Source organism: Corylus avellana, chromosome ca2, assembly GCF_901000735.1.
Source record: "Corylus avellana chromosome ca2, CavTom2PMs-1.0".
NCBI classification, from domain to species: Eukaryota; Viridiplantae; Streptophyta; class Magnoliopsida; order Fagales; family Betulaceae; genus Corylus; species Corylus avellana.
Genome location: NC_081542.1, coordinates 2185143 through 2251357, shown reverse-complemented (window position 1 = coordinate 2251357; position 66215 = coordinate 2185143). Strand labels below are relative to the sequence as shown.

The window sequence follows — 66215 nt, the reverse complement described above, 5'->3', positions numbered from 1 at the left end:
GACAGTTTCAAGGTCTGGTTTTATTGATTCAACAGCAGGTGAGGCTTTGGCCTTTTTTCATGCAGTGAAGTTTTGTAAGGAGCTGGATTTGTCTTGTATTATTCTGGATGGGGATGAACAGATTATTGTGAATGGGGTCAATTCTTCCAACAGAAATTGAAGTAAGTTCGGACACATCATTGAGGATACCCGGATGATACTGAATCAATACCAAGCTAGAATTGTCATCATGTGAATCGTATGGCGAACAAGGCTAAATTAGCAGTCAACACTTCTATAGATATGACTTCGGTGGGTGAATCTTCCAGTTATAATGTTATTGAGAGGGAACTACTTTGATTTTTCTAGAATGTGAAGTTTATAAATTTTCTTTCAAAAAATAAAAAACAAAAAAAAGTGAGGCTTACATTTTTATTGGTTTACATTAACAATATGACAGGTGATGAATTTTTTTGTTAAGAAGGAAAATGTGATCAAGGGACGTATTTGTCTTTCGGGCAAAATTTATGACTTTAATTGTCAAAATTACAAATTACTATCTTTATTAGTTACTAGGGCAAAACACAAATACTTTGTGACAATTTTACCAAGAGCCTGTTTGAGATTGCGTTTGAGAGGCTTAAAAGTGTGTTTAATACTTAAAAAATTCATTTGAAGAAAAAAGTAATCGTTCGGAAAAAAAATTTAAAATGTTTTTAAGGGTTAAAAAAGCCTAAAAATAGCCAAAATACACTTTTGACAAAAGTTTAAAAATAAAATTTTTATGAAAAAATATTTTTTGACTTGAAAATTTTATTTGTCAAATACAATTCGAAGCATGCTATAAATAAGAATAATAAGAGTCGATACATTAAGAACTTATAAGAGTAGGCAAAACACAAATTTTTTTGCTGACATGGCAGTGCCACGTTAATGCACCTATGGCTAAGCCGACCGAGCCTGTGTCACAGCATTTCTCTAGCAACTACGAAGGATCTGCCAGAAATTGATATATATAATAGAATCACCGGAGCAAAGGAACACGAAGAAGAAGAAGAAGACGAAGAAACCGCAACATGAGGAAGCGAGACTTGGCCATCCTTATGCTCTCCGCTTTCGCCATCTTCTTCTCTCTTCAGGTCCTTCATCTTCGCACCGCCAAACTCATCCCCAATTCTCATAAACCCCAAAAAAGCCCTAAACCATTTTCAATCTCACTCTTTGATCTCTCAAGTAGCTCCCACATTTTCACTAACACGATTGAAAATTCGTTTCGTTTGCTTTCTGAATTTTGCAGCACGAGGGCGATTTCTCGTTCAGAGAGGCGTGGATGCATCTATCCGATGAGTACCCTATCAAATACGAGGCTGAGCGCCTCCCTCCGCCGATCGTTGCCGACTTGAACGGTGATGGCAAGAAAGAAGTCCTCATCGCCACCCACGACGCCAAGATTCAGGTAATATTTGAACTCTCTGACTGTCTGGTTCGATTTCACTAGGTATAACCTAATGTTAGAATGATTTCAGAATTTTGTATATGTTATTTATTATAATGTTCATTAAATTATTAAATTCGCTGTTTTCAAACATAGTTTGGTAATTTATCATGTTTCAAGAGCTGTGATTCTGGTCTTATTTACTTACGGGGAGTTTGGGCCTGCACGCGCGGAAGTGTTAAATATTCATTAAATGATTAAATTTACCATTTATCATCAACTTAAGCTTTTGCGATGGTCGGTATCATTATTCTTATATTCTAGAATATTTCTTTGATAATTGATGATAAAAATATCAAATTTGCTTTTCTGGAATGGTATTGATAATTCATGGTCACTGCAATATAATATTGATCTTACGGTGTTTTTAGGAAGACTTGATGTATTGTAGTCTCTAGGGGTGTTATTAGCTATTGGGGTTTTGAGTTGTGAGTTTTTATTAGGTATTGGAGCCACATGCAAGGCGTGTGGACGAGGGGTTCAGTGATGCGTTTGTGCTGGCAGATGTGAGCCTGTTGCCTGACAAAATCAGAATTTCATCTGGGAGGCGGGCCGTGGCAATGGCCGCGGGCATTGTCGACCGAGATAAACCTGGACAGGCACCGAAGCAGGTCCTGGTTGTTGTTACCTCAGGTTGGTCTGTGATGTGCTTCGACCACAACCTCAAGAAGCTATGGGAAAACAATTTGCAGGTTTGTAGTATGGTCTTGATTTATTTATTTATTTCTGAAGGAGCATCCATTAATGCTCTCTTGTGACTATTGATTCTTGGTACTTATTGGCAGAAGGATTTCCCACATAATGCTCACCACAGGGAGATATCAATCTCGATAAGCAGTTATGCCCTTAAGCATGGAGATGCTGGATTAGTGATTGTTGGTGGGAGAATGGAAATGCAGCCTCATGTATGTTTTGTTTTGTTTTTTATTTCCTTGGTTGATAAGATGTAGAATATTTAGTGTTGCAACTTTTATTGAGATGTGCTAAGATGTCAGTAGATCGACTTATTAAGGATCTCTTCCCACTATTTACTGTGAGACATTCATGATATTCTTATGGAAGAAAGGAAATATGATCAATCTGGTCAGCCTGTCATTTAGTGGATGTTTAAAGATTGAGAAATGTGAACACAAGAGTGAAGTAATGAATAATACATGTATGGCCTCATCAATATGCCCAGCTGAGGATAAACTGCTTAGCCCGTCAGGGGTGAAAGCTCCTGGATTACCTAGTAACTGGTTCTGGCAGGTGGGGTCAGTTACCCGTAGGAGTTTGATTAACGGTGAGGATTGTTGTATAGTATGCGTTTGCGACGTGCAATTAATCTGAGTAAAGTTCTCCTACGTTATCAAAAAAAAAAAAAAAAATGCCCAACTAAGGAGATTGTTTTCTAGTTTACACGGACCATTGTTTCTTTGTTCATCCCACTGAAAGAGTCAATAGAGAATATGATTGGCAGCTACTGTTTCTTTTTAACTTATACAACCTGGAGACCAAAACAATTGAGCTGTTGGGAGTTCAAGGCTAGTGCTGCTTCTACTGATCATACTCTTTTTGTTTTTTTTCATGGGGATGAATATAAACTTTTGTCTTTTGACACAGGTTATGCTGTTGGGGTTATTTTTTGTCAAGCTTGCTTTAGTTGATATCCATTGCTTCTTTACCCTGCTGTTAAAATTCCATCGTCTATTATTTTTCTGATCCGTGCATGCTAATCAAATTATAGATTGATGTTCGTGTATTCCTTGTTTTGAGAACTCATATCTTCTTGGAAATCAAAGCCAAACTGCTTTGCATATTAAGGTTTGTTTGAGATTGCGTTTGAGGAGCCTAAAAGTGCGTTTAACACTCAAAAAGTTCGTTTGAAGAAAAAAGTACTCGTTTGGTAAAATAATTAAAAGCGCTTTTAAGGGTCCAAAAAGCCAAAAAATGGCCAAAAAAATGTTTTTTTACCTGAAAACTCTTTCTTAAACGCAATCCCAAACATGCTCTTAATCTACTGACTTCTCAGCATTAACTATTTTGATATAGATTCCTTATTGATGTACAAAATTGAGGACCTGCAATATCACTCATTTTCAATGTTCTTGCAAATATATTTTACCATTTCAGATTGTCATGGATCCTTTTGAAGAAATAGGGATGGCAGAAAAAAATGCTGAGCAACATAGAAGAAGTGCTGCTGAAAATGAGGTATGGGCATCCTTTTCTTGCCAAATGGTTTTTATGAAGCACAGTTCACAAATCCTATCATGGGCATGTTAAGTGAGATGGAAATAAGAAATAAATCATTCTAATTGGACTCAATTAAAAGATTGTCTTTTCATTCGACTGGGGACCACGCCTTATGAAGTAGAGGTTATTGGTTCAAATTTCTCCTTCATCTTTCCCTTGAGGCCAATTACTTATAATAAATAAATAAAAGAAAAAGAAAAGACAAAGATTGTCCTCATCAATTGATGGGCCACTTGGTTACCACTCCAGTTCTACCCTCGGTCACGTGTCTAAATCTGAGCATCATCCAAATATCATATCAAAATGTAAATGCATTGCAGCCTTATGGTTGTCCACAATTAAGTCCATTAGCTTTAGGCACCTCTCAGCAAATTGTCTTTCTGGGAAATGCTTTGAGAATCACTGGAGTTCAGTAATTGGTGGAGCATTTCACCTTCTGAAGTTCAGAAAGTATAATAAAAAAAGAACCAATGCCGCTGTCCATATGAGACCGGACATAATATGTTTGCAAGCTCATTATTCTTCAGTACTTAAGCATTTTATATTGATTCTTTATGTTTGTCCCGTTCAGACTTCCGAGAACCCCGGAACTGTGGAATTACGCCATTTTGCATTTTATGCATTTGCTGGTCGATCTGGTGCACTTCGATGGGATAGAAAGAACGAGGTGATCTTTTGTAGTTTTCTTTTTATCCTATTTCTCTTTAGCATTTCCTGGAGACATTATTTTTGGGAGAATAACATTCTATGGATTATCATGTTTCAAGTTTAGGCTTAATAGCTCTTCCTTGAGAAATTTTTGTTCTGATTACTAATACTTAATTATCCACTTCAAATTCTGTGCCATTTGTGTATAAATTGCAGCAAATTCTTGATATGTGGCTTGTTTGCCTTTGTGTTGCTGCGATGTTGGCATCTAATTGATTAATAGAGCCTTGTTACTTCAGTAAACCATTTTTTTTCCCTTTATCTAATTACAATTTTCATCTTTTGGTGGTTTAGAATATTGAAGCACATTCATCCGATGCGTCACAATTAATTCCACAGCATAACTACAAGCTTGATGTTCACGCTCTGAATAGTCGTCATCCTGGAGAGGTATGCATTGAAGCTGTTTAGTTGACGTATACTTTATGCATTGCAGTTACTTAGTGTTAATTGGTTCATACTAATAGCCTTTACCTTTGTTGTCATTGTTGTTGTACACGTTATGATCAATATCCTTTCATTATTTTGTTAAAGTGGTACTGGGGAGAGTCCTGCATGGTTCACTTTGTTGTTTTTTTTCTTGACTTCATTTTCCGTTTTGCATTTACTTAAAATTTTAGCCATTTAAGTACAAAGATTGCATTTTTCAACCTGAAATCCATGTGAAACTGCTTCAATGACAAAATATCTCTCTCTCACCCACACACAGAAACTCACATTTTTGCGTTTTGTCTATGTGAGGATACTTCTTTTCTTTATGGTATTTCTCACATCTTGTAAGATATATTGTTGGATGGTTGTAATTTGTTTAGATTAAGGATTAAGGACTTCCTAATAATAGTGTGTCATATTGTAGTTTGAATGCAGGGAATTCAGAGAATCAATCCTTGGAGTGATGCCACATCACTGGGTAAGTAATATAAATTAAGCATTGTTTTTCTTAAATGATGGGGAGTGATGACACCATACACATCATTTTTATTCAGGATCGGAGAGAAGACACTTTGTTGAAGCTGGCACATTTTAGGCGGCACAAAAGGAAAACTTTGAAAAAAACATCTGGAAAGACCACAAACTACCCTTTTAACAAGCCCGAGGAAAACCATCCTCCTGGGAAAGACTCAACTAAAAAAATTTCAAAACTTATTGGAAAGGCTGCAAATTATGCTGGTTCAGCAAAGTCTAAGAAGGTAAGATTCACAATGCACATCTTATGTAGCCATTAAATATACTTGTAGAGGTTGGCTCATTCTTATATATATATTCAAATGTGTGAACATATTGTTTGGATGTGCTTACTTTTTTTTATATTAAAATATTAAAGAAGTGAAAGAAAAAGGGGAAAAAAAAAAAAAACTCTGGTCTTGTGTGCACCATTTGGGTATCTCTGTGACATTAAAATATTGAAGAGGTGAAAAAAGAAGGGAAATTTTTTTTTGGTATTGTGGGCACAATTTGGGTATCTCTTAAGTGTCACAGCTCTGGTCTGCCTAAAGAGGCATTGCTTGTATGCCTCAAAGACACTGACATATGCTGTTTTCAAAAGTAAGTCTTCACCTGGGACTTGCTGTTACTTTCTACTCTTTCTAAAAGTTTGATACATTGTGCCAAATTATGAATACACTACTGCGAAGCACTTCTAAGTAGAACGTCCCTGCCACGGTTGGTTGGTTTTTGTTGAATTATTCATTCTCCTTAATTTTTCTCTCTGTCGCCGGTTGAAGTGAATATTTAAAAAATAAATAAATAAAGTATGGATGACACTGCTTTCATCTGAGTGGTATTGGTTTGACGAAGTATGTGGGATTTGAGAAAGTTGCTGACTTGGTAAATTAAAATGAAATGGTGGAAACATAAACAAGTTTCTAAACCATGTTTCCTCATTGCTTTTGCTGCTATTCTCCCCTGAGATCTTGGGCTTCATGTCTGTGGGAGGTATTGATCACCAAATCATCATCTGGGGAGGTTAATTCATTCATGTATATCTTGCTTTTCACAACTAAAAGAAGAAATTTTATTTTATAATTGGCTTCTTATAACATGTTTTACTTTGCTGATGCAGCTATCACCTTATATTCCGACCATAACAAACTACACAAAGATTTGGTGGGTTCCTAATGTTGTTGTGGCTCATCAAAAGGAAGGGATAGAAGTCATTCATTTGGCAACAGGTCGCACTACTTGTAAGGTTATTAGCACACACATTCTATGAATATTTGTTTTATTTAGAAAACAAATATATATTGAATAATTTGCCTTAACAACATATGAATTTTTCCCCATACTTTTGGCTAAGATGAAGAATGAAACAATTATTTGATGCTTACATGAATTTCTCTCAAGGGATGTTAAACTTGCTAGAGTTCATGTGCACAGTACCATTATGATGTGAAATGGCAAACTTTTCATATTTGGAAACTAAAACACCCTTCTTTATTAAAGCAGCATTTTTATAGTCATATATCTAGACCATAGGCACATGTCTGATATTTAACACGCATCTGTTAACAAGTGCCATTCTGGCTACTTTACATTTGAGTTCTGTCATATTTATTGCTATATTAACTTTGACAAGTTGAAGGTGTTATCTGAAATTCATTGATCTCTACAGCTTCATCTTCAAGAAGGCGGCCTTCATGCTGATATTAATGGTGATGGAGTCCTAGATCATGTCCAGGTGCATATTGTTTTCTTCTCTATCTCTAGCCTCTTTATCTCAATTTCAATAGGCTCTACAGACCCCTGTAAATTAAGGAAATCTGAATTTATGGGTGTTGGAAGTTAATGCCTCTTAGAATGATCATATCTTGTTCAAATACTCTTTTCTTTGAGGTACTATTGCTTGCCATATAATCTTTCTTTCTGTACATTGGATGTGGTTGGTCTTCTGCCTAAATTATGTTGGTGAATTCAACCAAATTACAGCAGGATGGTGAACGTTGATCAGAAACTGCAGCAATAACAAGAAAGGGATTTCATTAGAAACTCTTGGCTAGATATGTGGGTAATATATGTCAATTTTTTCCTCTCTTCAGGTTGTTGGGGGAAATGGTGCTGAGCAGACTGTTGTTAGTGGATCCATGGACGTGTTGCGACCGTGTTGGGCTGTTGCGACCTCCGGTGTACCAGTACGAGAACAACTCTTCAATGCTTCAATATGTCATCATAGTGCCTTTAACTTTTTCCAACATGGAGAATATTCCAGGTACTATGGTCGAACATCAGATGTAACTTCTTTAGAGGTTGCAACACCCATTCTCATCCCAAGAAGTGATGGTCATAGGCATCGTAAGGGAAGCCATGGCGATGTTATCTTCTTGACAAATCGAGGGGAGGTATGCTGTTAATCTGAATCTATTGCATGCCCTTGCGACTATTTGGAAATTGGATTGAGGGGTTTGGTTCAAGCACTAAATCAAAATATTTTTTTTCTATTTTTGCTTATTATATCATTTGGGGCAGAAATACAGCCTTTATAGCAGAGAGGTGGCCTCTAAAATCTGATCACATCGGATTGATATGTTAAAATTGGTGCCCTTTCATTTTGTGGAATCTTATAATTATGCTCTACAAGAAAAATATGCTCATGCACTCCATTTGATTTCCTTGGGTGTACTTGTTGGTTGCCACACCTTAATCTATATGAGATTAGACAACTAATGGAAATGGATTATTGCATCCTGACTGATATCTGAACACCTTGCGTAGCCTTACCAGCAAGATTCTTATTAGGTGGCTTGCATTACTGTTTTATGGTGAAGTGGGAACTCAAATTTTCTATTCCTTTCAGATAACATCATACTCCCCTGGCTTGCACGGCCATGATGCTGATTGGCAATGGCAACTATCTACTGGTGCTACATGGTCAAATCTTCCATCTCCATCAGGTATGATGGATGCTGGTGTCGTGATCCCTACGCTGAAGGCATTTTCCTTGCGCGTGCACGATAATCAAGAAGTGATCCTTGCAGCAGGGGATCAAGAAGCAGTGGTGATATCCCCAGGAGGAAGTCTGTTAGCATCAGTTGATCTTCCTGCGGCACCAACGCATGCCCTTATATGCGAGGACTTCTCAAATGATGGACTCACCGACCTTATTCTTGTGACTTCTAGTGGGGTGTATGGCTTTGTTCAGACCAGGCAACCAGGTGCCCTGTTCTTCAGCACACTGGTCGGTTGCCTTATACTTGTGATGGGGGTCATATTTGTCACCCAACACTTGAATTCTATCAAGGGGAAGCCCCGACCTTCATCTGGTCCTCGGTGAAAATAGCGTTTTTACACTGAATGAAAATTGCCAGAGCTCCAGAGGACTTGCTTCCCCTCTGTTAATCTTATGGCGGTTCATTAACATCTTAAGAGCTCTTGCTTGTAAAAAATCTATAAATTCTAAACTTGTGAGGGACTTCCAGTGAGTTTTTCATGTGGCTTAAGAAAGGTCCAGGCTGGTAGAAAATTTTGGGATATAATTTTATACTTTTCGCCTCTGTATACTGTTTCCGTGTTTCAAAATTGATTAATTTCTTCCTTGGACCAAAGAATAAACGACACCCAGGTGAAAATTCTCTTGCTGTGCTTGATGGTCTTGGATGCCTTGTCTTGTAAGCACTTGTGCTGGAAAAAGCAACATGGATGCGGATTAATTCTGTCCTCCTCTTCCCAGAATGGGCAAGCAAAGCTCTTAAGAGTAGGACGCATTATTGAACGGTCGGCTAGTAATTGTGTGCGTGTGTTTTTCTTTCCGGGGTTAGAAAGAACAAGGAACAAAAGAAAAAGGGGTGGGGGATCATTATTAAGTGGGATTAGATTTCTTCCCGAAATTCTTTGCCCAAAATTTAAGGAAATTTGAGTGGGGATGAGGGCCTTGGAATTTGGGCTGAGAAAGAGGAGACCCTGGGTTCCGGGGTGTTTGGGCAGGTGGGCCCTGCACCTCGGGGCCTACTTGCCCAAACACCCCGGAACCCAGGGTCCTCTTTCTCATTCCTTTGAAATTTGGACAGAAAATTTCAACCCTTCATAAGTGCTAAACACTAAGATCTTGTCTTGATTTTATATGGGAGAAATTTGGTATGCGGAATGACAATTTCATCAGAAAAAAGGAATAGTTATTTCTAGGAGTAAAAGGTGAAATGAAATACCTATTCTTTGTCCTCAGTTGGTGACAACATATTTGCCTTTACTGGAATTAAATCAAAATTACAAAAACTACCAACTTAAAAAATTTTAAAAAAATTAAAAAATTAAGGCTCCATTTGTTTAAGAAAGTAGAACTCCGATGGATTCCGGTGATTAGCGACCGGCAAACACTGACAGTGGATTCCAAAATAAATATATTATGAATTGTTTTGGAAAATATAATCTATTCTTGAAGGAAGAGCACTATTCCTCTAATTTTTTTTAGATAAATGGCTATTCCTCACTTTAAGAAATATTAATTCCCATGAGAATAATTACTATTTAAAAGCTAAAAATCTTACCAAACTATAAAATATTTATTCTATTTCATTGGTTTAATCCTTGTACCAATTGTACATACAATTTTCCGTATCGTTATTTTCTCATAAAGTAATTTTCGAATTATACGTATCGTTCTTTTCTCGTAATGTAATTTTCGAGGTTATGCCATAGTTGGTGCTAAAACTAGATTGCAAAAACTAGTTATTGGAAAAGCATGGCTAGTAATCATAGACCTTTTCATTCCCTTGTATGACTTTTAACACAGCATCTAGACAAATCGCGAAACACACTCCCACTCGATTGATGGCATCCTTTTGAATAACAACTTGACAAGAAAAGATGAGACATTAGCACATAAAATAATTTTCAATAGACTTCATGATCACCCAACATAAGCTACCCTGCCTGCCGACAATGGTGCTATATATATAAGGAAATATCTGAGTAATGGGATTGGATACTTATGCTCAATTTTTTTAATTCTATGATGGGATAGCAGATTCTCAAAAAGCAATTTGCCATTCTGATGGAATTAATTAGACCTACCTAGACCCAAACCTTTTTTTTTTTTTTTTTTTTTGGGTGGAATTTCAATGCATATGGGACTTTCTCCTGGCCTCACCAATCTCGGCCACTCATATTTATTAGTTACACTTTCATAAGAACTAGAAAAGTAGAAATCTAACCTAGTTGACTTGTTAGACAACTGTCTCACACACACACACACACACACATATATATATATATATATATATAGATATATGTTTATGTATATTGAATATGGTTTAAGTGTGCTAATGAGATGATTATACATAACATCTAAATGATAATACCTTGTGAATTATAAGCCTTAGGTGTGTTAATGAGCTCGACCTCTGGGATTTTTCCGGAAAACTTCTTGCTTTCCTTGAAAACACGGCTTGGTATACTTGCTGGAATTTTAAATTTCGGCCTTTTATGATGTTTAGAAACATTAAGGCTGTGATTCGATCATTACATGTAACATGATGGTAGTTGCTTGGTTTGATTGTACGGAGGAAGTTATTTGTTACACAAGCATACTGTATGGAGTTCTTGGTCACTTTTTAAACCCTAAAGAGTTTATTTGTCACAACTTTAAACACAAAGACCAATTTTGCAAAATTTTCCTTATTTTTTTAATTTTTAATTTTCTTTTTGGATGTAAAAACTTTAATATGTACAAAAAGAAGTGCTTTATTAATGTACGTAGTCGGTGAAACAGGAATTAAAACCCAACACCCCTCGTGAGACATTCTACTGAGAGCCAAGACTTGCAGTAAAGCTCCCTGCAACTAAAAGAATAATGGTGACCCATTGAAGAGACAATTCAATGAGACCAAAGCTTTGGCCCTTCATAACAGGCGTCAACGTCAAGCCTTAAACACCACCACATTTGCAACCTCCTTTTGCTCATATGGGCGGCTGCAATTTCCCTGGAAAAAAAAAAAAAAAAAAAAAAAGGTGACCGTTTGCAGCACAGTAGCTCTCACAAGCTGTCTCCTACTTTCTCAGAAGGCAAAGAGGGGTTTCTAACAGCAACTTGATCAGCAAAGCACCCTTTTACAGCAGAGAGCCTGAGACACTAACCAGACGGCTTGGGACCACTCCAAAGATGCCCACATAATTTACACAAACCACATTATGGTGCATTAGACTCCTATCTATCTGGGCTCACCCTACGACCTCAACCTGCACATGCCAACCCACCCTATGATGCCCTAATACCATAAAAACCCTAGTTTTCTTCTTAAATGCCTTTGCCTCAATGCCTATGCCTTGGCTTATAAGGAAATCTATATATATTTAATATGCTCAATAATTACTATATGCGTTAAAATATTTAATTAAACGGTACAATCCAACGGGTGATTTTACTGTATATTCATGGATCTCTTTATCTCTCTCTCTCTCTCTCTCACACACACAACTCCCAAAGAAATGGAGGAAGCTGCATGAGAGCTTTGACCCATGTGGGTACATTTTGTTTTCCACTTGTGAAGTAGTAGGATCAAAATGCATTTTCTATAATAATTAATATTCATGCCATTGATTACCAAGAAACAGTCTTTCATCCCAATAAAAACAGAAGAAAAGTAACCGATTAAACCAGCATGTGTTGGAACCTTGCATCATAACTTAGGATGCTTGAATATACTAGCTAGGGTTAAGAAGAAAAACATTGTTAGGGTTTCGGAGGAAAGGATTCCCATTAAAAAAATTATTATTATTATTATTATTATTACCCTTTTTCCTTGAAACAATTGGTAATAGTAAATGATCTCCCACACCATAAATGGAGTAGTTAATGATTACTGGGGAGTAAGAGGTTTCTGTACAAGTGGTCGAAACAAGGAATATACTATCCTCTATGTGCTGCTCAAGAATACATGAGAATCTGAAAAAAGCGAAAGCTTTTTGAGCAGAAAAACACGGGGGTCTTTCTCGTCATCATGATCTCTGTAAAGTTGTATGGAATTATATTTGCATTGGAAAACGAAAATAAATATCCTCACATTTCATATTTCCTATTTCTTAGGTCTCCATTTATTACAATGCAAGTATTTCCCACATAAATTAAATAATAATAAATTACAACAGCTCATCCACATATAACAAGGTACAATTTTTTAGAAGAATAGCTTTCTTTATTCATTTAGAACAATATATGACGTAATTTGGATGTTTCTCCAATAAAGTAGTTCTCATATATTTCTATATAATATAGGTATGAATTTCATATTCAGCTTTATGTCCAGAAGGGAAGTGATGACTTTGCACTAAATTAAAACAAACGCATGGTGAAGTAGACAAAGACAAAAACGAATGACAGAAAATCAGACTGCACTGGAGTTGTTGGGTTTTGGCACAATCTAGATCACGCAGACAACCCAAGGTCTACATATAATTAAGATTGAGGATATTCTGGAATATTCTAGTGTAAGAACAAGTACTTCCTCTTCTACACTGAGGTTTAGGTATTGAGGAACAGATAATTACGGCATAAAAAGAGTGAACCGAGACATACTCTATTAAAAATGCACGTGATTCTTATATGAATTTTAAACAAATGTCACTTTGATAGGCCAGAGTTGGGAGGGAACTTTGTTCTATAAGAAAACTAACAGGAATTACTTCGATCATATATTTGATGGAATATTTCTAAGCTGCACTGAATTCAATGATTTAAGAAGGAAAAAATGTATCATATTTATTTTTGACTATTGATTTCCAACAAATGCAATGCACATAGAGCTGTTGCATTTACATACATGAAAATATAAGCATATATCTAAACATGTTTGAGTTAGGTTAGCCAAACAAATTCAAAGCGAAGGCTTTCAAATTAGTACTAGAAATTGTGTTATTCTATTTTTGGTAGCTCTGGAAAACTCTTCACACCATCCTGAAGACTGAAGAGTAATGGTAATGTATGGTTAAAGCAAATTGTATTATATTGTCATGCCAAAGTATCTCCATTGCTACAAAGGTAACAAATCAATTACTCAATTACTCACCTAGATTCAAAAATTTGCAAGCACTTGAAGTATTAATTACAAGCAAACAAGTCAGATGATCAACTAAGGGCAGACATGCAAGAACTGATCAATGAGTGGCAGAGGAAATAGGTTATACTAATGCTTACATGATTAAGTAGATTTCTCTTCACAATTATGACATTAAGGGATTAGTTTCTGCTTCACAAATCTCATATAACAAATCCATGCAAATAGTTATTTAGATAGGGACATGCAACAAAAATATATTGCTAACACAATCTGCCAACAGAAAAATAAGATTCTTTGTGATTCTCATGTTACCATAAATAGATCAATCATGCAACTTAGCGCATATCTGAATTCAGAACTCATATTGTTCCTTAGAAATATAAACATCCTACATGCATGTGTATCAAAAATGTTATGTTGAACATACTTAATAACAATTCAAAACACAACCACACGGATTAATTTTCACTGTTCAGCATTGCTTGAGCCTGAGTAATGCAAGACCTTCAATTGGTCAACAACTATTTTACAACTTGCTAGCACATATCAACATGTGATTGGAGCCATGTCAACCACTAAAACAAAATTTAAAAACTCTTCAATTAGATGCTGGCATGTGTGAGCAAAACTATAAAGGAGTTGTAGACCAGTCGTAGGTCTAACGTTATTCGCTTGACCCATATCCTTTGCTAGACCTTCTTTCTCAGCTTGCCCCAAAGTAGAAAGGGAAACATATCTCTTTCTGGTTTTCTTATTTATATCATTCTTCACCTTTTCAATTGCTAGAAATAAGTTTATATTCGATATCATAGGCGATTGCTTTACATGTAGAATCCTATCTTATGGAATTAATGGACCCAACAAAATATTCTAGATAGAACGCAAAGGAATCTGGCTGCTGCACAACAATTCTTACAAGTAGAGTTACACCATGCTTTTCCAAATTATTTGTTGAACCAAAAAATTAAAAATAAAAAAGAGAAAGATCGACGCAATAAAAAAAAAAAAAATAATAAAAAAATCTATAACTACATGTAAATTTAATGAAATTATCATTCGAATATCTTTTTCATTTATATATATCCATGCATGTAAATCAATTCAGCTTATTATATGCCAAGGAGATCACTAAGAAATTTAGACACATATAAACCTATTGCTTATTCCTAGTTCCAATTAACACGCTGACACAATTCATAATTTATTCTAAATACATTCCTTAAACACAATATTTCTTGTTCAACATTTTTAGCTAAAGAGGGTATGCTCTATTGGGATTAATTAATTTTCCAAAGCATATCATCTCAGGATATCATCCTCCATATAAAACACCATGCAGACAATGTTGGAGGCTCATCAAATGCCTAAATCTAATACAACATGTTTGTCATAGCAGAATTTTATCATGACAAAAAGCGATCAATGAGGTAATTACCTATAGGAAGGGAATATTCACCTATAGGACAAACTTAACAAATAAGATTTAGTTATATTTACCTATAGGAAAAAATAAAATAAAAAGAGAAAAAGGGTTTGCAAATCCACCTTTATTTTCAGATCGAGTTCCTCTTGGAACTTGGGAGTCTAAGAGTCTTTTCCTCTATAAGGTTAATTTGGAGTGACAAATTTGGGTGGGTTCATATTGCCTAATCTGCCAACACTAACAAAACTCTAATTTATATTGACAAATTAACGGTAAAAGTGTTTATACAAATAATAACTTCTTATTATGATAATATGAGAAAATAAACAGTATATTCTAGTGATTCATGTGGCTATGATTATCAGTTTAATTACTCGTATTGAGATCGATTCACCCAGCTTTAGACATAAAATTGATTGCAGCATAACAATACTGAGAAGACAAATTTCACTTGAGCAATTCCTAGCTATGTTCATTCTTATTTAGCTAACTCCTCTAAATTCAATCCCAATCGTATATATTTTACCGACAAGTGTCTCCTTCTGAAAACGCTATGGACTATGGAGTTTTGTCAAGTGTTTCGCATAGTTTTTTTTTTTTTTTTTTTTTGGGTTTGAAATGTTATGATGTGACATAAAAGTTTAAAATAGTTGTTTGTGTTTTAAGTGTTTTATAATTTGGATTATTTGTTAATGTTTCGGTCATCAATTCTTTAAATAATTTGGTTCTCTTCTTAGGAAGTATATATATACACGTTAAAAGGACACCGGTGGTCATGCTTTATTCATAAACTAGTGCATTTTATATATATATATATATATATAATGAAGACAATAGCATGAAGGTTTCACCAAAAATAAAAATGAAAAAACCGAAAGCAAAAGAACATATGTAGCCCAGCCTAATGATGTGTCAACACTGTATAAAATATAATAAAAAAATCATCCGTAAAAAAAGAGGAAAAAACCATTTTCACAGCATAAAGGTTGTATTGGGAAGTGAGAAATGAGATGTCATATTAAAAGTCAAATTATTTTTAAACGCAAGGAAATTTTCTCCGTCTCTCCCCCGCTTACGCACAAGTAATCAGCCTGAAGGCTCATACTATGTAGTGTAGACTCTTAAATACACAAACATCTTCACACATTTACGTTATCTCCATCTGTGTATATATATATATATACGTTCCTCTAGGTGCATCGAACAAGAGCAGATGATGAGCAATATTACCCATTTGATCATCAAGGAGTCACATCATGCATGCACACATATGTATGTATGCATGTCTGATGTCTAGCAGATGAACATGTGTGTGTGTGTGTGAAAGAGGGAGAATGCTCTCATGCATGGCTGGACGGCCAACACGGAGACGAAAAAAGAAGTTTTCCATGTAGTTTGTCCAAACATAGACAGTAAAAATTCGTCCACATCTCAAAAACCGGCAAGCATACGGGTAAACAGGAAAAAAGCAGCTTCAAAGTTCAAAAACAAACAAGAAAGAGTAATGAAATTCAACCAGATGAGGAAAAAAAAAAAAAAAAAAGAAGAGAAACAACTACACTGGACTGCACGCCCATTTCGTACAGAAACAAGTTACCATTTCAACGAAATGAAGAACAATAACAATAATTTAACTTTCGTTGAGGATTTGAGATTTGCACAAAAACAAACATCTTCCTCGTTTCCGCTCGTACATTGTTTTTTTTTTTTTTTGAGTTGCCTTTACTCCTACTTGAATGATTGTCAAATTTACTACATGATCATCGATATTATGAAATATTGCCGGCAAAGAGAAAAGTTGGTGAGAGAGAGAGATGGAAGAATGTGGGTTTGTTTTCATGATCTTGGGGGTGGGAAGAAATGCGTACCAGCCATGAAGGAGTTAAGCGGAGCTGGGTATAGAGAAGAAGGATCAAGAAGTGCCATGGCAGACGAAGCCACTTCAGCGGCGCCACCACCGGCAGCTGTGGCGGCACTGGTAGTGGCGGCACCGGCAATAAGGTTGAGAGGTTGAATTCCGCCACCCCCGGAGGAGCTCTCCCCACCCACGGAGTAGTTGGTTTCGGGGCCTACGTCGTAGAGAATGCCCTTGAAAACATGGCCACCTATGTTCACAGCTGTCTGATACGCGTACTGATCGTCTGCGTCTTCAATAGAGCTCACTCGTACGCATTGGAAAACAGCTGGAGAGTTCACTGTCGCCGGAAAATGTCCAACTTCTAACCCTAAAATATGATCCCAACCAAAAACCATTAGATCATTTGGAAGAGTGAATGAATAAATATACAAAATAAATATATATATATAAAATAAAAAAATAAAAAATAAAAAAAAAAGATGGCACATAAAAGCAAGCACACCCGCTCATACACAGATATCCACACACTGAGCGTGAGACGCACACACAAAGAGGAAAAACAGTTTCTTCCCCGTCAATCTATTCGTCAGGATTACTGAATAACAGTATTTTGGAAAAGGAAAAGGGATAGAAAGCTGATGGGGTTTACTATGGAGGTCGATTTCAACACACGCAATCGGTATACGTCTTGTTTGGGTATACTTCCAAAACCCTCTCTCTCTCTCTCTCATATAATTCTCTCTGGATGCGTCTAGGAAATCCTTTCAACGAGTCAATCAGTAGAACTGTGAGTGTCTGTGAAATATTATATAAATATAAAAAAGAAAAAAAAAAGGAAAAAAAAAAAACAAATAAGAGGAGAGGAATGGTACCTGACGCGCTAGTGGGCAAACGAGTGCAGGCGAGAGAGGGATTCTCTCGCTGTCTTTTGGAATTCTCTCCTCCTCCTCCTCCGTGGAGCTGAAGTTGTTGTTGTTGTTGCTGCAAAGCAGAGAGGTGTTGTTGGCGCTCGCGGCGCTTGGCAGCCGGAACCCAAGTGCTTTTAACATGGGTTGGGCAGTCCAATCCTCGGCTCTTACAGCAAGTCCTGCACCGCATGTGAGCGCAGTCCTTCTTGGCTTGGTTTCCGCAGTCCTGGCAGCTCACCCCTCCTCCTGTGGACCTCATCATCATGAGTGCCGATCTTGAAGGCGACTCATCAGAGACGTTGATTGAGCTCCTGCTGGGGCCCACGCCTAACCCAGCCGCTGAGGTGTAGAGATCTTGTTGAAGATGTTGATGGTGCCGTTGTTGGAGAAGTACTTGCTCTTGCTGTTGCTGTTGCCATAGTTCGAAACCCTTGTACGCTGCCACATCTTCATTCTTGTACCAGAACAAGCTCTCTGGGGGAATCTCTGTTGGAGGGTTGTTGCCGCTTTGCTGATGATGATCTTCTTCTTGGCTGCTCCTCCTCGCTCCTCCTCCTCCTCCACCTAATGAGAAAAACCCAGCCATTCTTCCTCCTCTAAGCCTGACCAGGACCTCAATTGTGACAGACAATCCATATCAGAAGCTCCACTCTCGCCAAAAATCAGCACCCAAATACCAAATGGGTATTCTTCAATTCCTCTTTTTTTCTGCCCTTGTTGTCTTTCGTTGAGAATTCTTCTTCTTCTTCTTCTTCTTCTTCTTCTTCTGTGCTTGCTTGCTTGCTACCTGTATACGAGTGTTGTTGTTCTTGTGTATATGTTTTTCTAGCTTTACTGTTTTCTCAAAGAGTGTGTTTTGTGTTTGTGTTTGTGTCTGTGTCTGTGTCTGTGTAGTTGGGAAGGGGTTAATTGCAGCTCTAGCTCGTCAGGGAAAAAGACTTTGGCTGGTTACTGCTTAGTGTTAATCGACCCATGAATTCCCTCCCTTCCCTTTCTTTCCTTCTTCTCCGAAACGAATTTCGGAAGCATTTAAAGAACAACACAGACTCGCACAGCTATTATCTCACACAACTCTGCAACGCCGCCATGCCCCCTCTGCACCGCGCTGCTCCCCAATTTAAGTCTCCCAACGCATCCGTTTGCCTTCTTTCTCCCTCTCTCTCTCTCTCTCTCTCTGATTTCTCTGCAGGTGATGAGCTTTTTAGCTCTGAGCAGTGCCTCTTGTGTCCGTAAACTTAAAACAACTCTCTCTCTCTCTCTCTCTCTTTCCTTCTATGAATTCTCTCTCTTTGTGGATTTTATGATCTAATCTTAAATGGAATGAATCAACCGATCATAATTTCTCGTGCTCATCTAACCATCAAACGCTCCGCCACGTGTCGAACCACAAGCTTTTCCTTATTCGTCCTTTGCACCGGAAAACCCGCTGCTTTTTCGTGACTCTCCCTTTAATGAACAAATTTTGTTTTTGTTTTTATTATTTTATTGTTTTCTTCTTTTTCCATCCATGATAACCAATTATCCATCACGTTAATTAAACTAAAATACGAAATAATCTTTCTTCTCAATTTTATATTTTTGATTTATTTCTAACGAAAAATGTGATGCTCTACCTCATTAATACATTTCATATGAATTTGAATTGGGATTTCTTTTTTGTTATTAGTTTGTTTAAATAATACAAAATTCCAACAGTTTAAAAAAAAAAAGCTTGCAGATCCCACTTATTCTAAATTGATTGGAGCAAATAAACCTCCCAAACCAGTGTTATACTTTTAATTTCTATATTATTGGAATAATGATATCTATAAATCCTGCCATGTGAGTAGGAGGGTGTAGAACCAATAGTTGTTGGTGTTTAAAGAATATTTATCTTTATTAATTTTATCATCTCTAATTTGTTTTGTAATAGAATTTTAACTTATTCAATCCAATTTCAACAACTTTTTACTTTTTATTATTATAAAATAAAATACTTGATTAAAAAAAGTGTTTTTTACATAAAGGTGTAGCTGTAAAGTAAATTCTAGGGCATTGTTCTACTGACATTTGTCTGCATGGAGGGCATTTTAGTGAATAGGATTCTCCAGTCCAACCAAAAAAATTTTAATGCAGAGTAAATTAAGTCCAACACCGTATTAAATCCTTTTTAATTTTCTGAATTGTTTATTGATGTAGAGAGATTTGGGCAGTGAAAAAGAGGCGTATTTTTCGAATTTCCAAAAGATAATCATATCTGTGTGCATGTTGTGCAATAGAGGGGAACACAGCGCCACCTCCTCGTACCTTTTTCTTCTTTTTTTCTTTTTTCTTTTATAACTAATACATTTTTTTCAGGAATTTATATCCTATACAAGAAGAGAGCTCAATAGGGTTTCCTAGTCCGGATTCATATATGCCGACAACTTGGGTTCTTTAGACACTTGTTCTAACATGTGAAGTCTCTCAAACGCTTTCTATAAGATTACACCGAATTTTTATTCCATTTTTAGCATGTTCAAAAAAATTTCGATCGGACAATAAATTGTTGGTATAGACTTATGGGAGAAGGCGTGATAGGACTCACATGTTTGAATTGGTGTGAACCCCTTTAGGAGAGAACCCCTTTAGGAGAGAAGATTGAATAAGACTCACTTGCTCGAATAAGGGCCGAAACCATGAGTTCCATCGAATCTTTCTCTCATGCATTAACCATCTATATTGCTTATTGCAAGCTATTTATTTGAGGGGGGGGACCATTTCGTTATTTCTTAAATGCTGTGCACTTTCTAGAGGGGAAAAAACTTATGGTGTTGACTATTTGAAAAATAAGGGTGATTATTGTTGGTCATCTCCGTGTAACTTTGCTCCATCATTGACAATTTTGATAAATATGAGTTACGGAATCCGCCGGCCTGCAGAACCGGTGGATGAGGCCTATGACAGGGATTGTTAGCAGTACAAGTAATTATCAAATTTTCTGGTCCACTTATATTTTTGGTGCAATCTTTCACAGAGAATACCTTGTTAGTACTACTGTTATATATATACATAAAAGTTGAATCATACTCAGAAATGCTTAATATTGGAACATATGGTGTGAATCATTTTTATTTGAATGCTAAACCGATTTTTTAAGACAGAATTTGTGAACCAATTTTCTAAGAGTGAACCGATTTTTACTTTAAAAATCGGTCATTAAATTAGCGTAATTTTGCATTTAATTATATTACAAGAGTTTTTCATATATAAATTATTTCATAAATTAAGTATTATCAATGTCCGAATCAAATAAGAAAACAAATAATACAAATCAAATTATTATGTATTATTATGTTTAATCACTTTAATATGTATATAACATAATATTATAGATATGTTATAGTTGAATTAGATGAACTAAATGATAGGACGTATAAACAAAATAGAAAAAAAATTCATTGCATTATTATTAAAAAAATAAAAATAAAAATAAAACAGTTCAAAAAAATTTAAGTTGCATGGGTTTAGTCGTTTAATAAAAAATAATAAATAACCGATTTTTGAAAAGGCATAAAGATTATTAATCAAAAATTTCATTGAATTATTTTTGGTTTTTTTAAACATATAATTGTATAGATTGTCGGATTTTTACTCAACATAATGATTAGGTATTTTTGATTTCATTGGCAAAAATAATCTTTATTGATCAAAAATATATAGGTATTACATGTCACAATTTTAAGGCAATTCTAAAGGGGTTTCGACTATATATATATATATAGCATTTTACGAGCAATTATATATTCGATGTCCAAACCAAAGTGTAAAATCACAACGGTCATCTTGAAGCTTATTTTTGCTTAGTGTCCAATAGTTTATAAAATCGTTAATTGTTAAGGCACTTCTAAACGGGTTTCTGCTCTATATATGTGGGGGGTGGGTGGGGGTATAACACTAATAATATTAAAGATTCTTACTAACTTTCTATTAATGCTTTGATAATCACAATCCAAGTTTATTTTCGCAATTTTTTTTGTTCTTTATATTTTTCATTTTAAAATATACATATGGGAACAAAGATTGTAACATGTTTTAGTTTATATGGATTAATACATTTATGTGATTTATAATTCAATGAAATTTTAAATGGACTTTTGAAATAAGCCCCGAAAAGAACGTCAGAAATTTGTAAGTGAACCGAGCCTTGGAAAGAGGGTCGGCCGAGACGATCGTGGAACAAATTCCATGGAAGCTGGAATCGTTTTCTCTAAGTTCTCCTTGAAATTGAATGGATTGGACTTGTCACTTAAAAGCTGGAATGGTTAGAATTTATGGCCTTTTGCTTTTAGCATTCCTTTAACATTTAAGGAACCAAGCAGAAGGGACAATAAAGGAAAGCTGGATCAAAAGACACGAAATTTCAAGCTATTCAAGTGTAGGGCTTCCCAAATTGCAAATCCAAGCCTAAGTGCTTGTAGGTATATCCCAGAAGTGAATCATACATTTGGTATACAAAGCATTTTCTTCTTTTCTTTTCTTTTTTGTATTTCTTCTTTTGTCTCCACCAATCACCTAGCAATTCCTCTTAATTGTCTATGTATTTATTGACTGTTCCATAGGCATTATTGCCAATCCCAATCCCACTCCAAATAAACCATTTTATAGTTTTGATTATATTTTAACACATCTAACTGTGTAAATGACCGGTATTATGTTTCTTACAAATATTAAATGACTTAATAACATAAGCAACAAATATACTATGATGTTGTGAAATATCTAATTTGAACCGTAAAATAAATGAAATAAAAGAAGATTATCATATCATACGTATTACATTGAACTTGGGCTTATTCAACTAGTTTATATATATATAGCTCGATTTTCAAAGCATGTTGCACATGGCATATATCATATATAGTGAGGAAACGCATGATTATCAAATAGCTCGATTTCCATTCTAACAAAAAGATAACATTTGCCCATTCAAATGTTAACAAGTGTAGCAAAAATCTGAAGGTAGCTGGGTCTCTCATCAATTATCACTTAAGTGGATAGATCGATCTGCATCACGACGTCACTTTATGTGATCAAAAAGTGAAATCAAACGCATATAAAAACAAGGTCTAATAATTTTTGTTTTGTAATTTAACATCAATCAACCATATATAGTCCAAATTAATGATTTCATTGAGATTTTAGTAAAACGTGTTAAACGTGAAGGTTGAGAAAGATACGAGAAAACACAAAACTGATCAATAATGACGTGGATTGATCGATCTTCCCTCATATGAAAAAAATAATAATTATTATTATTATTATTATTCTTAATATATTAAATGTATTTCTTTCCCCCCACTTTTAATAGAACAAAAAAAAAAAAAAAATCAGATACGACATTTTAAGAAACAAATCTCGTACAAATTGTCAAATGCCTGCTAGAAAAGTCAAGCCTCTATAATAAAAATGACCCAAAACTGAAGCAATTTTGTTTGATAGCCTCACTCTTATTCTCTGATTATTTCCTTGGATGTAACCATTGTGATGTCGTCATAACTTTAAACCAAAAAAAAAAAAAAGAAAGGCGATTCAGCGAACCAGCTGTAACTAAAAAAAAAAAGTTGACAATGACGCCTTAACCTTAGTCTAACTACAAAATGAAAAGTTGCCATAAAAAGTTTACTTCCATCTCACTCAATATTGCAATCGATGGTTACCAATTTTACCATTGTTTTTGTTAACTTTTTTAAGGTTTCTAGTTCTGTCTTGATGCTCATTCTCATTCCTAGTGATTGCAATTTACCTATAAATTACTAATTAGCATTAAAAAAAAAAAAAAAAAAAGGAAACTTCCGCGATGTTTGAATTCAGATGAGACACGAGTAAACGCCACAATCTCCTCTTTACAGGGAATTGATTTGCAGTGTAATTCGAATCCTAATTCACTTTACTGGATAACTTTTTTTTTTTCAATCTTTTTTAGTGGATGCTTTTTGCTTAATATGTTTTGTTGAAGCTATGACTATGAGCTAACTAACCTAGAGTAGATTTAACGTCAAGAATTAGAATTTACGTCAATAATTCATGTCCAGGAAAGTAAGAAGTGACAAAAATGTGACATGTATGATTTATCACGATTGTCAAAAGATCGAGGGTGATTTGCTTAGTAGCCAGTCTGCTAATCACACCCAAATGTGACGCATGGACATTGATGAGAGTGATGGATTCGGCTAATTAGTCCACCTCCTTCAAGTTCAGTAGGACCATCCTACTTATAAAATTTAATTAATCTTCGTTCAATTCTAATTAATCACCCTAAGATAAAATTCAAATATTTGACTTTTTGTAGGTAGTACTATGCAGCATGCCGCTTTATTTTATTTTCTTTTTGGATTTTTTGTGGTGGGGTGGTCCAAATCTCGGAATTTTCTATCATTAGGGATTTTTTTTTTTTTTTGTCCTTTTTATTTATTTATTAACATAAGTATGTAAACGAAAGCTAAGTACCTCGTAAGAGCATTTGAAAGAATTAGCATCATTTTCAATTTATTTGAGCTAAATAATATTTAATTAGTTATATTTGAGGAGTATTTTTGTTTCAACCCTTAAATATAACTAACTGGATTTGAACTGAAGAAGATCTTTCGTTTCCACTTGAAGAGATCAAGAAATTAGAATACTATGAAAAATATTCAGTTAATTATATTATAGAGGTATTTTTGTTTCCTTAAAAAATGAAAAGACAAAAATACTTATCAAATATAACTAATTGAATATTTATCAATTCAAATGAATTGAAAATGATCATATTCCAAAGAGGAGGAGAAGAGAGCTCTTATCACAATTTTCCTACAAGTGTTTCTATCCGGTTCGTACAGGAAATTAGAGCGAATCTTGTCCACCAAATTCCAATCAACTCCGGTACGTGATGGTAAAATCTTCGTTAGATGAACGGTGAGATTGCTACCACATACATGAACTAAAATTTGGGAATGGTAGATTATTTTCTCTTGAGAACTAGCAGATACCTCCAAACTTCAAAGACATATGATACGGTCGTTGGACCTGCAGAACTTTGGGTTTTTCTGCAAAACTGACGAAAATGCCATCCACTGCATGCTGTCGTGGCATGATGTGACTGGGTGCAACTACATCCAGAAGGCTTAAAACATTAACAAAAGTTAGTGTCCATCGATCCTTGAATTAGTTACTATAGTGGAAGGAAAATCTAAGTATGATTGCCCACCCTTTTTCTTTTCTATTTTTATCTAAAAAAAGTTTAAACATTAACAAATCATTTTTCTTATAAAAAAAAATTCAAAATCTATTGTAATTTTATGTCACATCAAAACATTTTTGTAAAGAAAAATACAAAAAATATCTCTTAAAAAGGGTTATCAAACTAATACGTAACATTATTTTATTTTAACGAGTAATAATAACATTACTTTGTTTTGAGTGGAGTTTTACGTAAATTCTTCTGTTTTTGTTTTTTTTAGAAAAAAAAAATTATAGTTAAAAGAAGAGATTAGTAGTGGTTTAATTTTGTAATGAATGAAATTAAGGAGGGGCAAGTGATTGGACGTGAGTGTACGTCTGCATAGTTGAAAGTTCCCTGCCACGCGCTTTAAGGAAGAATTGGAAGACAAAAAACCAAAGGAGAGTGAAAAAAGCGCCTATAGTTTTTGCTGAGGCCTGAGGGATACAGAAGTGAATGATGTGTGCGAGTCCCAATAATTGTTGTACCTGTGCCTGTCATTCTCGAGCCCTGTGTTTGTTCCCATGGTTGACTACCAGCTTATATCAACTTTATGGTTCACAGAGAGAGAGAGAGAGATGGGATAAAAAAACTTTTTCATTTGAGATAGAGAGAGAGAGAGAGAGAAAACGCGTTTATATTTACTTCTGCACATTGTTTCATTCTCCTTTTCTTCAATTTCAATGTATTTTCTGTGAACAATGGATACCTTTTAGGTTGCTTAGAGCCGTGGACTTTGTATACAAGGGAATTAGGGCAACCATCCCCAAGAACAAGAGGCCACAAATCCCAAAGTTAACTAACTCCCCCTCACTTCCCCTTCCCCCGTTCTCATCAAACATTATTTATTATTAATAAAGTATAAACTTGCCAATAACACCACCCTTTCATGTTGTTATCAACTTCCACTTTTGGCAAAAACCCTCATACATCTACTTGTCCTTCCAAAGAGGGTGAAAACTGAAAACATTGGTGGAAGATGCTGATGCAGCACTAGAGGGGGGGGGAGAGAGTGATGGGTGTGAAATGTGATGATTTTATTATTGTAAGAGACTGAGGGAGGAGAGGGGTGGGGGGAGTCACTGTCAGGGCAATAAGATGTGGGGGTCGATGGGAACAGGCATGTGATGTTGGGGGAAGTCTAAAATATGCGCAAAAAGATTTGGTTGCCTCCAACCTACCCCAAACTCAATTTATTTTTTACATTCCCTCTATTGTGTCCAGAGCAGAGAGCAGAGAGATGTTTTGGATTCTTTCTAGATGATAATATCTGATCCAAGCTCTGGCCTCTGAGATGTGGGAACTTATTAAAAGAGATTACATTTGCATTCTGGTTTCAGGCCCCCACCATTCCTTTGTCTTATCTTCAACACTTTAAGGTACGTAGGACCATGTAAAAGAATCACTCGTCAGTCTTTGGTCCCAATTTTCATTTTTTCAGTGGTTTATTTCAACACATATATGCGAATGGATGACGATTACTGTTTGCAAATTCATCACCAATCCAATATTTATTTCACCACTTATATACATATGGTTGGTTGACAATCACTCCTCACAAATTCAACATAAACTCATTGCAAAATTAAAACAATTAAGATTAAAAAAAGCGCGCAAATTACCACCCTTGATTATGGTCCACTAAATTAGCTCTTAGCAGTTGAGGTTTGTTCAATTATAGGAAAATTTCTCATGACTAGTGATCCTATTTTAATATTAGGGGGGACATGAAAGGCTGAAAGTAACGTTTGGGTTAGAAACATCTTAGTAAGCAAAATAGTAAATTTATATATATAATTTGTTTTATTGATGTGATAAATACCTTTTAAAATCTTTATTTATTATTGGATCTTTTATTTAAATGAAACATTAATAGTGAGCAATAATTAAATGAAACTGAATTTGAACTCTAATTTAAGAGCTTTGAATATTTAACTAAGACAAGTCAAATCATCTCTTTATTATTATTTATTTATTATTTTAATAACTAGCAAGTTGAGTTTAAGTTCGACAGGTTAACTTGACTCAGCCCCAAGCTGAGTTTAAACGCTATTATTTGTTATTTGAATAATCAGAGTTTGTCTTGACTCATGCCCGGTACTATTTTTTTTTTTTTTTTTTTTTTAAAAAAAAAAATCCAATATTTCATTAATAAAATTACAAAAGAGAGGACACCTAATGGAGCTCCAAATAGAAATTTGGATCCCTACAATCTTTTGTCCAAAGAACTAGGAGACATGAGAAATTGTTGGGAGGCTGTACTTGAAGTTGAAGGGGATAAGCTTCTGTTGTTGGGAGGGTTGATGCGAAATCATCACTTATTTTAAAAGTTAAAAAATTTTAATTACGAACTTTGTTTTTGTCATTATTTTTTTATTTCAATTGAAAGTTTTAATGAAAAGTTTGAGCTCACAAGAAAGGAAGAGTATTAGAATATAAATTAAATATTTAAATTCATCTATTTATACTAGTTTAAACTTTTGTAACAAGTGGTGATTTAACACCTGAAAACAAATAAATACATTAGTCGTAACAAAGAAATAAATAAATAAATTATACTTTAATATCATATTAAAACATTTGTTCCGACATTTTGTATTATTAGGACCGAAGAGATACGCAAGTATGCATATACATAAATTCATGCAGGTAATTTCTTACAAATTAACTTTTAAAAATAACATGTATTTCTTACCATTTGAGAAGCGCATATTTTTTAATAGCATGTATTTCTTACATATTTTTTTTAATAATTTAAAGGACACGTATCACTTTTAAAGTTTAATTTATATAAGTTTCCTGGGAATCTATAAAGAATTGACAATTAAGAGAAGCAACTTTTTTCCACTTCTTAATTATTCGTTATTTTTCTTGAGATATAAGAGGAAATTAAGTTAACTTGACCTTCTTTTTTTTTTTTCTTTTTTTTTTTTTTTTTTTTTTTTAAGTATTCGAAAGTCACGGGCTCAAAACATTGAGACACTATAACGTGTCTGTTGACCATTTATTTATGATTATGGGCCATTGATTTAATTATTGGCAAAATAAAAGAATAGTGACAGCTGCAAGTACAATTTTTTTTTTCTTTTTATAAAAAAAAAATTAAAAATTTGAATTATTAACTTTCACTTATTCCAAATCAATTGAGCTATTCTTGAAAGATGTCAACCCGGTCCAGCTTCTAAAAATATAGTACGAAGATATGTGCAATAATGTTGTCATTATTGTAATGTTTATATGGCCTTAGTTCTTGTTGACAATTATGGCCCCTATGGAACAGTGAAGATTACGTTAAATACAAGCAGATTATGTGTTGAAGAAGAGCACATATTCTTGGGTCATTGGCTTTTGATAAAAAAATTATTTGCAGACATCGAAAGTATTGTCCTTCCGAATCAAGCCCTGCAACAACTCTGAATTGCTTAATGTACTCGCACCTAACAAGAAGGATTCTTCTTCCAAATTGAAAGATTATATACTGTTCATAGCTTTCCATATGGCATGTACGGCCTGTCTAACTATAATATAATAATAATTTTTTAAAAAAATATTTTGGTCAATTATCTACGAAATATATGATAAACATAATTCAAAATAGTTGTAGTGCATAAACAAACGAGAGAGTAGTACAAGAATAAACAGAGTTTGTTGAAAAAAGTGAGGAGCTAACCACAAATGGCTAGGGTGTAAAGTAACGGCGAGTGAGCTTGACACTAGAGATGTATCCAAAATTCCAAATGGTACTATTGACCCTCTACTGTTCTACATGGCTTAGATCACAAGTCCTTTTGGAGGGCATGAATAGTTATATGGGCTGGCAAATTGTACCGGAGAATAAAGTTCTGTGTACCCTTTAATGTCATTTATGCAAGGACCAAACCCGTAATTACAATGCACATGGCATGCATAGTTGAATGTAACAACATAAAATTCATAATATTATTTCAATCCGTCAAATAAAGGTATGTATAAATGGGAATATGTTACGAGTATAGTGTCTTATATGGATTAAGTCTAATATTAACTATATGTATATAAGTTCGTGGACACATTTTTCTCACAAGTTGGTTTTTAATGGTAAATTTTACCTAAAGTTTATATCATTTCGTATCAGAATTAACCGCTACATCGAGTATAAGATTGGACGCAATTCATCAAGTATGGGATCAACTAAGTTGTGGCTGGGTCAGTGTCGGCTGCAAAGCATGGAACACTTGAAAACCAGTTAACATGAGAAAGATACCCAAAGGCTTATATACGCTAAATTTTGTAGGACACTTGAAAACTAACTTACAAGAAAAATGTGCTCAAGAGCTTATATACGCAATTAAGATTATACTTAGTTCACATGGGACACTAGAATCATAATAGAATACGAGTATGGAGTTCTTTTTTCTTCGAGTAGATAAACATATTGTGAAGCACAATTCACAACCAAGTTAAATGGTTATTCTGAAAACTAGTTTGTTTCCCAAGAAAGGAAAAGAAAAGTATGCACTTGAATGCATGATGCAGTGTGATGACATGTACATGTGGTGTTAACATCATGCATGTGTATCATCCATCCCCACACTAGGATTCAGCCTAAAAGAAAGAAGAAGATTATTTAGTGCCATATTGACTTGCTTGTCTTTGTGCCTAATTCACTTAGGTGCAGCATAATGGACTAATAATAGTGATGTGGACAAGGGTATACAAAGATCGAAGGAACTGCACTTTTCTCTTGGCTAATTATTTTTGTGAGGACCAGATATGACTGGTCAACGGGGTTTTGTGGCAGTGAGCCTGCTGTCAAGTTTGATTCTAATGCTTTTGGTGATCATTTTATTTTGTGTTCACTTCTACCAAGCATCATGCCACATTATTACAAAACCAATTTTTCAAAAAGCTTCCCTACCATTGATGTCATAATATTGCTGCTTCCCTATATATATAAACAGCATATTAAAAAAAAAAAAAAAACCGACAAATTAATTCAATACAATGACAGATATTGGAGGCGGTTGAGATTTGCTACAATTTTTTTGTTTGGATTGCAGCCGTTTGTCCTGAGTCTCCCGAGTCTCAACTATCCGAGCAAGTGAGTCTTTTATAATTGTAAGGAATTTCGGTCCATCAAAAAAGGTGGGTGGGGGCTCTGGGCTCTATTCCATTCCCTTGCCCAAGAATTTCACAGAGGATTCAAAACCCTCACTCTTTGCTCAAACAGAAAGTTACAGTAAAAATGAATAAAAAAGAAAGAAGGTCTATTTTTAAAACCCTAAATGTACACGTTCCCAGAATTCTATCATTCTGTTGACACTCTGATCCTTAATGAAAAAGCCAAAAGGCAAAAACCAACCAAAAAAAAAAAGAAAAAAAAAAGGAAAACAAACGAGAGTAAAAACAACAATAAATGATTGGGAAGGAAGAAAGGATTCCCTTCTCTGAAGTTGCAGATACCTTCCCACTAATGGAAAAGCTAACACTTTCTTGAATATGTTGTATAATTTGTATAATTGGATTTTTTTTATGTTTTAACTTTATTACGTTTTTGTCTCTATTTGAAAATAATTTTTAAATAGATAGGAATATATAAGAAGCCTAGAGTCTAGGTTATATTTGTTAATATCTTTTAGGGGCTACCTTTTTATTTTTAGTTTGAAAAAAATGTTGAATATGCATATAAATTATTGAGAAGTGTTGGAGAGCCAAAGAGAATTATCTATAATTTTTTTCAAACTGACGTAGCAAAATTCTAACTACCCTTTGAATTTTCATTTTAAAATTCTACCACGTTAGTTTAGAAATTTTTTTGGACAATTCTCTTTGGCTCTCTAGCACTTCTCTAAATTATTTTGTATTTTTAAGATTAGTTTTGTGTTTGAGTTATTTGTTAATATTTTTGTTTTTAATAGAGGAAAAAAAAATATATATTAACAAAGGGAGCCTTATGATTGAATAGGAATAAAATTGTTAAAAAAATATATAATTATTCCAAGACCCATAAATATAATTATTCAATATCTTTTCTCAAAACTCTTCGATTACCAAAATGTTTCAATATTTGTTTTTGTTTTCCCTACAAATTCATTTGCAAATTTAAAGGTTTATTTATTTTTTTCTTCATCAAATTCATACTCGGTGCAAAGCCTAAAGGCCTAAAACATTCATTAGTACATAAATTTTAAAAATTTAAGATTTAAATTTGAGTTGAATTCACTTCCAAACAAGCCTATCTTTGCAACAAATAGTATTAAAGCCCATAGTGATAGTAGCAGTATAAATGAAGATAATGGTGGTCTTTTTTTTTTTTTTTTTTTTTGGAATGAGAATAATACGCATACCCAATGACAAATTAGTCCATGTTGGATCAAGTTGTCATGAACAAGTCATTAAAAACTCATTAGTTATATAAAGATCTCTTGTTATTATAACTTTGATATTTTCAAAAAAAAATTGTCAGTTTGAGGAGATTGTAGGACTCACTTATATATTCTGAATAGTTTATGATATATGATTCATTGATTCGGGCAAGTTGACCCTATAACTCCCCATTTCTTAAACTATCTAGATTTATGTGAAATTCGAATAACCTAATAACATGAATCTCAATCCAAACAAGGCACATTTTTGTCACAAGAAAGTATAACCAAGAATTAACATATAATCCAAATCAGCAAATATTTTTATTTTTTTTATATAATCTGAAAAGTTACAACGAAGAAGATAGAGACAAAATATATATATATATATATATATATATATATATATATATATATATAATACTTTAACACACTTTTAATGTTAAACAAGCAAGATATATGTTTTTAAGGGGTAACTCAATTGGCTCGGATCACACCTTATGAAGCAGAGCTCGATCACTAGTTCGAATCCCTCTTCTCTTGTGTAGACATGTTTAAAAAAAAAAAAAAAAAGAGATATAAAGTACAAATAAAGGCTTTTGTAACATTATAAAAAAAATTAGTCTCATATTAAAAAGATAAATTGCTTATTAAATGAATGGATTATAAAAATGCCCATAAACACTACTCACATTATATTTTTACCAGATGAAACAGATGTAATTAGCCTTTTTTTTTTTTGGTTAGAGTTAAAAAATAAAAAAAATAAAAAAGTTATGGATTCGGTGACAAAGCATTATAGAGACTTGTCATAGAAATAAGCACGGATACAGAGACACACACAGTCCCGACACGCCCCCACACAAAAGGACAGAGACAGAGATAGAAAGAGGATATCTTTGGTGATCTTATTGATTATTATTATTATTATTATTAATATTATTAATATTTAGTGTAATGCTTCTATCGTTTTCGTGACTAAGGATCCCATCTTTTCTTTTTATGCTTCTTATGACACTTATTATGCTCTCTTCAACAACATTTGACTTGTCTAATCACACAATTAGCAACGTTATTGGCTACTTAATCATGATCAAAATTTTTTTTGCTTAAGTAAGCATTAAAAAAGAAAAGAAAGAAAAGATGACATGGAATAGTGTTGGTCCGTTGGAATTTTCATCATTTTGAAGCTGCCTCGATTGGACAAGCAGAGCATAAATAACCACCCAAATATACCCTACTCTGTGGTCATGGTGAAAGCGATGCACCGCCCAAAATAGTAATATGGCAACATCACACTTTTACATGCACTCCTTTGATTTTTTTTTTATTAGATGCTCCCAATAATGAACCTCTTTCATAGTGCGTATTTTTATAATTTGTTTTAGGTTAAATTTGCCCTAGGATCCGATTCAGATCCCGTGCAATATTTCCTGATCTTGCTCGTGCTCCCGCTCGCTCGACAGTATATTAAGGGGCGGTTGAATTGTTCCAATGAGTACACGATATAGATTGGTCACATTCATTGTGTTGTCGTGATTTGAGCTGAATCTTGGGCATGCATGCTACTCCTATAGCTTGCAAACCAACCCTACTTTTCCTAGAACTCTAAAATCTTATTGAATGGCCTAAATGGGAGGTGTATGATTCAAGCAAACGTTTTAAAATCTGAAGAAGCATTTAAGGACAACTGGGATTCACAGAAAGAAATTAAAAGCAGTAGACTTGGAATCAAATCACCTCTTGACCAATTGACCCTAGTGAAAAAAATAAATAAAAAATACAAAAGCTAATTTAGAGGTAAAAAATTGAAAATAAATAAAATAAATAGATGACAGCCACCTTAGCAATGGATAGGTTGTACGGGACATTAGGTAGTTATAGAGGTAGGACATTTTCATATGTTTTATGGGACCTTATGTTCCTTATATTGAGTTTATATAACATCATGGGCCCTGGTCCGTTACTATCGGATCAAGATGATTCCTTGGGAGATATTTTATTATTATAGGGGAATAATTAAGTGTGTGGCAAATGGACTTGCACATGTGCTTAATCCTATTATTATAAGGAATAATTCATGAGATATTTTATTATTATTATTATTATAAGGAATAATTAAAGGAATCCTTCCCACTATCAAGGGAAGATCTAACAAAATAAAAAAAATACAAAGATATAATGCTTCGAGAATATGTGGATAAAGAGTGAGCACAAAAATTTAGGATTGGGGGAACCTTTTATTTAATAAAGGATGTTTGAGATAATGCAAAAAGGAAGAGAAAATTAGCTGCTCCAATTCATATACGATTTTTAAGCCCAAGCCCAATGTTGAGAAAGCCGAGGGCTTGTGTTACTGCACCAAAGCCCAATATTGAACAAACATGCGGGCTATTGGGCTCAGAAAGGTACAAGTGGACAGCAGGCTTTGACAAATCCTGGATTGGGCCTTATTTCATATGAGCCACATTCTAGTTCAAAAGGCGATCATGTGTAATTGCATGGCACTCATACATCTTCATATCTTGGGGGTTTTTCCTTTTTTATTTTTATTCATTTTCAACTTGCATAATGCGATTTTTTCGCCTCTTTTGGAAACCCATCAAGGACTTGATTTGGATTTCTAGTAACCATATGGGAAGTCAATATCGTTAGTTAGAAAAACACTTGTGATTCTAAAGATGAGGATCTCTCAAATTTTTGGACCAATCTAAAAGCGGAGGGTTATGAGGCTCACTTGCCCCTAAGATGTGGAACCTATATATCGGGGGCAGGTGGCCCATAATCCTCTTCTCTTATACTACTCAAAATCTGTAAAATTTTGGCAATCTAAGTATATGGAATCTCAATCCAAATTCTACGGCTTGTACTATACTTCCTTGCAAACTCACATGACAACCCATATAATTATTACATGGAGTTGAATTTATGAAAAATAAAATAAAAAAATTAAGCAACAAAATTTAATTAATTAGTTGATGAGATGATAAGTGTCATCAATTTGTAAGAAACTTATACTAAAGAGAAGTGCTATACATCTCAAATTTTATTTCTAAAAATTAGTTTTCAAATGATGTGTCATCATCTCATGAGATTTATTATTTTCGAAAGTATGTTACCAGTTCATGGGATGATGACATATCATTTGAGAACTAACTTTTGAAACAAAAATTTGAGATGTGTAGCATTTCTCTGTAGTAAAAGTTAGAATAGGCGCACTCCCAACACTCTTTTGGGAAAAAGTTTGGTCACTCTAACTGGGCCTTTAGAGACCTATTTATTGGGCCTAAACATCTTCCGTAGATGATCCATAATGTCTCTGTACTCGACCAAGAACAAGAAGTTGTTACTTAAAGCTGAAAACTCCTGAGTCATTGTAGATGGGCCTCTAGTGACCCAATGCTTGGCCTGAAGATCTTCCATGGAAGATCCATAATCGCTCCACATCGTACACAGTTTCTTCTTCGTTTGTTTTTTTTTTTTTTTTTGCAAGTAACATCGTACGAAGATTGCATAACAAATTCCCTTGTCCGACTCCTTTGGATCTTGAGACATTCCAACTTTCATCTTCATCCACAAACATAACCCAAACCCTCTTTCTCTCTCTCTCTCTCTCTCTCTCTCTTTTTCTGTCTTCTTACCCATTTTCTCACTTCGATCGATCGATCTCCAAAACAAGATCAGCCATAATTTCCTATTTCTCGTATGGCATCAGGAAAGTCCCGTAATAGCAAGAGGCCGTCATCATCATCAACCTCGTACGCATCAACAGTGACAACACTGGTGTTCATAGCACTCTGTGTTTTGGCTGTATGGATGCTAACCTCCAGCTCTGTAGTTCCCCGACAACCCACCACTCGCACTTCATTCTCCTCTTCCTCCAAACAAACCCAAGCCGCCACCACCAAATCCAATGCCAAAAAGGACATTCCCGTCTTCGAAGACAATCCCGGCGATCTCCCCCTCGACGCCCTCAAATCCGACGACGACGCTAATGACAACAGTAAGCCTCAGCAGGATCAGAAGTCGGATTCGTTGGCAGAGAATTCCAAGGACTTGATCGTCGACAATGACAAGCGAGGATCATTACAATTACGTTTACCCGGAAAAGAATCGTCTGAAGAGCTGGAGAAGCAGAAAGAAAGCGAGAATCAGATATCTGAAGAAAGCTCTTTGATCACCACCCAAAACCAGCAGCAAGCCACAGAAACAGAACAAACAAGTAACGAAGAAAGCGAAGAAAACCAAAAGGTTGAAGAGAGTACCAAGAATGTCTCCAAAAACAGTGAAAACTCTGAAGAATCAGACAACCAAAAGCAACTACGAGAAGATCAAAGCCGTGAAAACACCCAAGAAACTCAGAACAATGACGAAGAAAAACACGTGGAAAGCAATGAAGAAAACTCTGAGACGTCTAAACAAGAATTCCAAGACGTGACCAGGGACGAACACCAACAATCCCAAGTACCAGCTGCAGAGGATCAAGAAAATCGTTCCAACGAAGAAGCCAAAGAGGAGAGGAATAACACGGAGGCTAATGCTAATGGCACCGAGTCCAACTCGGGCGAGGCGTTCCCGGGTGGGACGAACGCGGTGATCCCAAAGGAGTCCAAGGAGTCAAAGAAGTCCTGGTCGACTCAGGCTGCTCAGTCAGAGAACGAGAAAGAGAGACGCAAGGACCAATCCAACGGTAACGATAGCATCTACGGGTACACGTGGCAGATATGCAACGTCACGGCCGGTCCTGATTACATACCTTGTTTGGACAACGAGAAGGCGCTGAGACAATTGCGCACGACCAGACACTTCCAGCACCGAGAGAGGCATTGTCCGGAGGAGGGACCCACGTGCCTGGTCCCTTATCCGGACGGGTACAAGCGGTCCATCGAGTGGCCCAAGAGCCGAGATAAGGTAGGGTATGGTGATGCATTGATTGAATCTGAACCGTCGGATTGGACAATGGTTTTGGTTTGCTATGTGACTGTTAGTGTTGTTTTATTGTGTGGTCCCGCAGATATGGTACCACAACGTACCACACGCGAAGCTTGCGGAGGTGAAGGGACACCAAAACTGGGTGAAGGTGACGGGTGAGTTCTTGACTTTCCCTGGCGGTGGAACCCAATTCATACATGGCGCGCTCCACTACATTGATTTTCTTCAACAGGTAACTTTTAGCTCATCATCGGACGGACCATGTGGATTGGTCATGTACTTTTGTTTTTGTTTTGAAAATATTAGACTTCTACCAAAACACATTAACAATTCTCTTCTTCGTGTTATGGGAAGATGAGATGTTGTTGCAATTGCAAATAATGTTTTCATTCAGTTGACTTCTTGATTTGTAATTCCTTCCATGCCTCAAATCTTATTATATGGTGGCTACACAGTCAGTACCTGACATCGCTTGGGGGAAGCGCAGTCGAGTCATTCTGGACGTTGGGTGCGGGGTTGCTAGCTTTGGGGGTTTCCTTTTCGAACGAGATGTTCTTGCCATGTCTTTTGCACCCAAAGATGAACATGAAGCTCAAGTTCAGTTTGCCCTTGAAAGGGGAATACCTGCAATATCTGCTGTCATGGGTTCTCAGCGCCTTCCATTCCCAAGCAGGGTTTTTGATATTGTGCACTGTGCACGCTGTAGAGTGCCTTGGCATGCAGAAGGTTCTATACAAATGTTTACACTCAAATCTTCATTACTCTATACAGGTTTTAGACTTGGTTTGTTAAGAATATAATAAACCCTTTTCATTTGGTGTAGGTGGTATGCTTCTTTTGGAATTAAACCGTGTTCTTCGGCCGGGGGGTTATTTTGTTTGGTCCGCTACTCCGGTGTATCAGAAGCTCCAAGAAGATGTGGAAATTTGGAAAGGTATGTTGGATCATGGATGGATGAGAATTTCTTTATTTATAAGCAATTTAGGGTTGCATTTAGGCTGAGATATGTATAAGCATTTTTGTAGAAATGTCTTCACTGACGGCCTCCATATGTTGGGAGCTTGTCACCATCAATAAGGATAAAATAAATTCAGTTGGTGCTGCCATCTACCGCAAACCCAGCTCAAATGATTGCTATGACCAGAGAAAGCATAAACGTCCTCCAATGTGCAAAAATGACGATGATCCAAATGCTGCCTGGTATATTCTACTCTTTCACATCTAAGAATGACTTAGAATGGCTTTTTGAGACACTTGTTTGATAATTTCTTTGATGTCCATTTCCAGGTATGTGCCTCTGCAGGCATGCATGCATCGAGTGCCCGTTGAGGAGGCTGAGAGAGGGACCCACTGGCCCGAAGCTTGGCCTCGGCGACTGCAAACGTCTCCTTACTGGTTAAATAGCTCCCAAATGGGGATTTATGGGAAACCAGCTCCTCAAGATTTTGCAGCAGATCATGAGCACTGGAAGGAAGTGGTGAGCAAGACATACATGACAAGTTTGGGTATCAGTTGGTCCAATGTGAGGAATGTCATGGACATGAGAGCTGTCTATGGGGGGTAATGTTCACCAAATTTTTATTTTCTTAACCAAGGCTAGCTTAATGCTTACCATAAAACGCATGTTACTTTTCACACTCATTTATCATACCTATGTTAGGCTGGTTGATGTGACGTGTTTTAAGTGACTTTTCATGTTAATCACTTAAAACATGTCATATCAGCTAGTATAAAATAAATCTCATAAATAGGTGTGAAGAGTAACATTACTCTGTAAAGAATAATTAAGGTTATGCAACATGTGTGCAGGTTTGCAGCAGCTCTGAAGGACCTTCAAGTGTGGGTCATGAATGTGGTGAACATAGACTCTCCGGACACACTTCCCATAATCTATGAGCGTGGCCTTTTTGGGATATACCATGATTGGTGCGAATCCTTTAGCACGTACCCACGTAGTTATGACTTGCTGCATGCCGATCATCTTTTCTCCAAGCTGAAAAAGAGGTAGAAATGGTTGAACTATTGCACTTCAGCTTTTTGATCTTTCATGAGATGACTAAGTAGTGGTTGTTTTGCTTTTACAGGTGCAAACTTGCTCCAGTGATGGCAGAAGTTGATAGAATAGTCAGACCTGGAGGCAAATTTATTGTCCGTGACGAGTCCAGCATAATTGGGGAAGTTGAGAACTTGCTGAAGTCTATGCACTGGGAGGTTCGTTTAACCTTCTCCAAGAACGAAGAAGGGATGCTCAGTGCACAGAAAGGCAATTGGCGGCCAGAAACATATGTAGATTCGTCCTGATCATGGAGAGAACATATCATTCGTTTCTAGTTATATGGTGCTCTTCCACATTATGAAGGCTGGCATCTTTAGCGCAGCGTAGTTATCATTTGCTGTAATCAGCAGGTAGATGAGTTTGTTACCGTTGTCAATTGTTTGTCGAACTCTGAGATACACAATCAAAGCAGTAATTGGCCAATTTTGGCAGAAATTAGCCTTCAACCCAGCTTTTGGCGTTTAAGATCTTATGTTTAAAATCTTAGGCTCCAACTACAGGTCGATAAGTGATACAAGTAACTTGGTGACGTCTGTCTACAGGTGGCCTGGTGCTACAAGGAACACGACTCAGTCATGAAGGACACTAAATTCTGCACATCTATAGCAAATCTCAGCAGAATGAATAAACGAGGCATTTCCCTTATATAATATTCACAACTCTAAAGTTCAACCCGCACTAAAATGTTACCAAATCAAATTAACAAGTGATTACATGTCCAAAACTACAAATGTTAGTAAGAGATGGTCTTTGCCTTTAAACTAGATTTTCCATAAGCTTGAGCAGAGTCAATACTAGAACAACGTGATTTTCTTTAATCATTGAGCCAAAACAGATCCAATCTCACCATAATATTTTGTTCAAGCTGCCACAATGAATCTTTCTATCCCAAAAGCAGCAACATATCAGATGCTTCTCATAATCCCCGGTGTCTCATCATCTTGGCTAAGAAGTTTCTGCAGTTGACCATTCAGGACTGCTGCCCTAAGATCTGCATTGCAAAATTAACAGTCAAACAAAGAGACAGAAAAATGGACTAGCATTCTGAGGCTATCAGAGAAGAGAAAACATTTTTCCTTTTTCCCAAAAACAGAGCGAAGAGCTAACCATCAGAGCCACCAATATGCTTCCCATTCACGAAAACTTGTGGAACAGTGCGTCGGCCAACCAGATCCAGAAGGACATTCTGAATTTTCACCCCATCATCTGCACAAATTCATGATGACAGCAATTCCAAATAACTTTTTCGCATTCATAAAAAAGCAGGTGCTGAAGACAACCCTTGTTGATAGATACCTCGGAGGTCAAGCTCGACAACAAAAGGTTGCTCATGTAGTTCACTGAATATGCGCTTGGCACCCAAGCAATACCTAGCAACAAACAATTCTTTATTCCACATAACTTGTTTCCAGAGAGAGGCACAACAGTATAGTAATATTATAGATTTGCCTGCAATTCTGGAGACTGAAAAAGCGCTGATCAAATATGCTTACTACACATTCAGCTGAAATGATTTATTAAATAATTGCAGGATCTTTTGGACTGAAAACCTTTAGCTAACAAGACTCAATTTGTGAATTCCAAATAAGATATTATGAGAAATAACAAGAAATGATGAGAATTTCAAATATGTTTACAACACATTCAGCTGAAAAGATTTATTAAATAATTGCAGGATCCTTTGGACTGAAAACCTTTAGCTAACAAGACTCAATTTGTGAATTCCAAATAAGAAATGATGAGAAATAACAAGATAGATCACTAATACAAATCAAAGTGTGCAACTAATGGTAAGCAAAGCAAATTTATTCCAGCTTCAAGTACACGTATTAAATAGCAGAACAGCTATTACCAACAGCCTGGAGTCAGCTTGAGCAGTTTTATGCATTTATCCCTACAACCAATGTGAGCTACTACAAGTCTTCATGTTTAGCTAACTTTAGCACCGCGCTTTTTTGGGGTTTGTGGACCTAAATGCAATCCACATAATTTCTAGAGGAAAATAACTTGCAGGGTATCAACTAATAAGCTCTACACTGCCAATCAAAACAGCTGAAGTTAATGGCGCACAACAGCAACTACATGCAAAACAAGCCTCCAATCTGTCACAAAAACGTCTGTAACAGTCTACCTCTCTGTTTTGTCATTTTCAATTCAAAACCAATCATGGCATAATAAATAAATCACTGTATCTAAATTCAACTCAAACAATTGACAAATCTCCCAACCTCATCCATGTATCTTGGTTTCCTTAAAAACTTAATGACGTTCAAGCCACACTCTACTTATGGTTTTGCATGTTCTATGTGCGACTAATATTAATTGATCTCTTCAAGAAACCTCACTTAAAAGTTATGCAAATATATTCCCACCACCGGCATAGAACAAAGTTTTCCTCTAACCCAATTAAAATGACATAATGCATGTGATTCTCATATGCATTTTTAAATGCTCAGATAATTCTATTAAAAATTCATGTAAGGATTACATGCTACGAACAAATGCCAATATAAATGACTGGGTCCAAACCAGTTTGTAGAAAACTTTGTTATTCCATAAATTCAAGACCTAAAAGTTGGCAGTAAACCACATCACTAAAGAGCTATACAGCAATTTGACAACTATTTAGCCTTTCTTCTAAGCAAGTATACATGTTGTAGCTCGTAAGCACACAGCATGGCCATAATCAAGCAACTCTTCAAGTTTAATGAAACCAAAGCCCTCTGATTTGAAATTCCGTGAAATTCAAAAATCTGCCTCACAAAATGCATCAGTGTCACAAATTTTAATCATGTAGAAACAAAATCACATCCAATTCCAAAAAAAGCAGCCAATAACCATTAATTGTGCTCGTAAGTTGCAATTCCAATCGCGGTACAAATGCATTAGGATCATCTAGATTTTCTATAGTAACTCAAAATCTTAAATCTGAATCATTTTCTTAATTAAAACGATTAGATTTTATGTATAGTAAATCACGAACGCTGCGGTGAAGTTGAATAAAGAGAGAGAGAGGTAATCACGTACGGGCAGTAGGATTTGGAGAAGATGGCAATCCTGTGGGAGTAGATGACGTTCTGTACGAAGGCCGAAGCCGAACCGGAGGCTCTGGCTTCCTTTGCCGCATGCCCTAACCACAGCACCACCAAAACCGCCGCAACAACAAGGCCAGTCAACTGAAACCTGCGCATTTTGGCCAACACCGTCGCACTTTTTCGAGCTTTCAAGTCCGACGTATCTGTGTACCAAGGGTCACATAGATTAACGAAATCCACGGGCCGATGGGCTAGTTACTAATGGGCTTGCGGGAAGGCCTTACAAAGACAAATTCATTATTATTTATACTATCCAAAATTATATATTATTATTTATTCTCTCAAAATAAATATAGAACACAAAAAAAAAAACTCTCAAAGTATTCTTCCTTATTCAATATATTTAGGTTAGTTTTTCTTTTCTTTTCTCTTTTTTTATTTTTTATTTTTTTGTTGTCTACAATAGGTAGTTCAATCGGCTCGGACTACGCTTAATAAAGTAGAAGTTACTAGTTCGAATCTCCCTATCCCTCTTGTGCGGACATGTCAAAAAAAGGTTAGCATTTTTTTAATTAGGTTAGCATATGTTACATGTGACTAAACCACCTCCTATCCAAAAATAAACTTGAATCTTATACGAAAATTCATACCCATATCTATGGCGTGTTTGAACAAATTGGGGGAGTTTTTTTTTTTTTTTGGGGGGTAAAGAATAACAAATTAGTAGAGTTGATAGGATTACTTAGAGTACGTATGGCCTCGTGATTTTGGCTAGCCAAATATGTATTTTTAAATAAAATTGTAGAAATTGTTCCATATGGAATTTGAAAAAAAAAAAAAAAAAAACAAAAAGACAAGAAAGTGCATTTTTTAAATTTTATTCAATTTTCTGTCAAACAAACAAAATGTACTGACATGATTAAGAATGAAGTCTAGTGAATCATTTGGGTTTAGGTTTAGTAGATTTTCACCACCTATTTTACATCGAAAACAACTCCATTCTTTAGTTCATCCTTTTGAGCATGAAATAGTAACTTTCTTGTTAGTGCAATTTCTTAGAGGTTGGATTCACCAATTTTGCTGTCTAAATTATTAACCGTCCGTAACAAATCTAAGAAAAAAAATTATGAAGTCTATTTCTAAACCTTTTCTGACAAGTAAGCTCAAATTGCCACCTGGTATACCTGTTACCCGCAAAAAGTGCATCCATCAATCCCCTCCGAGCCCCACCCAATATACCCACACATTTGTTAAGAATGAAATTGCCAAGAAGTATATAGTAGGAAAGGCAATCGACCCATTTCATTGATAAACAATAATCGAATAAAAATCACAACAATCGAAAAATCTGTATTCAATTTCAAGAAACCCAAAATCAAGCTAATCGAAATACAAATCAAAGAACATCAAGAGGTTGTGGATTTGGGCTTGGAATCACTTTCGCAAAGGTTGTTGTAATCCTCGAGCTCCTCATAGTACAGGTCCCACACGCACCGCACGCACCCACTGCCACAACAATCCCCCGGCAAGGGCTTCTCCGGCGGGGGAGGCAATTTCTGCTTCGATTCTTCTTCCGATTCCTTCTTGTTCTTGATTGCCTCTGGGTCTGGTGGAGTCTTGCTTGTTACCTCGTCGGCCATTGACTTCTTGTTGTGGGCGTGAGCGCAAAAGGGTCGTGGATCTTGGAGCCGATTGTTGAAGATATTGATGATTGTATTGGCAGAAACTCGTCGCAGAGTCAGATCGGAGGTTCGTCTCATGGGCAAGCCGACATCAACATGGGCTCGGACATTTTTTGGCTTTGGTCTACGATGGTCGGCTGTTGGTAAACGTGCACGGTATATGGGTCGATGATGCGCAGCCGTTTCCATGGAAATTAGAAATACGCGTTGAAAACTCTGGAAAGTACATGTTGGGCTTCTCTATCTTGCACGTGGGAGCCCGCGTGGAATGGCCGTGGTAATTGGTACACGCGGGAAGATGGTCAGGGATGGTCAAGGTGCGGAAAGAAACTGGGATTGAGATCCCATAAGATCTAAACCGTACATTCAAAATGAATGGTGTGAGTTTAACCACTTGAAAATAAAATACAATAAAAATTCGTAAGTGGTCAGACCACTCCTTAAGGTAATAGGCTATCCCTTAAAGAAGTGATCAACCACCCTCAAAGACAATAGTTCACCACTTTCACTTTTTTAAGGAGTGATTGACCACCATAAATGTGTTATTGGGGTGAACCAATCACTTTTTGAATTGTATGGTAATTAGCCATCTTAAGGATGTGGTACAATCACCTCCTCAGTCGGGTGATGGTCAATTATAACTCATCTTTTTTTGTTTTAAGTTTTTTTAAAATATGTCTAAGCTTAAAAATTAGGTTTGAACCTTAGGGACTCTTCCTCTATTCTTTTCATTCTTGATGAGCCAGCCAAAAAGATGCACCATTCATCTAGATTTAAAAGTTGGGGAAGAAAAGGCTGACTAGTTTACAACTAGTAATATAGGTAGCCTTTTTTCCAAGAATATTAAACTCAAAAATATTAATAAATAATTCAAAATACAAAACACAAAACACTCAAAAATACTTTTTTTATATTACATCACAACCCAAAAACTACCCTCTATAAAGTTTTTCCAAACCAACCTGAAAAGTTTGGGAGTCCAAATATGACAACCACACCAAGTGACAATTATAAAAATTGCATCCATAATGGTCATAGCTTGACTACATGAATTTTTTATTATGGTTAAAATTTTGTTATGTTGTATCTAATAGCGTATATGATGCCTACCATATATATCATTTAAAATTTTAAATAACGTGACAATATATACATCATTTTATTTGTAAAATCTAATATGAAACACGAAATAAGATTTTCACCATTTCGCTTGAAATTGAGATGATCATATTCCAGCACAAAGGGGCTAACGTGTGAGGTATGAATTTAACTAGGTTAGAGATTATCTAATTAATCTGGCTAGCCTGTTAACTAAGTAGCAATTATAAATCCAATAAATCTTCGTCATGGTGAGATAAAATATTGTTGCACAAACAACTTTTTTTTCTTTGTAAGTAAATAGCTTCATTAAAAACCAAAGCACACACGCAAGTACATAGGAAAACCCCTAACCAGAAAATAGAGAAGAGGTTAAAAAAGTCATGTAGAAACCTTATATTGGCAACAGAAATGAAGTTAATGTTTTCAAGCACCCAATAAGCACAACAGGCTGCAGACTTCTCAAGCTTTCCATGCATAGCATACTAGATGATTGGAATCCAAAACCGAGTTCTTCTGATCTTCACATAATTGACTTGATATAATGGCTATCTTTTCAGACCCATGAAGGCTAGTAGCATTCCAAGGTAGTCAAAGTTATATGCCAATCTGATGAATTTCAGCTTGAAGTCGTTCCACGGCGGATACCTTGGCTCAATTTCTGGGAAGAAACTTCTATGCATAACCGCTTTTTCGTGGCTGAAAGTATCAAAAGAGTACTTACCATGGTACCTCCCAAAGCCGCTTTGACCAACACCTCCAAATGGTAAACCATCACAAACAAACTGCAACCATAGATAGACATTGCAGAGAGTAAGGTTTTGTACTTAAAACCTTTTGCTAGATTGATAAGAAAGGAGACTTTTGGAAGAGAAAGTGCAGTACTTGAACTAAGATGTCATTGAAAGTTACACTTCCTGAGGATGTTTCTGCTAGAATCTGTCTCTTGAATGTTCCATCTTTCGTGAAGGCATAAACGGCAAGAGGTTTTGGCCTTGAATTTATGAAGTCAATGCTTTCTTTGATGTTATCCAGCTGTATAAAAGAGTGGCAAATTTATAGAGAAAATTGTTTCAAGACCTTTACAACAAGAACAAGAGCCTGGTTCTCACAGTGATTATCGGGAGCAGGGGGCCAAAGATTTCTTCAGTCATGATGTCCGCGTCAAGTGGAGGATTTAATAATATTGTCGGCTCGATTAACCTGTAAAAGTTACGGATGGAATAAATAAACATCCATAATTGCTGATCAAGTTGCTGGTTGTGCATGAAGAGCAAGAACATCAATCAGACTCTGGGATTCAATATCCTACCACAGGAACATCAAACAACTTTTCTGCCTTCGTTATGTCCGTCCCATTTGTTTCGACTCGACGTAAAAAGTTTTATGTTAGATTATGGGAAAAAGTGGTTATTTTCTATTGTTTGTTTGCAACCCTAAAGATTGAGAATGTACAAGAGTGGCAAAAAATGGTTTACATAGATGAGAAATGTAAACCATTTTACGTCTCATAAAGGTTATTTTTCTTGGTCAACTGAATATTTTCAAGTTGACCAATATTTTATGCCACGTCAAACTCTCACAAATATAAAGAAAACATTTTCAAACGGGAGAAAATGTCAAATAGTTCATAAGAATCATATCTTCTACACAACTATGAGGAGTGATTGGGGAAAGATACCGATAACTTACAGTTTTTCTTCATCTAGTGAACCGCCATGAACAATGGAAGCTGAAACAAGAGGATCTTGAAGAAGATTCCGCAATCTCTCAAATTGTTGCTTGTTTACTATTCTGGCAATGCTCTTTGAGTTAATTGGATCCTCTCCATAGAATTTCTTGATCGTCTTCTTTAATAATTCTATCTGAAAGAAGAAGACATACGCGGTAAAATTCATTTCAGAACCAGTAGAGTTCCACACAATATAAAGAGAAATTTAGTTAATAAATCTATGCATTGTTACCAAATTGGTCTTGAATTTGTCTTCAAGGAGTATATAGTCTACTCCTACACATGCCTGTCCACTGCATGCCCCCCACTTCCCTCCTATAATTCGTTTGACTGCCACCTTCAGGCCAACACATGAACTGAAACAAATTAACTAAACAAGTTCTAACATTGCATTCAAATCATTCTTTATTAGAGGGATGCAAGCCAAACAACCTTTGCATCTGAAGGATTGGAGAGGGAATCGAGGATTACAGGGCATTTTCCTCCCAGCTCAAGAGTAACAGGTGTCAAGTGCTTTGCAGCCGCAGTCATGACAAGACGCCCAACTCGTGGGCTTCCTAAAGAAATATAGAGAAAATAACCCAATTTATATAATCAACATTTCTGGCTAAAGAATTAACAATTTGGCTCAAAATTATAGCACATCAGTAGTTCATCTTTTGTTAGACATGTGACTTGCAAGGGAAAAGAAGTGATACCGGTAAAGAATATCTTGTCCCATTTATGCTGCAGTAGTTGTTCACTTACACCTGCTCCACCCTCAATGACTCTAATGGCACTGTCATCCAAGTAAATAGGGAGAGTTCTAGCTAGAAAAGCAGAGGATGCTGGAGCATGCTCTGACGGTTTTAGAACCACTGCATTCCCGGCAGATATAGCTCCTATCAGTGGATCCAGAGTAACGTCTGCGTCCACAAAGATGATTGTTTGTATTAGTCATATTGCAATGCTTACTAACAACTGTCTGTATAGCTCTCATATGTACATATGTACTTGCCCTTGATATGATGTATAGTTAATTAGATAGCGGCTGAATACTTCCATTAGGGGTGGCAATTTGTGTTCGAGTGTCGGATTTCGAGTCGTATTGATCAAACCCATAAACCCTAACCTGCTAAGTTCGTGTTGGGTTGTAGGTTGTGTAAAAAAGTATTAGTCCTAAATGTCGCATGTCAAGTTTGGATCATGTTGAGGCATGGATATAAGAGTATATAGGTCAACCTTAACCCGACTCATTTAATTAAGCGAGTCAGATCCCCTCGACTCAAACTCACTAATTTTGTTTTGGGTTTGTGCAGGGTTCGCAAGTCATGTAAAAAATTGATAGCCTAACTTCCATAATCAAGCTACTGCTTGATCACTTTTTAGAGCGTTGGTGCTGTAAATGTAGATAAATTGTACACAAGCATTTTGGCTTAAAATACTGAGGCACAACCAGGATGCCCGGGGTGCCTAGCATATAAACTATGCTTAAAATTATGCCAATCATAATTTGGAAAAGAAAGGAGCAAATAACAACAAATAAGCCTAAAAAGATAGGATAATTTCATATTTTTTATGTATATGTATGTGGTAGAATACTAATTAAATACTTAAATTCACCCTTTCTACCAACTTAAGCTTTTATAATAAATGGCGATTTTTCGTGTTATGCTTCACTTATTGAGGAGGAGTGCTATAATATCAATTCAGCAATTAACGTTGTCGTTTTTTATAAGCTTAAACTTTTGAGATAAGTGATAATTTAACATAAAACATATAAATTCTAGCAAAGTGATTCTTGAACCTTATTACTTGACTGTGCAACAACACAACGTCACTGCAGCTCAATAAATGATTGGACTCACCGAAAGGGAAGTTCCAAGATCCAAAGATGAGAACCACACCAAGCGGTTCGGGCAGCACTTCTCCTTTTGCTGGGAAGAAAAGCAAAGGCAAATCTCCCTGCTCAAAACGCATAAATCAACAGTTTTTAGACACATAAAAATTGCAGGAAGTGGATATTATAGAATTTATTCAGTTGCTTATTGAGAATCTCAAAACAGAATGTCACTGACTAAACACTGTTAATAGCATTTGAGCAACCAAAGTGATAGTAGTATCTATTTAATCTTATTCACTCCCAACTAAGAAAACAAAAAATTGATAATTGTATCCTCTTGGGGATCGCTCAGAAGAAAAAGAAGAACACTTAACCTTCTTAGGGGCCATCCATTTCTCAACATTGCTCAAAGAATACGTGGCTGATTTTGTCACAACCCCAACCTACAGCAGAGTAATCAATGAAATGCAGTAGCAAGTTAGCAATCAATCAATAAAAACTGAAGCTTTGGCCTTCCAGCTTTGGTGGGTATTGGGCGAGGCTTATTATAAGTGCCAGAAAGTAAAAAATTACCTCATCGCGGTAAGCTTCAACAGGGTGCTTCCCAAGATCTTGATGGAGAGCTTCGAATATCAAATCTTCTTTGTCACGGATGAGGTCAAGGAGCGCCCTGAGCTGGGTTTTCCTCCATGCAACACTTCGAGTTCTTCCACTTCTAAAGGTTTGTCTTAGCTCGGCCAAGCTTTTCTCTACTTCTGCCATTACTTCCCGTGGAGGAAACTTTGAAACTCAGAAAAATCTATTGGGTAATGTAATGTTTGCTGACATTGTTGGCCTGTTGTGTTACATAATTTCTTTTTTTATAGTCTCAGCTACCCAAATTATGTCATTTAATTTCTCCGGGTTTATGTCAGCTTGCATGTGGTTGGCCCGCTGCGAAGCTTTAAATGCCATCGGTAAACTTCTAGCTGCTCCGATCGATGCTGTCATCATCAAATCTTATTAAAGTTATTGAAGCTAAGAGTTCAATAGTAATAAGGAGCTTTTTATTTTGTGTTTGGAAGCTTTTTTTTTTTTGTCTTCTATTAAATGAATGAGTGGAAAAGACTTTTTTGGTAATTTTCTCCTTTTCGGTTTCCATTATTTGAATAAAAAACAAGAAAAAAAACGTCTTCTAAAAAAGTTAAATAATATAAGATTATGTATACCTTTAAATGGAAATTAAGATAATCCCTATATCTTATAATGCACTTCATCTCATGGGAAGTGTTAGGGGTCAAACAAATAAACTTTAAAAAATTTATAAATTGACGTGGTAGATTATGAGTGGTAGACAAGTTTTTAATTTAAAAACCCTTATCACGTCAGTTTAGAGATTTTTTTGAATTTATTTATTTGGTTCCCTAGCACTTCTTTCATCCTATATACCTTTTGGTGGGATTAGGGAAGATGCATTTAAACGTGGACAAAGTTTCATTCACTCTATTAAATTGACAAGTGTTATTAGAGCATAAAATTCTTATATATATATATATATTGGTTATTCTATTAGAAATGCAAGTGAGATCATACGCTCTAAAAATAAAATTACATGGAACAGATTTCTTATCCTTATGATAGGATCATTTTCAACTAACTTGAAATTAGGAGTAACAATTTTGTGATCAAAATTAAATTTTACAGCATTTAATAATGTACATAATGCCATATTATTTAAAAAATTTAATTGACATGGTAACAAAAACAATATATATATATATATACCACTAAATACTACAAAATTTAATTAAATCATAAAATAGTTCATCTCAATTTCAATTTTATGTGGACCATGTTCAGATACGGATATACTATAAGGTTGGGAGGCTTCTTCTTCTTCTTCTTCTTCTTCTTCTTCTTTTTTTTTTTTTTTTTTTTTAATTAATTAAAATGATGGGAAGGGGTTACCAATGTAATTTTCCCCCTTGGGTGTGATCATCTGAATTTTCACCTGTTATGAAATGTTCGGTTTGAGCGATAGCTATTGCCTGAAAATGTGAGTCTGTCACCACAACCCCACCAAAATGCAAGCCAATAAAGCCTATTCTTAGTAGCATCTAATCCACGCAACTACTATCGCAAGCGAATTCAAATACAGAACCATTATGAATAAAGGAAAGGAAAGGAAAGAAGAGGATTTTAACAACTTAACATCCACTTTGGTAGCTTCTTAATTGCACAAACCTACTCCTTTGAAAAAAGATACATCTTCTCTAAACGCATTAATACGTTGTCAGTGTCAAAGCCAAGCTCAAGTTGAAGCAAAGAACCAATAAAACACACACAAAAATGCATGCACCAAGAATGCAAGAAAGGTCTTCAATTGGAGAGAGCTGCCTTCCCTGGTGGCTAATCTTCATTTGTGGTTCAAGAACCACTTAATTTACATCCCTATCTCATAAAATAAAGTATAAATTAGAGGAAAAAATATTGTACTATTCATTAGATTTGACTATTTATCAAATCAATTATTGCGTTTTGAAATTGGTCAAACCAATCCTTCAAGTTCTCAATATTATAAACTTTACCCCGTCTCATATATAATAGTGGAAAGTAATGCTATACTCACATTTTTATTTCACCATGTTAATGTAATAGTATTAATTAATTTTTAAATATTTTGTTAACAGTGGTTGAATTTTATTTTATTTTTTGGAATAAGCCCTTGTTAGAAAATAGAAAAAGTAGTGCGCGGCTAAGGCCTATATTAATTGCATGTCTAATCTTAGCACGTCTTTATGAACTTCTGTGCAGTCGACCCTTCTTACCCAGCGGATCTAATCCTAACTGATCGTGTCCCCAATCTCCACGAAGAAAATGGCTTCTTTCGGTAAGTAAGAGCATTCCCAATGGATGAGCCATATTTTTATGTGAAATGACTCTTCAAAACGCACTTTTATCTAGTTTAGCTAAGCCATTTTTAAATGTCTCTACATCCGATTAGTTATATTTCTATATATTCTATTAAAATATTATTAAAAGTAAGAAAAGTTTTGGAAAAAAGAGAACATGCAGAGAAAAAGTAGGAAACGAGTTGAGAAAAAGATAAAACAGGTGAGAGAAACAATAAAAGATAAATGGCTCCCTTAAAAAGTGCTGCTACATTTAACTTTTTTTTTAGCTCTTCTAATCAAATATCTATTTTACATTTATTTTTTGCTCATCCAATGTAGGAGGTTTTTTGAACATTTGAAGAGCTATTATAGATAAAAGTAGCATTTAGCTCTTCCATTGGGAATGCTCTAAGAGCATTTTCAATGGAGAGCTATTTTTATGTAAAATAGTATTTTAGAACATTTTTAATAGATAAATCAAATTTTTATGTAAAATAATTTCTCAAAACACATTTTATCTAGTTTAGTTAATAAATTTTTAAAGATCTCCTACATCCGATTATTTATATTTTTATCTATATAATTTAAATATTATTAAAAGTGAGAAAAGTTTTAAGAAAAAAAATAACATGTGAGAAAAAATGGGAAAAGTTTTGAAAAAAAAAAGAACATGAGAGAGAAAAAGTAGGAAAAGATTTGAGAAAAAGAGAAAACAGGTGAGAGAAATAATAAAAAATAAAATGACTCCCATGAAAAGTGCTGCTACATTTAGATTTTTTTTAGTTCTTCAAATCAAATATCTATTTTACATTGTTTTTTTTTTTGTTAATCCAATGAATGAGCTCTTTTAAACATTTGAAGAGGTATTTTAGATAAAAGTAACATTTGACTATTCCATTGAGAATGCTCTAAGAAAACAAAATAATCCGCTAGAAAAATATGTCGTCAAGATTAATATATATATTTTTTATAATTTATCTCTTTAATTATTTTAAGTATTGAGATACATTTAATAATGGACAGTTTTTCACCAAATTGAGTTGGAAGAATTTCCATCAACCTATTCTATAAAAGTAAAATGTGTTCATTTTTTTTAATAATATGTGAGAAACACATGAGTTTTTAATAAAATTTATTATAGCTTTATTCCTGTTATTAAAAAAAATATGTATATCTCATATGTTCAAAGGACACATATCACTTTTATAAGGTAAGTTAAAAGAAATTCTTTCAACCCAATTTGAAGGAAAACTTTGTCCTTTAATATTAATCTACATAAATTATGTTTTTATATAAATAATCAAAGATTTAGTTATATATTATTTTAAAATCATATTCTACCCCAATATAAACATACAAGGGCCCGCTCGTTTAATAATGTTTTTTAGAATAGTTTTTTTTTTTTTTAAACAAAAAAATAATAATAAAAACATTAACAAACAACTAAAAATACAAAAATACTTACAAAACACTTCAAAAATTTTACTTTTAACACTAGAAAAAGAAAAAAAAAAATCCCTCAAAATTTTGTCAAACTGACCCGTTAATCCTTTCCTGATTACTATGCTCAAGGCCGGCTCAATGGCTAGGCCACTGAGGCGGTTGCCTAGGGCCCCCAGTTAGTAAGGCCCAAATTTTTTTTTAATAAGGCCTAAAAAAAATTTTAATTTTATTTTAACTTAAGGCCTAATTTTTTTATAAATAAGGCCCAAAATTTTTTCTCATAAAAATTTAAAGCCTTTAAAATAAGGTCCCAATATAATAAGCCCATTATAAAATAAGACTAATTAACTCTAAAAAACAAATATGCCACATCAATTTTTTTGGGTAACTAGTTAAAAGTTAAATTTAAAAGTCATGAAACAACAATGAAAATGAAAATAATAATAATATTATTAAAATAAATATTATTTAATTAATATTTAAATATTAAAAAAAATAAGGTTTATTTTTAAAATTTCGCCTAAGGCCCCCAAATATATACATTGAGTCAGCCTTGAGTCTATGCTCAAGTTTAAAACCAATTGATTTAACATTCTTTCTTTTTATCTCACCATATGGTATCTAAATGGTAACCTATTTATTCGTAGGATTGTTTTGTTTTTTTTTTTTTTTTGTTTTGGGTTGGATATAACATTGAAGTGAGAGGATTTTAGGGTGAGTTAGTATATATTTTGGGTGCTTAGACAAGAGTTTCATCAATCAATCCTATCAAAAGTGTCGCGACTTACCAGATTGTTTGGAATTGTAGATCCTGTGGGGGAGGGAGCCGCCCCTATCCGTCTAGGGTGGTTGTTGCTGCTTCAAACACCTCCCCTGGCCCTGCCTTCCCGGCTTTTGGTTGAAAAAAAACGTACTAGCTACTAGCTATCTAGGCAGGCAGATCCACTTGTCACGTATGCTACTGTTTGCTTTCTTATCAGATTTACTTCATATTCATTATCTATTCTTTTAGTAGATAAATTTGACCTAAATTTTGATTGAAACCTAGGAAATCGTCTCATCCTCTGTGTATCTATGGATATTTTTTTTAGATGATCACATAAGAAGAGGAAGAGAAATTCGAATTAGTAACTTCTGCTTCATGAAGCGTGATCTCTAATCAATTGAATTACCCCTTAAAAACTTATTTATCGATATTAGTTTAGTTTGGTTTCTTTTGTTCTGAATATGCAAGAGGGGGGAGAATGCGAACTTGGCCTTAATTTTAAGATCTTCTTACTTGGTCATGGACTTGAACTAAAACAATGGATCTGGAAAGTTACTCAGCTCGCCAAATGTTTCAATCTGATAACATTTCAAAAATTGTTGCGGTGCAATGCATTTTTGATGGAGAAAAAAAATCGTAAGGTAGTAGTGAAACAAAATTAACAAATTGTCATAATTTCAGTATTCTTTCTCCAAAACTAATTTCAAAAATACTTAATTACGATCTCAATAAGGTAAGCCCGTAGGCAGTAAGTATGTTATAACAGCCTTTAGGTTTGGGGTAAAAAAAAAAAAAAAAAATTGAGTAATTTGTTTACGAGTAACAATAAAAAGTTAAAAATTGCATTTTTGTTTGTAATTATTGTTAAAGTAATGATTAAGTGATTAAATTTACTTTTTTCTATAAGCTTAAGCTTTTGGGATAACTGTTAATTTAATATGGTATCAGAGTCAAAGGTCCTGGAATCGAAACCTGACTCCGTCAAATTACCTCCAATTTAATTAAATATCCCACATGTTAAGCCTCACCTATTAAAATGGAGCTTAAGCCCACACGTGAGGGGAAGTGTTAAATTAATGATTAAGTGATTAAATTTACCTCTTCCTATCACTTTAAGCTTTTGAGATAATTGATAATTTAATAATTATCTTACAATGTTAATGTGACACTCTTAACCTACTATTTAAAAAAAAAAAAAAAAAATCAGATCGAAGAGCTAATATTTTTTTTTCACAATTATCTTACAATGTTGACATAGTAGTCCCAACCCATCATAAGATTATTATTATTTTTTACAAATATTAATTCAAAATTTGATTAGGAATGCTATGAAATAATTGAGAGAGACAAATATAGTTTTTAACATTAATCTAGATTTGTTTTCAAAATTAAGGAGACATAAGGTTTTTTTTTTTTTTTTTCCTAATAGAGACAGAAGGGGTTAATTAAGGAAGGAGGTAATGAGGTAAAGATCGTATTCCAGTCCCGTCGTGGTCAAAAGCAGCCGACATGACACGCTATCAGATCAGGATTACCGGGCTATCCCTCCCACTATACAAACCTCTTTCACCAATTCAGCTTACATTTTCAGTTACACTACAAGCTAGCTTTTAAAACCCATGATCCCGAAATGGAAACTTCTTTTTCATCTTCTCTGCTCTCTTTCCCTTCAAGAATCAAGATCCACCCCACCTGCTATTTGCTCTCCCCACAAACTAAACCGCTTTGGAGAAGAAAGATGGGTCGTGGGAAGATCGAGATCAAGAGGATCGAGAACCAGACGAACCGGCAGGTCACCTACTCCAAACGACGGAATGGTATTATGAAGAAAGCTCAGGAGCTCACCGTCCTTTGTGATGCTAAGGTCTCCCTCATCATGCTCTCTAGCAATGACAAGCTCCACGAGTACACTAGCCCCACCACAACGTATGCTTCAACATCTCTCTTGCTTTCTTGCTTTCTTGCTATCTTGTTCTTCGACAAACGAGCGAAACCCTAACTAACATATTTGTTTTGGGATTTTGGTAAATGTTTTCCAAACCAGAACAAAGAACATCTATGATCTGTACCAAAAGAGTAAGGACACTGACCTGTGGAGCTCCCACTTTGAGGTTAATCTCTCTCTCTCTCTCTGTCGATCAACTTTTAGGTTTGATCTGTGAATCTGTTTCTTCATAGTTTCTGTTTAAATATGACTGCAGAGGATGCTAGAAGAGCTGAAGAAGCAGAAGGATATTAACCATAGATTGAACAGAGAGATAAGGTGATGATCCGGTAGATTAAGGCGCGCAGTCATGCCCAAATTAGGTTTTTGGTGTGTTGCTAATTAGGGTATGGTTTTGACAGGCAGAGGCTGGGTCAGGATCTGAACGGTGTCAGCTTCGAAGAACTGCGTCGTCTTGAGCTTAAGGTGTTTGCTTCCAAGGAAGTCATTCGCGCCCGAAAGGTTGGATTTCGTTCCATCTATATATATATATATATGTATGTATTTTGGTTTAGGTTTTGAATTTTTGTAAAAGTTTTTTTTTGGAATGAAAAACAAGCACAAATTTTGCAATATATGTAGAAAGTTGAGTGTTATTTGTGCACCTTTTTTGTGTATATATATCATGTTCTATGAATCTCTCTCACAGAACATATATCTACACACAATAGAAAAAAATGAGGCATATTGTTTAATCAACAATTATATATGTTACACAAGCTGTAAGACGATTGGAAAGCGATAAATTGTAGGGTGATGGTTCAAACGTTTGACGGGCAAGTTGCAGGATCAAGATTTTAACTCATGACATGTACTATGATAATATGATAAATCATTATTTTCTTAAAAATTTGAGCAGATAGAAAATAATACATTTAATAATTTAATTTATAATATTCTAACACATATTAGTTTATAAGATTTGAAAATCCACAAAGTTCTTACGATTTAAAGTTTATCATTTGTTCTTAAGGTTGCTAAATCTTTTTTTTTTAGGAAGCACAAATTTTGCAATATATATAGTAATTAAGTTGAGTGTTATATGTAAACCTTTATATATATATATATAGTACTATAAATAAGAGGTGTAAGCATATATTAAATATGCAAATACCAATTTTCAATTCCTTAAAGAAAATGTTTATTGTACTACGACTTTTACCACAACCTATATGACAGTTCATAATTGGTAAAATAGGGTTGACAACTCAACCGTTAATTGATTAAGCTGAGAAGTTCATTTTTTTACTTAATATTTCACAAATTATGAATTGTATTTGTAAATAACTTTGTAGTGAAGGTTGTACCACTAACAACACTGCATTTATTTAATAATGCATATGGAACTAAGCAAACATCTTGTTCCTGCCAAACTTGGACCTTTTTATTCAAGTTTCATCAAGTTAAGCAAGATGATCACTTTTACTAGCTACGCATGCATGCTTGGAACTCTTCTATATATTAAAAGTTGTAATGCATCATGCATGCATGAACTTGTTTATTAACATATTTCCAGAAAAAATAAAGAAGGAAATGCATAAAGTTATAAGGTTTTTTTTGGGATTAGGATTTGTTTGAGCTAACAATTTGAAGCTTCACAGGACCACGTGATCAAAACTTCGACTGAAACCTTCAGGAAAAAGGTTTGCAAATTCAATAGTAGATAAAATTGTTTCCTTTTGTTTCTTAGCCCCATGGCCTTCAGCTCTAAGCTGCTTAATTTGATTGCAGATTAAGAACTTGGAGCAAAGACACAACGGTCTCCTGCTCGATCTTGTGAGACTCTTTAAATTAATCATGAATTTGTTGAATTAACTCATATTAATTTCTATCCACGCATGGTACTCAAATGACGATTCTTTTTTCCCTTTTCTGGTGACATTTAAGAGAGCAAAATGTGAGGATCCACACTATGGGTTGGTGGACAATGGAGGAGATCACGTGTATGAATCCGAAATGGCCTTAGCAAATGGTGCTTCCAACCTGTATGCATTCCGCCATCTGAATCTCCATGATGGGGGATTTGGATCCAAGGATCTGCGCCTCGCTTGATCAGGGGCGTTAGGAGATGATCGATCTGTCACATCTCCTTCTTCAGACGCACGCTATCTAATTAATATTGAACTCATGATATGCAGTATCACTATGTATGTAAAACTTGGACTTAATTGGAGTACTCCAGTACGTATGGACACATGCATGTATGCATGTTTGCTAACAAGTATTGCCTATTTGCCTCAAACTATAATGCATGGCTTTCTCTTTCACAACTTATTATTATATATGTAAACTTTGTGTCTATTCATGGTGCAATATTGTGTTCCCTTTCTATAACTAAAGCTAATTTAGTATGAAGTCGCCTCCCTAATTTGTGGCCTCTCCACGTACACTGAAAGTTTTAGTTATCTCTGCATATATCTTTTCTATTGTGTTGGTTGATTTTGATATTTACTTCTTTTTATGTTCATATTTTGATTGGAATTTCCTATGATGGTTTGTTCAAATTGTATGTACATGGGCAACGAACGCCATAAAGAGGGTAGTATTGGTTGGCTCGGTAGTCTTGAGGGAAGTGAATCTTGGATTGAGATCCCCTAGAATTTTTTTTTTTTTTTTTTTTTTTAATTTAAGATTCTCAAATTCATAGGTTCTTAGCTTGGAGGAGGGAGGAAGCCTCCTCCCCACCTCTTCCTCTCCCCGGCCCCCCCTGCCTGTTTGTACAGTTTTCCTGTTTGTTCCGTTTTTGCTTATAGCTTTTTTCTCTTGATGCCCCATAGTACAGTGGCCATTGTGAGTCCACCTTGCCATCTCCACCGTGCTGCCGATCTCCACTACATCTCTTCATCGCCCTTTTTTTGCGCCGCTGGCAGCCTCCTCCGCTCCTTGCTTCAATGTTTGCTGCTGTGTTGTGGTTTTTGCTGTTTTTTTTTTTCTTTCCTATATTTTCTTGCTTGTTTTATTGTCCTAGCGTTTGGGCTTAGGACGTAAATAATTTTCAGGCCTTTTGTGTCGAAAATGACTAGTTTTGGCGTTGTGCTTTTGCTCATACCTGGAGAATGGCTACCTATGTCTCGAATTGAATCTGCACCGGGCAGATTTGTTCTATAACCTGAAGATTGGGCATGGGTTAGCGGATGTAGACATCATAGGATTTCAATGTAAGATTCGTATGTTTTTTTACCTCTATGACATATAATCCTTTAGCTTCGACTATGAATTTCAAAGCTTTATATTCTGTGATTGTAAAAGCTTTTATGCTCTCAATTATTCATAAATGAAATCGGAATAAATTTCTCTTAAATTTTTTTTTTTTCAAATTTATAAATCACAGTCGTTCATCTCAACTAAGTGTCTAAAATAAGCTATGTTTTAGCATTTAATGAGGAAACATAGCTTATTAAATTCATTAATGGTAGCTTCCTCATTAAATGCTGAAACATGGCTTATTTTAGATGCTTAGATTAAATGAATGGTTGATATTTATGAATTTTAGAATGTCAAATTTAAAAGAAGTTCTAGGAGATTTCAATCCGTGAATCTCATGGATTCAGATCCCTTGGAATTCCTAGTGGAATTTCAATTTCTAAAATTTCAGATTTAAGCCATTCATTTTCATTTAAGAGTCATTATCCTGCCACGTGTCCCACTATTAATAAAATAATAAAAGAATGATGATTATTAATATCATTAATATCATTAAAAATTTATTATTATTTTATTAGTAGTGTGGCACGTGGCAGAATTAGGGGTGCAAAGGCGGTTAAGGTTAGCGGTTAGTGGCAATAACCGCTAACCGTAACCGCCCTAGCGGTTAGTAAATTTCACTAACCGCAACCGCTAACCGCTAGTTAGCGGTTACCGCCCTAGCGGTTAGTAAATTTCACTAACCGCAACCGCTAACCGCTAGGCGGTTAGCGGTTAGTGGCCGGTTAGCGGTTAGTGAAATAGATAACCGCCCGCTAACCGCTTTTTAAAAATTGGGCTTTTTGGGCTTTTTTTTACCCTCATTTTTTTTTCTTGTATTTTTAATATCTTCTTGGGCCCAATTACTATAAATATTTGAATTGTCATTGGATCATATGATTAAGTGTTGATCTTATAAACTTACAAACAAACAAAAATACTTCAATTGTAGTTATAAGTAACACATTGTTTAATCCAATGTCAATTACTTAATTTGATATTATATGAATCACATTGTCATTGTCATTGTACATGAATAATTGATTAAGTATTGGAATTGTAATTAGATCATATAGTTAAATATTTATCTTATACATTTATATTATTCAATATGCATATAATATAACTATAAGCAATTATATATATATATATATATATATATAAAATTCAAAATTGTTCAAAATTGTTAATTTTCTTTTTTTTGTTTCTTTCAAAAAATGGTTAAATTTCTTTTTCTAAAAAATGTTCAAAAAATACATTAATACTTCAATTGTGATTATAAGTAACACATTGTTGAATCTAATGTCAATTACTTAATTTGATATTATATAATCATATAGTCTCATTAAATTATATCATATGATTCATATGATTAATTATTTAAATTCTTATCATATTTACTTATAATCTTTTTTCTTTGAATTGAACTTAATATCTAATGGTAAATGACAATGTTCAAACTCCTAAATCCTAAATTCCTAAAGTATCTAATAATGCTTTAATTAAATTGTAGACTTGTAGTTATAAGTAACATATTGTTTAATTCAATTGAATCAATTGTGATTATCATTGTACATGAATCATATGATTAACTTGTAGACTTATGACTTATGAGTTATGTCATATTATATATGTATTATTTATTATTATATAATCATATGATTTAATGATCAAGTCATCATGTGATATAATCATATCAATTATAGTGATAATATATAAATTACTAAAATTATAATGATAATACATTAATACTTAAATTATGTTTATAAGTAACACATTGGTCATTGTTTAATCCAATGTCAATTACTTAATTTGATATTATACGAATCATATCATCATTGTACATTAATAATATGATTCACTTGAAGTCTTGAATAAAGTATTTGAATTGTCATTGAATCATATGATTAACTATTGATATTATACATTTATATTATTCATATACATATGTAGACTTATATAGACTTATAGGTTTATAACATACATTGGAAATAAGTCTCTAGATATTTAATTGTTGTATTAGTATGAATTAGTATACTTATGAGTTATGTCATATTATATATGTATAATTTGTTATTATATAATCAAATGATTTAATAATCAATCTCATGTGATATAATCATATAAATTATAGTGATAATATATTAATACTCAAATTGTGATTTAATTATTTTTTAAAAAAATTGTGATTTAATGATCAAGTGATTATATGATATAATCATATAAATTATAGTGATAATATATTAATACTCAAATTGTGATTTAATTATTTTTAAAAAAAATTGTGATTTAATGATCAAGTGATTATGTTATATGTATAATATATAAATAATATAATTATATATATTATAAAAAAGGCGGTTAGCGGTTAGCGGTTACGGTTAGTAGACCCAATAACCGCTAACCGCTAACCGCTAGGCGGTTAGGCGGTTGGCGATTATAGCGGTTAGCGGTTTTGCACCCCTAGGCAGAATAATAACTCTTGGATGAAAATTGATGGTCTGAATCTAAAATTTCATAAACTAAAATTTCCCTAAGAATTCCAAGGGATCCAAATCCGAATCTCACATTCCCATCTTTATAATTAAAGACAACGTGAAATTCGTGCAGTGCAATGGTAAAAATAAAATTAAATCTCTTACAATCCATGTATCTTTTTTACAATTATTTGGTGAAAAAAAAAATAATAATAATTTCACCTTCAATCAGACCAATAACTAAATTAACAACTTTAACAGCTACTATTCTAAATTGGCTGAGCCCTTACTTATGTTGGGCTGGGCCTCGCCATATCCTTCCTGGCCTAGCGCCTTGCAGAAGGGAAGTTATTGATCCAGAACTAAAACGACGTCGCTGATCTTATTACCGAAGCCCTCACCGTAGTGGAATATGCCGTTGATTGTATTATATTCCCGAAAAACAATACACTGGGAAAATTTTAAAAAGGAAAAAAAATAATCTTAATTGTTTTTACCTTTTTACCCGCGTCTTTGAAAACTCGAGCCCTTTGTTTGTAGTGCGAGAGAGCTTGACTTCAATTTCACAGTGCTCGCATCTCAGAATTCCGAACCCAAAACGACAGAATTTCATGCTCTGTTAAATTTCCATGTAGCAATGGCTGCAATTGCTTCAGTCTCTCAATGGAACCCGGAGGACGACCTCTTGTTGAAGAACGCTGTCGAGGTAACCCTTTCTTTCCAATTTTACCCCTCGTTTTCCATCAAATTTTCGACTCAAATTATAGCTTGAACTACCTTGAATCAACAATCATTTTTCTTTACCAGTTTTTGTGTGTGATTTTATGAATTATTTGTGCTCCAATTACAGGCAGGTGCTTCTTTGGAGGCACTTGCCAAAGGTGCTGTCCGATTCTCCCGAAAATTTACGGTTCGTGAATTGCGAGATCGGTGGCGGTCTCTCCTTTACGACCCTGATGTTTCGGCCGAAGCCTCTGCTCGCATGGTGGAACACGAACTTTCCTTTACCGGAAACGCGCCGACGGTCTTGCGGCGGAGAAGCGTGATAGAAGCTCCACCGGGCAAACGAAAAGCCGAAAGCGTCCGTGAAATGTACTCAGCGATGCGGAAGAGACTGTCCAGCAATCAAGTATTTCAACCATTTGATCTAGGTTTTCTCCATGAGGATGATCGCATCAGCGATGGCGGTGATTGTCAAAAGCGTGTGAAATTTGGTTACGATGAGCCTCTGTCTATGATTGGCGATCATATTGAGGACCGTTCAGGGTTTCGGAGTGTGGTTTCTGCCAATGCCATAGTGAATAATGAGAGCGAGTTTGTTTTTGAGCGAAAAGATACAAATACTAACCCTACTCTTGGAGATAATATAGTTGATGAGTTTGGGAATAGCTCGGATGCTGAGGATATAGGGCCGTCGGATATGCCTATCTGGAAGACGATCGAGGACGTCTCGGCGCCTGCAATGCCGATCAGTATGAGCGTCGGAGATAAGGATCAGCCTGAGGCGGAGACATTGATGCTTCCCGAAGATGACGATTCCGAGCCGATTCTGAAAGTCGGTGATTTCGTGGACCTTTCCGATTGTCTATTGAACCTTGCAAACGAGGATGGGATTCTCTTAGTGGACGAAGATGGGAAAGACGCTGTGAATAATAGCCTTAATTCGATTCTTTTGAGTCCTTTTAGTAGTAATGTTCATGATGATAATGATGTACCAAATGTTTGTGAGCCTCAGAGATTGGTCTTGAATACAGGGTTAGATGTTGATGATGATCGGTCTCAGTCTGGCCGTGGTGATCAGCATGGTGCTTGTTCTTCTGAAGTTGACATGGCTATGTCTATATCAGTGCCTGAGGAAGAGAGGGATTGCACATTGAATACTGAGAGCACAGAGATCCCGTGCAATGATAATATATGCTTACCTATATCATCTGCTTTTTCTCCTATGCCATCATCCTCTACCCATCAAAGAAACGGTGAACAAGGAATGAGCTTGAAGAAGAAAGGTGAAAATCCAACACAATCTTTTACTCGGATGGTGGGTCTAGACACAGTGCCAGAGAGCAGTCCAAAGCACCCAATTGTTGGTTTTGGAGTCAAGCCTAGGTCGTCTGGTGGTAACGGTCTTGCTGTAGGCTCCAAAGAGATTACCGTTGTCCACGTTGACCCAAGTCAAGCAAGATCAGTAAGTGCAACTCCAAAGTCGGCCATAGATGGAGCACTGAAAATAGAGGTTATATGTCAAAATTGAGTTCCTTATATGCAATTTCTAATACTTCACCCTGTTTTTATTGGGGGGGCAAGTCGCATTTGAGCTAGATCTTATTGGCTAGATAGCATATGCAACTATTCTTTTATAGAGCAGCTAGTTCATGGTTGTGCCCTTGGCAAAAACTATTCCTTAAGCTGCTTGTTGTGAACAGGAAACCAGTGCTCCAGCTACAGTAAGGGAGCACGCAATGTTACATGCACAGCAAGGTTCCACTTTTCTTGAAGCAGAAGCAAATACCCCAACAGTAGAGCTTGAAGAATCTGATAGTGATTGCGACATTCCTTGCTTTTTTGATATTGAAGCAATGGTAAAACTTAACAATTGTGTGTGGGTAATTTATTATGACATTCTAATTTTATTTTATTTTGAGGTTCTGCCTCCTATAATTTATTGATGTTATCTTTCAGATACTCGAAATGGATTTATGTCCAGATGATCAGGATTCATATATTAGTAGAGAAGGTAATCCTTCTGAACTTAGATCCAATTAGACGATGGTAATCTGGATAAATTTTGCTTTCAACATGGTAAATTGGCCTTTATGCAAGTTATATATATATACACACACATACACACACATCGCATATTGATTTGTAATTGAATAGGTTTTATTAGTTTATCAATGGTCTAGAGGTAGTTCAATCGGTTAAGGACCACACCTTATGAAGCGAAGATCACTAGTTCGAATCTCCCCTTCTCCTTCCCATGGGGTTAATTATGTATAAAATAAAATTAGTTTATCAATGGTGAAGGTAACCAACATACCAATCAATAGCAAAGGGTTCATTATTCTAGACAAAGGGTGAAAGTATACTGCATTCTTCCTCATAATTTGTGTTTACTATTAACTCTGGTCATCTCCAGTCTCAAGGTATCAACATGAAGGTACTAAGAGGAGAATCATAAGGTTGGAACAGTGTTCCCGATCTTCGATGCAAAGAGCCATTGCATCTCAAGGTGCACTTGCAATTTTGTATGGCCGCCATCTGAAACAGTATATTAAGAAGACTGAGGTACTATTTGCAATTTTCCACCACCTAAATTTTTTCATCAGATTCATGTATAGTTGATAAAGGAATAGTAGAGTTAACTCTGTCTGATTTTGTGCTTCTTTATACAGTAGATTTATGGTATTTATCTTATTTTTAGCTGAATGCTCAATATAGATACTAGTGTCTTTCTTTTGATTTTTTGGACAGAAAATAGGAGAGTGTGGTTTGCTCTGCTTCCACCTGTAAATGTATACTCATTTTAGAAAGATTTTGATGGCTGTTGAGGGTTGTGGATTTCTTTTATTGTCATCTGAATGTTAATCTTAAACTTTACTGACAGTCTGAGTGAATTGAAGTTTTGTCGTGATCTTCAGTCCTAAATTAGATCTGAAATTCAATACAGATGATTGGTGTAAAAGTAAGTACTATTCAAACATGACAATGGAATTATCTTGGAACATAATAGGCTGAATGCAATTTTGCTCTTCAATCTTCATTCGTGATTGTTCTCTTGTTCTTAGTGCATTCTTTTTCTACATTACAGGTCATACTTGGCAGAGCAACAATTGACAGTGAGGTTGATATTAACTTAGGAGAAGAAGGACGCGCTAACAAAGTATCTAGACGGCAGGTTGGATTTGTTTTGGCTTTCTTGATGCAACCTTTTGCATATTTGTGTGTATTGATGGTTGGTAAAAGCTTTCTCGCGTCCCAATTGTTTGTAAGTCCTACATATACATGAAAGTAACGACTTGTTCTGTTCTAACTATTAATTAGTAACCTTTTGAGTGCATTTGTCAAAAATGCCTTTTGCTAAACTGCAGGCAGGAAAGTAAATAATGAATTGAAGAGCAATGAGGGGCAAACCATTTATAATTACTAATTAGAAAAGGCCAAGGGTGCGAATGTTGGTTGGGGTCCATAAACACTTGCAATGGGTTAATGTTTTCTGAAAACGTTCGTTGTGTTTGAATACAAAAACTTTTAAACAGAGTCTCGTTTTTTTTTGTATACAAAGTATAACTAGTGTTCATCATTGTGCTAGGCTCTTATAAAGATGGAACAGGATGGTTCTTTCTTTTTGAAGAATCTTGGCAAGAGCTCAATCTTTTTGAATGGCAAAGAAGTTGCTCGTGGACAGCGTCTGAGTCTCAATTCTGGTAGTTTGATTGAGGTAAATGGCTTCCCCTCTTTAATTTTGTGCTGACTGATATCTCATGTGGTCCTTTGCTGCCATTCAAATTCTTCAGTTTTCTCTAGGCTATCGAGTAATGTTTTGTGGATTATTATGGGTTTCTCAAACTCGAACTGTTTTTATTGCTGGATTTCTTTTGTTGATAAGTTAATATTGGATTAGAAAGCTTGAACTTGTGCTCAACCTTGAGCACGCTAATAATTCATGGAAAATGGTAAATGTGCAGATTAGGGAGATGGCATTTGTGTTCGAGATGAACCACAAATCCGTGAGGCGGTATCTAGCCAATGCTGCCAAAAAAACCCAAGATGAAAACACCATTTTCGAATGGTCACCTGAGGGAGCCCATGAATAGTGACTAATAAAAGGTAGCATTTTTTTTCTTCTCTTTTTGTAATTCATTTTATTAGTATATGGGTTTATCCTTCTACCGGGAGCATTCTCATGCTATCAAACAATAGAATGTATAGGTTTTCTTGTGAAGGAATGTATATATATGTATGTAAAAGTAGAATTATTGATAATATAAGCACGCGTAGCAGAAAATAGCGATCCATTATTCTTGTATCTTTTTCCCTTATATTATTTTCTTTTAGACGAGGGCCAAGTTCTGTTTTCTGTTTGTTCTCTTTTAATTAAGGGCAGGGTAGTGCTGCACATTGCCCACACATCAGATTCATATGTTAACTGTTTTTGTTTTTTTGCTTCTGTCATTGCCTTGGTGTGCTCGATTCCGTAATTGAGGGCCTAAGGAATATTTCTTTGCCCACTACTTCATCAGTAATAATTCTCATGAATAGATAATAATTACCACCACTAGTTTCTGATTGCATTTATGCTTTGAAGAAGCCCAAGTGCCTCTTCAGGATTAAATAACTGGCGATCTCCTTCATATACATTTGCTGACAGTTTTTTAACACAGAATACGCCTTCCATTTCACCAGACGTATGGCTGTCTGCTTTTCAGAGGACAAAAAATCTATAATTGGATGGATATAATATTTTAGAGTTTGTTGAGTGAGCTTTAATGTGATTGCAGCATTCCATCATATAAGTTCCCAAGGAATAGCTCAATTAGCTGGAGATCACATCTTACAAAGCGAAGGCTACTACTTTGAATCCCTCATCTCACATCTTGTGTGGACATGTTAAAAATAAAATAAAAAAACATTCCATCATATACACCTAAAAATTAGATTAGGAATACTTCATCAAAATTTCAATACAAATCTTTCTTCATGTTTATATTGAACTGTTATGAATCTTTGACCAACTTAATTCTAAATGAAATAACCACCTTTTCATGCAAACACCAAAATTCTTGAAACTTAGCTTCAAAACTTTCTATAAATTCGTTTTGTTGAACAGTAAAACCTTTTAATATTCTAGTTATATTCATATTCTTTCTTCTGTTTTATAATATATAAGGTGGGTTGATTGTCTTTCACTCTTCACAAAGAATATGCCTAAATGAGCCAGTGGACGCTTTTTATCACAAAGCGAACGTAATTTATTCTGAA

General features: G+C 35.1%; 8 protein-coding genes across 9 annotated transcripts; 4 read left to right on the top strand and 4 right to left on the bottom strand.

The window, feature by feature from the left end:
* Positions 1 to 974: 974 nt before the first annotated feature.
* Positions 975 to 8982, top strand: LOC132170512 (uncharacterized). The gene is made up of 13 exons (XM_059581515.1): positions 975 to 1118; positions 1277 to 1435; positions 1918 to 2166; positions 2260 to 2379; positions 3587 to 3667; positions 4281 to 4376; positions 4712 to 4807; positions 5274 to 5327; positions 5404 to 5607; positions 6480 to 6605; positions 7029 to 7094; positions 7453 to 7752; positions 8208 to 8982. The coding sequence occupies exons 1-13, from the start codon at positions 1056 to 1058 to the stop codon at positions 8682 to 8684; spliced, it is 2091 nt and encodes a 696-aa protein (XP_059437498.1). The 5' UTR covers positions 975 to 1055; the 3' UTR covers positions 8685 to 8982.
* A 7414-nt stretch (positions 8983 to 16396) lies between these two features.
* LOC132172199 (protein SHI RELATED SEQUENCE 1-like) lies at positions 16397 to 18856 on the bottom strand. Its single transcript, XM_059583652.1, has 2 exons — positions 17555 to 18856; positions 16397 to 17049 (listed from the first exon to the last, which is right to left on the bottom strand). Exons 1-2 carry the CDS (start codon positions 18174 to 18176, stop codon positions 16661 to 16663), a joined length of 1011 nt encoding a protein of 336 aa, XP_059439635.1. The 5' UTR covers positions 18177 to 18856; the 3' UTR covers positions 16397 to 16660.
* A 15795-nt stretch (positions 18857 to 34651) lies between these two features.
* LOC132172654 (probable methyltransferase PMT27) lies at positions 34652 to 38587 on the top strand. Its single transcript, XM_059584187.1, has 8 exons — positions 34652 to 36064; positions 36168 to 36317; positions 36541 to 36811; positions 36909 to 37019; positions 37111 to 37285; positions 37373 to 37645; positions 37895 to 38089; positions 38170 to 38587. Exons 1-8 carry the CDS (start codon positions 34859 to 34861, stop codon positions 38384 to 38386), a joined length of 2598 nt encoding a protein of 865 aa, XP_059440170.1. The 5' UTR covers positions 34652 to 34858; the 3' UTR covers positions 38387 to 38587.
* Positions 38588 to 38762: 175 nt separating this feature from the next.
* Positions 38763 to 41385, bottom strand: LOC132171103 (glutaredoxin-C3). The gene is made up of 4 exons (XM_059582329.1): positions 41169 to 41385; positions 39438 to 39511; positions 39249 to 39347; positions 38763 to 39132 (listed from the first exon to the last, which is right to left on the bottom strand). Exons 1-4 carry the CDS (start codon positions 41330 to 41332, stop codon positions 39047 to 39049), a joined length of 423 nt encoding a protein of 140 aa, XP_059438312.1. The 5' UTR covers positions 41333 to 41385; the 3' UTR covers positions 38763 to 39046.
* Positions 41386 to 42582: 1197 nt separating this feature from the next.
* Positions 42583 to 43047, bottom strand: LOC132173120 (UPF0651 protein P31B10.02, mitochondrial). The gene has a single exon (XM_059584707.1). It carries the CDS (start codon positions 43045 to 43047, stop codon positions 42583 to 42585), a length of 465 nt encoding a protein of 154 aa, XP_059440690.1.
* A 1281-nt stretch (positions 43048 to 44328) lies between these two features.
* Positions 44329 to 48412, bottom strand: LOC132171710 (aldehyde dehydrogenase family 3 member F1). Its single transcript, XM_059583096.1, has 10 exons — positions 48084 to 48412; positions 47885 to 47953; positions 47536 to 47632; positions 46387 to 46593; positions 46121 to 46245; positions 45921 to 46025; positions 45649 to 45821; positions 45069 to 45159; positions 44842 to 44991; positions 44329 to 44741 (listed from the first exon to the last, which is right to left on the bottom strand). The coding sequence occupies exons 1-10, from the start codon at positions 48270 to 48272 to the stop codon at positions 44505 to 44507; spliced, it is 1443 nt and encodes a 480-aa protein (XP_059439079.1). The 5' UTR covers positions 48273 to 48412; the 3' UTR covers positions 44329 to 44504.
* Positions 48413 to 54184: 5772 nt separating this feature from the next.
* On the top strand, positions 54185 to 56875 carry LOC132171711 (agamous-like MADS-box protein TM6). The gene is made up of 7 exons (XM_059583097.1): positions 54185 to 54518; positions 54637 to 54703; positions 54794 to 54855; positions 54939 to 55038; positions 56178 to 56219; positions 56308 to 56352; positions 56464 to 56875. The coding sequence occupies exons 1-7, from the start codon at positions 54223 to 54225 to the stop codon at positions 56626 to 56628; spliced, it is 777 nt and encodes a 258-aa protein (XP_059439080.1). The 5' UTR covers positions 54185 to 54222; the 3' UTR covers positions 56629 to 56875.
* Positions 56876 to 60728: 3853 nt separating this feature from the next.
* Positions 60729 to 65374, top strand: LOC132171924 (uncharacterized). Of its 2 annotated transcripts, none has more exons than XM_059583340.1 (8): positions 60729 to 60942; positions 61087 to 62421; positions 62660 to 62815; positions 62916 to 62970; positions 63373 to 63521; positions 64045 to 64131; positions 64546 to 64674; positions 64922 to 65374. In XM_059583340.1, the coding sequence occupies exons 1-8, from the start codon at positions 60874 to 60876 to the stop codon at positions 65048 to 65050; spliced, it is 2109 nt and encodes a 702-aa protein (XP_059439323.1). In that variant the 5' UTR covers positions 60729 to 60873; the 3' UTR covers positions 65051 to 65374. The 2 variants fall into 2 exon arrangements, with proteins under 2 accessions (XP_059439323.1, XP_059439322.1); XM_059583339.1 differs by having other exon boundaries at positions 60730 to 60942; positions 61087 to 62469.
* Positions 65375 to 66215: the final 841 nt, after the last annotated feature.

Excerpts from the sequence above, each read along its gene's own strand:
- LOC132170512 (XM_059581515.1), top strand. The coding sequence starts at position 1,056 with ATGAGGAAGCGAGACTTGGCCATCCTTATGCTCTCCGCTTTCGCCATC. Across the intron at positions 5,328-5,403 it reads GAGTGATGCCACATCACTGG|GATCGGAGAGAAGACACTTT; the intron begins GTAAGTAATATA and ends ATTTTTATTCAG. Across the intron at positions 7,753-8,207 it reads TCTTGACAAATCGAGGGGAG|ATAACATCATACTCCCCTGG; the intron begins GTATGCTGTTAA and ends TATTCCTTTCAG.
- LOC132172199 (XM_059583652.1), bottom strand. The coding sequence starts at position 18,176 with ATGGCTGGGTTTTTCTCATTAGGTGGAGGAGGAGGAGGAGCGAGGAGG. Across the intron at positions 17,050-17,554 it reads TTTGCCCACTAGCGCGTCAG|GGTTAGAAGTTGGACATTTT; the intron begins GTACCATTCCTC and ends ATCATATTTTAG.
- LOC132172654 (XM_059584187.1), top strand. The coding sequence starts at position 34,859 with ATGGCATCAGGAAAGTCCCGTAATAGCAAGAGGCCGTCATCATCATCA. Across the intron at positions 37,020-37,110 it reads AGATGTGGAAATTTGGAAAG|AAATGTCTTCACTGACGGCC; the intron begins GTATGTTGGATC and ends GCATTTTTGTAG. Across the intron at positions 37,646-37,894 it reads ATGAGAGCTGTCTATGGGGG|GTTTGCAGCAGCTCTGAAGG; the intron begins GTAATGTTCACC and ends ACATGTGTGCAG.
- LOC132171103 (XM_059582329.1), bottom strand. The coding sequence starts at position 41,332 with ATGCGCAGGTTTCAGTTGACTGGCCTTGTTGTTGCGGCGGTTTTGGTG. Across the intron at positions 39,348-39,437 it reads TGTCGAGCTTGACCTCCGAG|ATGATGGGGTGAAAATTCAG; the intron begins GTATCTATCAAC and ends GAATTTGTGCAG. Across the intron at positions 39,133-39,248 it reads GCATATTGGTGGCTCTGATG|ATCTTAGGGCAGCAGTCCTG; the intron begins GTTAGCTCTTCG and ends TTTGCAATGCAG.
- LOC132173120 (XM_059584707.1), bottom strand. The coding sequence starts at position 43,047 with ATGGAAACGGCTGCGCATCATCGACCCATATACCGTGCACGTTTACCA.
- LOC132171710 (XM_059583096.1), bottom strand. The coding sequence starts at position 48,272 with ATGGCAGAAGTAGAGAAAAGCTTGGCCGAGCTAAGACAAACCTTTAGA. Across the intron at positions 46,594-47,535 it reads ATCTTGGAACTTCCCTTTCG|ACGTTACTCTGGATCCACTG; the intron begins GTGAGTCCAATC and ends TTGTGGACGCAG. Across the intron at positions 44,742-44,841 it reads TCAATGACATCTTAGTTCAA|TTTGTTTGTGATGGTTTACC; the intron begins GTACTGCACTTT and ends CTATGGTTGCAG.
- LOC132171711 (XM_059583097.1), top strand. The coding sequence starts at position 54,223 with ATGGAAACTTCTTTTTCATCTTCTCTGCTCTCTTTCCCTTCAAGAATC. Across the intron at positions 55,039-56,177 it reads AAGTCATTCGCGCCCGAAAG|GACCACGTGATCAAAACTTC; the intron begins GTTGGATTTCGT and ends GAAGCTTCACAG. Across the intron at positions 56,353-56,463 it reads ACGGTCTCCTGCTCGATCTT|AGAGCAAAATGTGAGGATCC; the intron begins GTGAGACTCTTT and ends GTGACATTTAAG.
- LOC132171924 (XM_059583339.1), top strand. The coding sequence starts at position 60,874 with ATGGCTGCAATTGCTTCAGTCTCTCAATGGAACCCGGAGGACGACCTC. Across the intron at positions 62,971-63,372 it reads TTCATATATTAGTAGAGAAG|TCTCAAGGTATCAACATGAA; the intron begins GTAATCCTTCTG and ends GGTCATCTCCAG. Across the intron at positions 63,522-64,044 it reads AGTATATTAAGAAGACTGAG|GTCATACTTGGCAGAGCAAC; the intron begins GTACTATTTGCA and ends TCTACATTACAG.